The 72,089-nt window shown below is 33.8% G+C and overlaps 5 protein-coding genes and 1 pseudogene across 8 annotated transcripts in view; 2 read left to right on the top strand and 4 right to left on the bottom strand.

The window, feature by feature from the left end:
* The window catches only part of LOC140976697 (uncharacterized), a 16,364-nt gene extending 13,171 nt beyond the window's left edge, over positions 1-3,193 (bottom strand). For 2 of the 3 annotated variants that reach the window (XR_012175296.1, XM_073440956.1), the window contains exons 1-6: positions 3,013-3,193; positions 1,488-2,084; positions 1,283-1,407; positions 1,095-1,189; positions 553-783; positions 77-167 (exon numbers count right to left, since the gene is read on the bottom strand). Coding sequence is in view for 2 of the 3 variants with exons in the window: in XM_073440956.1 (XP_073297057.1) it covers positions 77-167; positions 553-783; positions 1,095-1,189; positions 1,283-1,407; positions 1,488-2,071 (1,126 nt within the window). In the remaining variant the exon portion in view is untranslated. The remainder of the gene's footprint in view (positions 1-76; positions 168-552; positions 784-1,094; positions 1,190-1,282; positions 1,408-1,487; positions 2,085-3,012) is intronic. The other variant, XM_073440957.1, reaches the window with a different exon arrangement.
* A 2,359-nt stretch (positions 3,194-5,552) lies between these two features.
* On the top strand, positions 5,553-8,446 carry LOC140976696 (probable inactive poly [ADP-ribose] polymerase SRO5). Of its 2 annotated transcripts, none has more exons than XM_073440954.1 (5): positions 5,553-6,774; positions 6,886-7,145; positions 7,242-7,378; positions 7,474-7,569; positions 8,041-8,446. In XM_073440954.1, exons 1-5 carry the CDS (start codon positions 6,230-6,232, stop codon positions 8,089-8,091), a joined length of 1,089 nt encoding a protein of 362 aa, XP_073297055.1. In that variant the 5' UTR covers positions 5,553-6,229; the 3' UTR covers positions 8,092-8,446. The 2 variants fall into 2 exon arrangements, with proteins under 2 accessions (XP_073297055.1, XP_073297056.1); XM_073440955.1 differs by having other exon boundaries at positions 5,564-6,774; positions 6,886-7,127.
* Positions 8,447-18,830: 10,384 nt separating this feature from the next.
* Positions 18,831-19,910, top strand: LOC140977530 (uncharacterized). The gene has a single exon (XM_073442275.1). It carries the CDS (start codon positions 18,833-18,835, stop codon positions 19,541-19,543), a length of 711 nt encoding a protein of 236 aa, XP_073298376.1. The 5' UTR covers positions 18,831-18,832; the 3' UTR covers positions 19,544-19,910.
* A 16,895-nt stretch (positions 19,911-36,805) lies between these two features.
* On the bottom strand, positions 36,806-46,620 carry LOC140976695 (1-deoxy-D-xylulose 5-phosphate reductoisomerase, chloroplastic-like; annotated as a pseudogene).
* Positions 46,621-55,815: 9,195 nt separating this feature from the next.
* LOC140977681 (uncharacterized) lies at positions 55,816-56,178 on the bottom strand. Its single transcript, XM_073442426.1, has one exon. It carries the CDS (start codon positions 56,176-56,178, stop codon positions 55,816-55,818), a length of 363 nt encoding a protein of 120 aa, XP_073298527.1.
* A 13,837-nt stretch (positions 56,179-70,015) lies between these two features.
* The window catches only part of LOC140976694 (protein KINESIN LIGHT CHAIN-RELATED 3-like), a 2,936-nt gene continuing 862 nt past the window's right edge, over positions 70,016-72,089 (bottom strand). Inside the window, exons 2-3 of the mRNA XM_073440952.1 lie at positions 70,495-72,089; positions 70,016-70,363 (exon numbers count right to left, since the gene is read on the bottom strand). The exon at positions 70,495-72,089 is cut by the window's right edge and continues 327 nt beyond it. Of these exons, the coding sequence (XP_073297053.1) occupies positions 70,147-70,363; positions 70,495-72,089 (1,812 nt within the window). The 3' untranslated portion in view covers positions 70,016-70,146. The remainder of the gene's footprint in view (positions 70,364-70,494) is intronic.

Raw genomic sequence — 72,089 nt, 5'->3', positions numbered from 1 at the left:
CCTTACCCAAAATCCAATCAGAACTAGAAGTTAAATCATGAACCTTGTAAAACAAGTTTACAGTAGGCAACATTACCTTTTTTTAACGGCTGGTTAGCTTGATCCGAAGGCTCATCAGCCTCCGGTTTTGAAGATCCTGAGGAGCTTTCTACGTCTCCGGAAACACTCTGCCATAACAAATATTATCTTATGAGTACATTCAATGAAAAAATAATGCAATTCCAAGCTCTTTGAAGTACTTCCAGTTACCCAGTACCCTCAAAAAGAAAATATTATTTTGAAAATGATTATCCCAGATTGCATTATGGCCAACAATTCCATGCGTGTTAAGAGATTCTAATTCAAACATAACTTAGACCTATACTATCATAGCTGCATATCAGACACTTGTGCCACAAAACAAAGTGCTCCGCACAAATGCAGTAGGTATTCTAAAATTAGCTCCTTGATGATTGGAACATAATGGCATTAATAACATTTACACACTTGTTCTCACTTTTCATTCTCCTCAGATTCAAGACGTTATTGTTTGAAATTTTACAAAAATGTTACCTTCTCAAACTCTTCAAGGTTGTAATGGGCAAGCTTTTTCAAAGCTTCAGCTGTAGCTTGTACATCAACTTCATCATCACTACCACCTGCTCTTTCATCACCACTGGTATAATCTTCCTCATTACTGGCCTCATTTTCATCCTCGCTTTCAGACTCTGATGTGCATTCTTCAACTGATTCTGTGTTGTCCTCATCTGATTCATTTTCAGTTGAACATTCTTCAGGAGAATCCTGAATAATCACCCACAAAAGAGTATTGTCAAAATCTGGACCATTTCGCCAACTAATAAAATAAGAGAGACATAAAAATTGAACATCAGAAAGTCAGTATCACCGAGCATGAAATAAAGGGGGAATTACACATCTTGGAATATAGTGTATACAGCAACAACTAGGGCAGGTAAAACCTCATTTTACTTTTTGAAGATGTAGCATTGAAGATGAAGCATTTATAAGGAGTTAAATAAAAACTTGTAAACTCTTGCAGAGGGGAAGAGTAGAGGCAGGCTCATCAAATAGGGGCAAAGAACTTCCAAGCTTACATATGGAGCCAAAATGCTGCTATCAAGCACTAATAGCGGAACTTGTAAGTCCCTTGCAAGTGCTCTAACCAATCTTTCCCGGTAAAGCTCTGTACCTTCAGAACAAGAACTTATTCTCAACAAAAATGTATCCTAGAATAACAATAATTTCTTAATAAAATTTGAAGTTGTATAGGTAAAAGATCTACCTGGAATGCTCTGCAGCAATATTCTCCCACTCGAAGAACTCAAACGACCACCGTAAGTAGTGGTAAACTTCTTGTGCTTCAAATGGGACGCTACACATTCCACCAGAAGGTTTTTAGAGTGTTCACTGCAAGAGTAATATCTTTGAGTCCCAACAAGCAATTAACTGCAGCAAGGGAAGATAGCAAAATCTGGGATAGCACATACTGAATATAATAAGGAAAAGTATCCCATGAGAGAGAGATTTTCTCCCATGGCACAATCCTTCGCAGAAATTCATTTCTAAATCTTTCTCGCCGGGGTAGAAAAGGGGATTCCTTCTTTTTATTCTCCATAGCAAGCTTTTCGTTTTTCAGCCACTCCATTTGATCTTCCACCCCAAGTCGTCCGTGTGCATCACAATTCCTTACATTTTCAGACTTTTCTTCCTTGTGAACCTTTTTCTCATCACAAGCGGCCACATCTTTGGCCTGTACGCACTTATCCTCACTTGCATTCCTTCCATTGCCTTCAGAACTATAAAATCTTAGTAGACAACTTCTCCAACTAATGTCGAACCTTCCATGAACACTTGTGCACCTTCTCTCATGAACAAGTCCTGATGACCACCGAGAATTTGACAGATATCTCTCTGTCAAACTATCTCGAGACTCGTGATTCTCAGCTTGTGGTGCAGATCTCAAACATTGCTCACCAGAATAATACCGGCAATTAGTATTAACAAAGTATTTTCCGCGTAGAACTACGTGATTCCTTTTTTTATTTCTGTACGCTATTCTCATTGCATACATCGGAACTTGTTAACTGAAAAGAATAAACACATAGCGCCAGAAAAGTTCACTTAGTTAACAACACAACATATTGATCATTTTGCAAATATTAAGGCACTTAACGAAAGCAATGGTTCAGATTTATGTTCAACCTATTTCCACGTGCAATGAATAACTGCCGAGCAATTCAAGTTTACTACAAACTGGAAAAGAATGATTCCCCAATAAAAAATTTGAAATACATTGGTAGCTACCCATAAACATCTATTAATGTGAGAAAATCAAAAAACATGTTTGAACCAACCAGCAGTGTTCATCAGAACAAATCAAAAAAGAAGAACGAAAAATGTGGCATTCATACCGATGCAATTGCATAACAAAAGCAAATGTGGCTTTGTTAGATTTTGAAACTATACAGCATCCGGATTTGCATAATTGAGGAAAAATTGTGATAAAGAACGCAATCACAACTCACATGAATACAAAAATTGAATCAGCGAAATTTGAAAACCATGTGCTTCTAAATACGAACTTGCGTGCCAGAAGTTCAAGAAACAAAATTTAATCCCATCCAGCTATGACCATGCAAAGACATCAAAAATAAACCAATAAAGCTACAATCCTTCAAGCTAAACAAGCGGAAACTTTCGTAATTCGATTAAATTCCAGCTAAAAAATGAAATAAACCAATAAAGCTACAATCTTTCAAGTTAAACAAGCAGAAACTTTCGTAATTCGATTAAATTCCAGCTAAAAAATGTCGTGACTCACATAAAAGGGAAAAAAACAATAAATTAAATTAAATTGGATAAACAAGAAACCCTTTTTTTCTCAACAAATCAAAAAAAGACCTTCACCACACTATTCAAAAAAAGTATTCATTTTTTAACAGCAATCTTCTGCATCAAAATTCCATTCATTGAAGATTAGTAGATTTAAATTACTCAAAGAAAGAAACTGACCTTTTTCACTTAGTTATATCGATATTTTTGTCAAGAAACCGAGAGCCCATAATAGTATACAACACAAAGCGAGTGAAGAAGAAGAAATGACAAGGGCGGGCGCCCGCTAATAGGGGAAGCGTGAGGAGAAGATGAATGCGTACTATTTTCTTTTTTCTGTTTTAATAACATTTTTCCATGGGAAGGGGTGGGCGACTCCTTTAACAATGGTTAGGGTAATTTTCATTTTTAAATTAAATTTTTTAAAATTATTTATTTTTGTTATGTAATTCCTTATTTTATTAACAATCAAAACTAAGTCTCTTATAAGACGGTCTCACGGATCTCTATATATGAGACGATCTTTATCTGTGAAACGGTTCAACCCTGCCGATATTCACAATAAAAAGTAATATTCTTAACATAAAAAGTAATTTTTTTCATAGATAAACCAAATAAGAGATCTGTCTCACAAAATACGACCCGTAAGACCGTCTCACATAATTTTTTGCCAAAAACCAAATAAGAGTCTGATTAAAAAAAATTATTATACATAATATACGTAAATATAACTAAATTTAATATTAAACCCAATGTTTGTTACATTTGGTGTCATTACAAGTCCAGTGGGCCGAATTAAGCTGAATGTCATTTCTAGCCCAGTAGGCCGAATTAAGCTGGATTTCTTTCCCATTTTTGAGCCCAACTCTATTAGCCCTAAGTAATCCGCCCATGAAAAATTTGTTCAATGGGTTGTTAGTGGTTGGCAAAGTGTACAATTGGTCAGCAAACTGACTTGACCGTATGCCCTAATTGCTTCTTTAATAAGTATTGTTTTTCAGGATAAATTTATACGTGTGTACACATATATTAGATTTATTTTGTATTTATGGTATTTTAGAACATTGTTATATTATTAAATCACCATATTTATTTATCACAAAAAGTCCTACGAGACCGTCTTATGGACTAACTTTATGAGACGATTTTTGACCAGACTCGAAAAAAATATTACTTTTTATTTCCAAAATAAAAATTTTTTTTACTTCAAAATATCGTATTTTTGTTAGTTATTTATAAAAAAGTATTGTGTAATATATTCTGATTTGAGTGAAAAGTATAATTTTTTGTGTTAAAAATATATTGTGTAATATATGTTGTTTTGAATGAAAAATATTATTTTTATGTCAAAACTAATACTTTTCCTCGTAGATATGGACATGATCGATCCATTTCAATGATATAAAACCGTGAGACGATAAACAGAAACCCTATTTTTTATGAGTAGGTCTCTTTTGAGACGATCTCAGGAATCTTTATCTGTAAGACGGGTCAATTCTACTGATATTCATAATAAAAAGTAATACTTTTTCATGAATGACCCAAATAAGAGATCTGTCTCACAAAATACGATCCGTGAGACCGTCTCACACAAGTTTTTGCCATTTTTTATTCATTAGAAATAGAATTAGTGTTTTCAAACATTAAATTATTGTCATGTTGTTATCCAAATGGTATAGAATATTGTTAGGGACATTTTGGAAATAAAATTGAATAAATTTTTTTTTTGTTTTTTTTTTTTTAACTTTTCTTGTAGTGTACCCAATCTATATTTTGGCTTCTCCGAAAAGTACAATACAAGTAGAATTCCAAGTAGGCGATAGGCCAACTTGTATCCTTGCCATTAATAAACAAATAATTGAAATTGGAAACACGTATAAAACTAAAACTCTGTTTCTACATGTCTCACCCACGTAACTTCCTAGTCGATCCTACTATTAATTACATGGATAATTAATGAATTACGTTAGGTTCCTTGCAACCAAAGACCAAAAAATTTGACAGCAAGGGGGCCAAAAATAATGTTTTTTTTTTTTTTGGATAATCACAAAAACTCGAGTCTCGTAGGTTAATTTTGTGATACAGATTTTCAACCGACTCGATTCATGAAAAGTATTACATTTTATACCAAAAGTATTACTTTTCGTTTTAAATATGAATCTCGTCTCAAGAAAATAAATCCGTAAGATCTTCTCGCGGGAGACCTAGCATTTGGTAATTTATGTTTATGTTAACAATGTATGTATTTGGTAATTGAGTGTATAAATTTCTTTTTACTCAACGGGTGTTCAATTAAATATATTTAAAGAGTTCATATCCTTATATATACAATAGTTGGTTTTAGGGATCTATAACTTGTGGTACCTTATTTTCAAAACAAGCTATTATTAAAAAAAATAATCAAATTTAAAAATTTTGATATGTTTAGTATTAAATGCTAATATCTAAGTTATTAAATGGTCTAANTTTTCACCTTTTTAAATACTCAAATTTGGATTCATTTTATTTCCATTAAATTTTTTTTTCCGAGTGACGTCAAATTTTTATTTTTTTTAATGCAAAGACTGACATTGAAACTTCATTGGTAAATAGACCGCTCAAGGGGTGAAAGAGTAATACTACATGCCGCCACGTAACCTATAAAACTGTCGGCTTCTAATGGCCAGCTTTTAATAGCCAAATCCCCACACGCATTCACCTGCCCACAAAGAATCCTTGAGGCGGTGTTTTCCGTTTGGACATACAATTTATACCTCAACTTTTGCCATTCTTAAACAACCCTCTTCTCCATTTCATGCTTATTTATTTATATATATATATAGGGCGCCTTTTTTAAGCCGTCTTTGTACAGTAGTTTTTACTAATTGGTTTCTTCTTCAAGGATATATATGGTTTTGCGATGCTTGAATCTCTGATTTACTTCGATCGTGCAGTGTAATATACTGATTCTTGAATGCATATATGCTCCCTTTGAATTAGTGGCCAAGTTTTCATCTTTCCTCTTTGCATATATTCGTTGATTTGTTCTTTCTTGATTGAGACCATTGATCCATCTTCATATGTTATGGAGTTGATCTTTCAAAGTCCCGATTCTGTAGTATAGCTTTTTAGGTGTCTCTGTAAAGTATCTGTTAATGGTTCTCCGTGTTTTTTTTTTTTTTGTTAGACTAAGTAATTAGAACAGGAAAGATTGTTACGTGTTTTTTTTGCCTTTTTCACCGTCCAAATTCTGTAGTTTTTCGTTATGCCGAACCCGTTTTAATTTTTTTCTTCCGTGCAAAGTTTTTTGATCGGAGACCAAGCTAGCTTTTCTTGCAAGTTTCGGAATATCTTCTAAGTCGGTCACCTGGTCATCAAGAAATAGGAGTTTTAACTTGTTTCTCATTCAGCAAGATCAATGGGTGAATATTCTGAAAGATGGAAGGTTTTGGCTCAGAATACGGCCACGCCACCTGCCATCATTGTTCCTTATCACTCAAATGCGGGAAACACGAACACTGGTAGTAATCTTGATGAGCAAGATCAGGATGATTACGCACCTTCTGATTGCGAGAGCGGGATTTCCGCAACCCAAAATGTTCAGGAATTTCGGTTTTCTGGCAAGGGATTGATTAGAATGGATGAAGGTGACCAGATTTACGAGACTATCAAGAAAAAGGTGGTTACGACTCTGAGTGCTTGTGGATTCAATGCTCAAGTTGAGACCATTCAGAGGAACGATTATTCTGGCATCATGAGTCGAGCAAGGCACTTATCTTTCGGTATATATGAAAAAGCAACGGAGAGGAAATGTAATGGTAATGCCAATGTGAAGTATGCTTGGTATGGTGCTCCAAAGCATGAGATTGACAATATTCTTTCCCATGGCTTCGGCCTTCCTGCTAGCTCTGGGGCTCATGGTCGCGGCGTTTATCTGTTTCCGGTTGATCATATTGTTGAAAGGTAGAATGATCTGAACCTTGCTCAATTTTTGTATTTCGTTATAATTGAAGAGTTTCTTTGGGTTTGTTCCTTCTTCAATATCTTGATTGATTTAATTGACTTGTGATCCAGCATGCAATCATTGGTTGCTGATGAAGATGGGCTGAAGCATGTGTTACTTTGCCGGGTAATATTGGGAAGGATGGAGGCTGTTCCGGTCGGATCGTGCATGTATAATCCGAGTTCAGAAGAATTTGATTCTGGGGTCGATAATTTGTTGTCTCCAAGGAAGTATATAGTTTGGAGTTCGAGCATGAACACGCGTATTTTGCCAGATTTTATGGTCAGTTTCAGGACATCCTATAGTAACGGCGGTGAGGATTCAATCCCAAGTTTTAGCACTAATTTTAATTCTTTACCTTCTTGTCTTGCATGTCCGTTCGTAATATGATGCACGGAAGTCAGTTTGATCAACTTTGTCCTTGCAGGATTTCAAGGGATCCCACAAACTTGTAAACGACCAAATTCAGATTGGATGCCATTCGCAACACTAATACACGCACTCTCCAAGTTCTTGCCGCCTGATGCCATAAAGTTAATCACTAAGCATCACAGTGAACACAAGGTAAGTGCTTCTGCAAATCATTCTTATTTAGGAAAAGGGCACTAGAGAATTTTTCGTGGACGAATGTAATTCTGTTACATTTTCTCGTGAAACAGAAGCAGAAGATAACAAGACATGAAATGATTCAACGAGTCAGACATATAGCCGGAGACAAGTTACTGATCATGGTATTAAAATCACACCGAGACAAGGTACAGCTTATTATTCCATCTTGGTGGTTGAATTTTTTTCTTGTTTTCTGATTTTGTTTCCGAAATAAGAGTGCGATGTGTTTTCTCTGTTCTGGGAATAGTATATGAGAGGTGGCACTCACTCTAGAACGATTTAAGAAAGAAATATCTTGGTTTTAGGATTCACGTTTCCGTTACACTGATACATGAGTTTTTGTGGAAAATCACCTCAGCTCTGCCTGCATTTTGACCAAGTATCGCTACTTTAATTAATATCCTCCAATCGGGTAATCATATAGCGTTGAATAGAGTTCGCTTATGAGTCCGAACATGTCCAACTGTGCAAGATCATACTCGGACCTTTAGTTGGTTGGTTGAGTATAGCCCTTGTGCGCTCCTGTCTGTTCCCAAGTAATTCCGGTGCTGGCTTTTAATCGGTTTCTTTCTTGAAATTCAGCCTTGTTTAATTTGAGATTTGTGTTGTTGATGCAGATCAAACCATCCCATAGCAGCATCAGACAGCAATTGAACAGAAGCAATTGAGCTCTCTCGAAGAACAGAGATTATTGATGATCTTGATGGAGGCTGCCAATCCCCACTCTGCGGAATATAAATGAACTTCACCGAATACACACCAAAGATTACGTAACATTGTATTTCTTATCCCCCTTGCATGTTTTTCGTAATGCATCCCTTTACTTGGTCCAAGACTGGTGCAACACTCCCAGATCAATGGAACTTTCGTTCTTTAAGACGCGGTTGTCTATCATATTATAGCCTTGAGTATTCCAGTATGATGAGATTTGTAATTTTGGCTTGATGAATTTGGCTTGCTAATGAGATTGAGATTTGTTGCTGAACTTTGATGAAATGTATGGGGGTAAAGGCTTTAGTCTTGGAGTAGGTTTCTTGTGAGACGGTCTCACGAATCTTTATCTGTGAGACGTGTCAACCATACCGATATTCACAATAAAAAATAATACCTTTAGCATAAAAAATAATATTTTTCATGGATGACCCAAATAAGAGATCCGTCTTACAAAATACGATCTATGAGACCGTGTCATATAAGTTTTTGCCTTAGTCTTAGCATCATCCAATGCTGCAAATGCAATGCTAGGCTATGTTTCCGGTCTGCATGGTAATATTTCTATATCACCTTCTTTTAAAAGTATATATACTCAAATACAAGATTGATTATTATCAATTACTAAAATTTGTATTCACGTTTTTTATAACTAAAAACATTTATTTTCTTCCTCATAAACTAATTTTATGGCTCCATCTCTGACCCCGTGTTTACATAATATTGTGTGAAACCCAAATAAATTTAATGACTAATACTCCAATTTGTTAAAACAATGGAGCGACAGAGCCTGTCGCGGAAGGCTGCGCATCTGACTTCTAAGGCTTTTTTTTATTAATTTTTCGGTCACCAAAATCGATCTTTTTAGCTGCTTTAGTAAAGCTTAAAACACTGCAAGTCTTCAATTTGAGGAGATATATTTTTATTGGATTAAACATGCACGAGCGAGAGTTTAGGTTGTGCCGCTTGATCTAGTTGACTATTTAGAACGTAAAAGAGTGACTTCAGATCTTAACGGGAAATAATATATCTGTTGGGAGTTGGGACATATCCAGCGTTAAGAAAATGGTAAAATTGATCTAAAAGATACGATATAACACCAGCAGATAAACACACTTTCTCTGACTCGTGGATCTAATAGTCCGATCCATTAACACTAAAGTAGGTATCCTATGTACTATCATAGATATAAATATATAAAATTGTTGTCTGACTGACCGTCATAGTTTTTAACTAGTTATAAACACTTGGTCCTAGCACCTTTTATATTTGTTATAAAAGAGCATCACTCAAATAGAATTTATTCGTTTTTACATGCAGGAGATGCCAGCCGGATCGACCAACAAATGATAGGCCAGAGAGATGGGTACCTAAGGTAGTTTAATTACTTAACGCATGCGCTATGTTAAGGATCTAACCAAAATCTTTATTATCGCCAAAAAAAAAAAAAAAAAAAAATTATTCATCCCGGTTGGGCCACGAGTCATCAACATGTGACGTCCATTTTGTCACCAAAGTGAGTGTCAAGTTGCATAAATCTTGAAAGAAAATAACTCCGAATATCCATCCAATGAGGACATTTTCCACACGCCTTTGTTGTTTTCTAACAACTTTTTACCTTAAGATAGTTTCTCGAAAAAACTTGACTTAATACTAAACGAGATGATGATTATATTTACTCCCACTCACTTGCTTTCAAATTATACTTTTTATCTTCAATTATCTCAAAGAAAAAATTCAGATTTCACCTACTAGAAGACCTTTAGTCTGACCCAATGACCGACCAGCGGAAAATTGACGTGAAGACCTGGTTTGGATTTCTTACACGCTCATTGCTTGTTCAATAACCTATCTAAATAACATTGAAATTAGTAAATTGATAATTCAAGAAACACTCGAACGCTGGATTCTCAACTAAAACAAGGGATTGTTGACTACTTTAAACTTGAGGCCCATCCAATCTCAAACGCCTCTATTATCTCTTATCTATGAAATCGGATTGAGATTGAAACCAACTCGAGCTATCGCGAACTCATTACCGAGTTCGAGATTTGAGTTTAAAAATATGATCAGGTTAAAATTTTGAAGAATACTCTGATAATTTTTTTTTTAAAAAAAAAAATTATGTGGAAGGCATGAATATTGATAACGATGCTTGGTAAGATAGTTATCTAAATAACAAATTTGAAAACTTTGGTGAAGGGTTTTCTCCAACGTTGCTTATATTTTTATGTATGGTTTATGTATCGTATGTTTGAAAAAAAATATATATTATATATTAATATCATAAATTTTCATCCTTTGTTATGTATTTTGTACATTTTTTTTATTTTTTAAACAAATTTTTTATTTGATTTAGTAAATTTAAATATACTTTTAAATTTCGATAATTATACTTTTAAATTTAAATCATATATAAGCGAGATTTTGTTATTATGTGTTTAAATTAATTTTTTTATTATTTTTTAAAAAAAAATCTGGTTGGATCAGGTTGATCGAGTTAGTCTTGTTGAGGTTCAAGTTGGTTCTTTTAGGGTTGGTTCGGATTCTGATAATGCAATTTTTTATTATTGTCACGCGTCTACAATTTACACACCTAGACTGTAACTTAAGTTGATATAGAGATTGTCATATATTTTATATCTTTTAAACACCGTATAAACACAAATTTACTAACTTAAATATATTTGAAGATAAACTTCACAAACGAATAATCTCTTCCGTAAAAAATCATTTACGGTTAAGACATGTGAATTACTATAATTTTGTTTGAAATAATATTTTAAAGAAATAAATTAATAACAATTTGGTTTTTCAAATCATTGATATAAAATTAGGAAAACGACAATTTTTAGTTTGGTATATTTTTCTATCTACGTTTTAGTGATCTAGATTTTAGTTCGCTATCTTTGATTTTTTGGTGTTGCACTTTTAGTCCTTTTTATGTGACATTGATATGACGTTGTAATGGTACCAAAATGATTTTGACGCGTGCAGTGTCATCATGTCAGCATTTTGAAAAAAAAATTAACTTAAATTTTTATAAATTAAAGATGCAGTACCAAAACTGAAATTTGACAATGTAAAAGACAACATGACCAAATACAATTTTCCCGCAAATTTATGGACAAAATACGAGCTGCGTAAAATTTTAACTCTAAGCGTCACATCTCTTGTGATATTGGACATTTTCATACTTCTTTTATATTTTGATGGTTGTCAGGATTTTCTCATGTTTCATTTGTGAATTATTTTAAACGACAGTTGTTGCTGGTTGACGGTTGTCTCATTTTTTTACTGCAGTGTTTTTACTATTATTTGAATACTTTTATTTTAAAATGTATAATTTTCAGCTGTTATTGCATGCATGCATAAAAATGTAATTTTCGAAAATTAGCTTGCAAAAAAAAATTGTAGTATTTTCAGTAGTAGGCGTTTCACCATCGCTCCAGGCGAACTGGCTAATGTAATTGATATAGAAAATCCACCGGATTATGAAGCTGTGCGTAGGGCATTTCCCCTTCAGCCTCTACCAAGGCGCTCTAAACGACAAGCAGGTTATGGCCCTGATTTTACTCCAGCAAAGAAACCACGGGTCTCCTCTTTCATTACAAATGTTCTGGACCACCCTGATTTCTCCTGAGGATGATTCTAATGATGAAGATTTTGAACTGGTGTGGCTCGCTCGAAACCAGTTGTTGCTGAGAAGCCCTCAAGTTCATTTCCCGCAGGGCCAAGTAATGCGTCTGCCTCCTTTGATGATGAACAAACACTAGCTGACATCCTCGCAAATTTAAAGGAGGAAATAATAGGAATTAAGTAGAGTAAGAGTCTGATGATGAGCCTGACCAGGAAATGGCTCAGGAATTTGAAGAGAGTCGTCCAGGTTCTGCCTCTAGTTCCTCCCCTGCCTCTGATTTTGAGAGTGAATAATTCATTGAAGCAGAGTCCTCTGATGAAGACTCTAAACCAGTCGCATAAGAGACTGATGCTGCTGCTGATGTTGTCGCTGGTGTTGGAAACATCATGGAAGACACTGTCATAATTCTCCAACGCCTTTTACTCTGAAGCTGCTATAGCCAGATGGCATCTCTATGTACTCAGAGAGTTTTTTTTACGAGAGGAATGTCGATACCGATGCTTACGAAAGGAAAAATCTGATCTTCTTCCTGACAACTCGGGGATTGCTCGCCACGGTGACTTGTGTCATGCCCTACCCAAAGAGGTCCTTGCGAGAATTTTACTGCAATCTCACTACTGCTGTCGTAGAAGTGAACTATGTCCAGTTTAGACGAGTGTTTGTTCGAGATTCTATCTATCAGTTCCCCCTGATATTATCAACGAATACTATCGGACTTCTTCTGTTGCTGCGGACCTTCCTCCTACTGATATTGATGTCGACACGACTGTGATAACTAGTGGTGTCATCTCCAAATTTCCAGTCTGACCTCACCGACTTGCTGCTGCAAATTTAATTTCCTTTTACTTCGTTCTCCACAAGAAGGCGATTAGAAATTGGATACCGTTGTCCAATATGACAACGGTGACACGACCGCAGGGCTTTATCTTTTATGCCATTGGAACATGTGGCATATTTAACATTGGCCAACTTGTGTTCCAGACTGTCTAGCAGTTTGCCGAAAGTGGACTGAAGTCCACTCGACTCCCATTCCCATATCTCATCTATGGAATTCTAGAGTTGCAAGGCTTTGTTTAAGGAAGATGATGAACGCCTGATAGATATAGGGGAGTCGATGAAAATTGCCCTTGCTTATTTCAAAGAAAATTGCAAATTAGATCTTCCTTGGTCTGTAGCTGGTGTTTGTCATTGATATTGGCAACATCGCTTCCTCCTCAACCACAACACCGCAGGGTTATCTTTTGGTGTCTCCGTCTATTTTGCAGGCTCAAATAGACTTTGGATTGAAGCAGATCCAAAATGCCAAGGATTTTATCGCCTACTATATATGAAGACTAGATTGCCGAGTACAGGTTGCTCCTGGATGTGGCAGTCCATTCTGGACACAAAGGGCGAGTAATAAAAACAACCGATGTTGATGAAGATAAATCTGATGATGCAGAAGCTGCAACAGAGGATACCGATGAGACCGATGGCTGATTAGTTTTTTGTCATTGGTGTTTTTTTAGGGTTTTCTTTTGTTTCGTGAGTGTGTTAATGTGCATGTTATGGTCCAAGTGTTATAAAATTCTCTCACTGGGGGCCGCTATGCCAAAAGCGAGAGAAATTCCTCGTACCAACAAAAAAAAAATGGGTTTTACACTGTGTTTTACACTCTTGTTGACAACACTATCAACAACACCTATCTCACAAACGATGTTAACTTGTTTAATTCAGGAGGAGAATTTACAATGAATCATTTATTCAGAAGGAGATACTCTTTTGCTTAGGGGGAGCTAGACTGAATGTGAAGATGATAACTTTTGTCGGTTTTGGGATATTGTGTCCAGAAATACAAAAAAGAGGAGATTGAAAAGAATATTTTATTCCTAATTAATATTTGTCTTTTATATAATTTGAAATATAAGTGTTTTGCATTTCTAGACTTGTTTGACCTAATCTAATATTGGTATTTATCCTACATAATTTATTTTTGATATTTATCCTTAAGATATAGTATCGTAGATTTGAATAGAGTTTTATTCCTTGAGTGGGTCTCATGTGAGACCGTCTCACGGATCTTAATCTGTGAGACGGGTCAATCCTACTCATATTCACAATAAAAAGTAATACTCTTAGCATAAAAAGTAATACTTTTTCATGGATGACCCAAATAAGATATCCGTCTCACAAATACGACCCTTGAGACCATATCACACAAGTTTTTGCCTTATTCCTAATAGACTCTTGTTTCCATGTCTGAAGGATTGGTTTTATGGGTAGATAATTAGGTCAAGATATTGTTGAAGTATATATACGCAATATTCAGAAAAAAAGAGTGCATAGCTGCTGAAGTTTTTCTAAACACACATAGAGTTCAGAGTTGAAGATTTTCGTATGAAGAGTTTGTGTGATTGATTCATATACTTACCATGTTGCTGATTGGTGTTGACGACACTCGAAGAACAACACTGCGTGAAGTATTTGGTGAAGAGTGGTTTCGTTTGGTTTTAAGCAATACGTTTTTGTTTTATGCATATAGTATTTGGTTTGAGTTTTTTGTGCATTTTAATTCCTTGGAGTGTCAAGGAATTTAGTTTTGTTAATCTCACTAGTATTGGTGTGTGTAAACGATTTATATATTTTTCTAGTGAATTTTTGCCATGAGACATTGTACAAATATTCGTACTTGTACATAATTTAATCTTACTCGTTCTGACTATTAAAGTTTACATGTGTTAAATAATTAAATTTTCACTGCATGTTGTGTGCTTGTGTTGACAACACCAGAACAAAATGCTAACTTCTGATACATACATCATAATTTATTTCTTGTTCGTTTATGATCAACAACATCATTTCAATGATTATATTAAATGATTTTATAAAAAAAAATTATTTTTACGCTTATAAAGTAGGAGAAGAAATGTAAAAATAATGAGTGTATTATAGGTATAGCAAAATATGTTTTTATCTTAAACACCAAAATTAGTTACTTTGTGTTTTATTTTGATGGATGAATTCAAAGCAAATTATTTTAAATCAATAATAATGTGTGAATTTGAAATAAAATCCACTCAAATCATTCTATCCAAACATAACCTAATTGATTTATTTGGGTCATTTCAAATTGTTTTTTCAAATACTCCATTAGATACAAATCATTGCATCCAAACGCAACTAGGGCCTCTCGCTTAATTTTAATTACTGGTAAATAAAAATATGCTAAATCAAAATTTACTTAATTTTGGAAATAATTATTCATTCCCTGCATTATTTATGGCGACGAATTGAAAACCAGAAACTCAAACAACATTTTCATCCAATTATATAACAGTAACGAAATATGTACAACCAAATTTATAATTTATACAACAATTTTTATAACACAAAAAATTTAATTTATCAAAATCTCGTGATTAATTCAATACAAAATCTCAGGAAATAATAACAAAATCGCACGATAAAATAATAAAATCTCATGATATAATTATTTATTAATGTATATTTCCCTCTCCGACATTCACGACTCTGATAAGAGAATTCTCTAATCTATTTTATCAACTCAAAACCACTTTTAAAGAATGAATTATTTTGTCTATTTGTTAGGGCAAAAAATCTAGTCGGTGAGTTGTCCAAACAATTGGTAGTTTAATGATTTTCATAATTATTTATTAAGCTAGTTGGCCAGATTTAGAAGCAAAAATAATTGCTTACTTTGTAATGTTGTACCCGTTCAAATCAATTATCACATATAAATTTTATTATTATTTTAGTGACGATTTATTAATTCACTGAAAAAATTTTGTTAGTTGTTTTATTTAGAAATATCCATTTTCCTCATGGAATTCAATGTTACTATCCATTTAGCGACATTATGATTTTGCAGAATGCGATGCACGATGCAATACAATGAGTTGGAGATGACCTAATGACAAAACTTATGTGAGACGGTTTCACGGGTCGTATTTTGTGAGACAGATTTCTTATTTGGATCATCCATGAAAAAGTATTACTTTTTATTGTGAATATCGGTAAGGTTGACCCGTCTCACAGATAAAGATTCGTGAGACCGTCTCACAAGATACCTACTCTGACCTAATAAACTAATTTCAATGTTTATATTTTCTAAATGTAATCCAAAACTTTGCGGTAACTGACTTATTCCAGTGAAAATCGTTCTTTCCAAGCATGTTTGGACAAAGATAAGGGCAAATTCTTTCTAGAAAACTAACTATATTATAAATTAGTTAATGTTTCTAGATCAATGATTTCGTTTTTATATGCCTTTTTCTTGTTAATAATTTCAACAAAGCTACGAAATCCAATCATGTTTGTTTTTCTTTTACCACTCATTTTCTTTCTTGGAAAATATAATCAATGTTTGGTCGTGTCTTCCATTTTTCTTTGTCCCAAGAATATATTTGAATGCAAAGATTGATTATTTTATTCAATACATTCACATATATTAATTTCGACACCACCACAATAAAAATAATACTCTATAATTATAAATAAAAAAAACATAAAAATTATGTCAATAGTTTCTTGGTGTAATGACAAGGGTGAGACTCCAAATCCAAATGATTTTGAGTTAGAGTCTCACTTGTGTGAGTTGTTTAAGTAGATAGAAATTTTTGGAATGTTTGTATAAAAAAAACATAAAAATTACCGAGGCCTGACATAAGTGCTATTATAGCAAGTAGCATCATTTAAAAAAAAAAAAAAACAAATATACATAATTATTTTTAATACGCTTTACAAAATAAAATTTATACTTAAATATTTTTAAATACAAATTCTTACATGTGGCCATTATGTAAAATTGAGTTTAGAATCACTCTCTATTATTATTAATTATTTTATGACGTGTGAATCTACAACTGTTGTAATTTGATGTTAACTGGATAAAAATTTGATTAACGTAATAGTCTACAAATCACGTTAGTCAGGTAAACTGCACTGTGTAAATCATGTATGACATGCTCATCTAAGAAAATAATGACAAGGAAAATCAAAATCCTAATTTGCTGCAACATTTCATGTTCGCAATCTTGATTTTGATGTTAACAAAACTTGTTATTTTGTTTCTAATGAATTTACCTAAGTGCGCAGAAAACTACCGAGCCTAAACTGAAACTATCGAGACGCAAACTAAAAGTGCCAACTGACTGCCCAAACTGAACCAGTTCAACTGATTGTCCAGCTGATAGTTAGTTCAGCAGAAGACATTCAGAAACCTGGCCAGCTGATGAAGAGCTCAACTAATGAAGAGTCCAGCTGATCAATTCAATTGAATCAGTGTAATCAGTTCAGCTGACGAGTCAATTGATTTCATCGAACCAGTTCAACTGACCAATTCAGAACATCAGTTAGGAATCGACCAGTTTGTATATCACGACGAGCTTATCTAAGTGGAATCCAGCTATGTGCATTAAGGAAAGCAATTGTCCAGTAAAGGACAATAATGATTGTTGCAGCAGAGCTTAAAGTCAAGGCGTTCCAAAATGAATGTCAGAAAAGACAAGACACAAATATCGAAGAACGAATTCAACTGCAACAGACATATTTTATGATTCTTGATGAACGATCTCGTAGCATCTATAAATACAGACCAAGATCATCAACAACAAGTGGAATAAGAGATATAGAAGTGTGTGAAGATAGAATAAGAGTGGGCACGCATAATGCATACCAGCTTATAAGAAGCAATCAGCCCAGATTTGAGGGAACACTTCAACGTGTTATCAGCTTAGTTTATAAGCATATTTCCCTCATTGTGTGAGAATATTTTCGTATCACTTCTCACACACACACACACCATCACTCACATATATACTGAACAAAATAGCGTACTGAAAAGTTGAGTGAGTCTTGCACAAAGACAATAAACGTGTGTATGTAGTCTTTAACACATAGACGTTAAACAAGTGTTGGTTGGAAGGTGTTGTCTTTAGTCTAGACTAGGAGTTCAGTTAGGCAGTAGTGTAAGTCCTAAGCTGAGTAGGTTTGTCCAAGGTGTTGTATAAATCAACGTCTTCTAGTGGATCTTACCCGAAGTGGTAGAAGAGGTGACATATGAGCATTTGAAGTCTTCGAACATCCATAAACATATCTTGTGTACTTAACTGTTTAACTATCATTTTCAAACTGATTTGATCAGTTATTCAGCTCACACAAGCTAATAGCTCTAAGCTAATCAGCTTTTCTTAACGAATGATTACTTCGAGTATTTTTCACTTGGTGTAAAACCAAACTCGATCTAATTCATCGGTGTTTACATTCTTAGAACACGAGCTATTGCAGTTTCATGAAGAATATTGTGTTTGAAGTACCTTCGAAGGTGTTAGAACCGATCCATCAATTGATATTGACCAAATATTCACATACTATATAAATTTGATCAGCTCGCTAGAGTCCATCTTTATTCATTATTCGTCAATATGTAATTAGTTTTGGGAAAAAAAAACATTAAAAATATAATGTACGTGTGAAGCAGGGATCACTACGCATGAACCAGGCAAGGAATTCAAAAGACATGAAGGGTCTAAAGTCAATAATCTCTTTTCACCTAAATGATCTACACAATTTTTTCATTTAAAAAAATAAAATTTCAAGTGCCACCCCTATGACAAGTTTAATACAAACATTATATGTTAAGCAAAATGTCATTAGATTAATCACTTGACATTGGATCACTTCTAGTTAAGGATTTTTGTATTTTTAGGCTCTTAATTAAAATCGAGTTAATCGTCAATAAATACATTTCATTTTTGTCCATAAAAATCAAATATTTAGTTTTGAGTCCTCGAAACATAACTTTTTCTTACGATCAGTTTTCTTTTAACTTGAGCTTTAAGAACTAATACCTAAATCAGACATGAAACAAATTTGAGTTTGTAAATGTCCCAAAAAAGTAATGGGAGTCACATGCACAAATATCACCAAATAATTACCCTACTAAATTATGCTGCACCCTACCACACCCAATCATACTCTTCCCGTGGCGCGTTTGCGTTTTATTTTCCTAATTTCCGTTTACAATTTTTACTATGTATTTAGCTGCTATATAATCTGGTATGCTAGCCTGCACAATTTCGGCCATTTCGACCCTCTCTCAGTCTCTCTCACGCATTCGACGTGTTCCGCCATTTTTCCAACCTGAAGAAATGCAGGCGGGAGAGGTATCCTCGTTTTCTCCCAGTTTCAACAGCTATTCTAACACCAATCTTGTCGAAATAGCAGCTCGGGTCGTTGAAGAATTTCGGGTTGGGAATGATTATGATGAATTATACGATGAATTTTACTCTGAAAGGAAAGAGGATTTCGAGTCCATCCAAAGGGAAGCTGAGTACGATGATAAGGATGAGGAATTCGAGTTTGCTACTAAAGGTTCCAAATCGTCGCCGATTTCTGCTGACGAGATCTTCTGCGACGGTAAGATCAGACCCGTTTACCCGGTTTTCGAAACTCATTTGTTGATCGGGAGAGATAAGATTCAGAACGAGATTCTCCAAGAAAAGGGAACGAAACCGATTCGGCTTTCGTTGAGGAAGCTTTTCATTGAGGAAAGAGGAACGGCAACGACTTCGTCGAGCTCGTCTTCAGACGCGGATGAACTCGACGGAGTCCCGGCGCAGACGTACTGCGTGTGGAGGCCGAAGGCGGCGGCGCCGCTTAAGAGCAGCTCAACGGGGTCTAGTTCGAAGAGGTGGAAGTTGAAGGACTTTTTGCATCGGAGCCACAGTGAGGGAAGCAAAGACGGTGCCGTTTTGTTGACTACTAAGTAACAGCGGCAGAAAAAAAGAAAGTGAATATAAAACTAAAGAAACGGAGGCGGGTGCTGTGAAGGTGAAATATGCGGCGGCACATCCTCCGGCCACGTCGCTGTATACCCGAGACGGCGGGGTGAAGCGGCGGACGTACTTGCCGTACAGACAAGATTTGGTTGGGTTTCTCTAATGCAAACGGCCTTGGAGTAAGCACGTTTTCAGAATATTAATATTATTTTTATTATGAATATTAATATTATTTTTATTATAATATCATATTTTATTTTATTTTTCACTTTTTCGTTTTTCGTGAGTAGAATCGGGTGTGCTTTGTACATATCGAATATTGCAACCTTTTAAAATTAATTGATTGCCCTTTCGCCTGTTTTTTTAATGATTTCATATCATTAATAGTTTTTTTTTCATACAATCCTCTTTAAAATGTCGAAAATATGCTCTCTTTTTTTCATATGAAAATTAAATAAATATCTTATATCTTAACTAATATTAAAGTGGCATGTACATCTTCTACATCATCTAGAAATTTGACGAGTTTAAGTATTTTGATGATATTTCATAGACCACTTATCAAAATGATCAGGAGGTATAACAGTTAAAAAAAAAAACTCAATTTGCTACAAGTCATATATCAGACTGGCTAGACTGATTAGAATTCTATCTATACTAACCAGACATTGTTTGTTGTCGTATTTGTGTCATCCAGCTCGATCTTGCAGCGTTCAGTTAGCATAGATAACATATGAACTAATCTAACATGAAATATTACTTATAGTAAATTGAGTTTTCTTTCAAACCATTTTGTCTACTAGTCATCTTGATCACTGATTTACGAAATATAATCAAAATACTTCAACTCGTCAGATTTTCAGTTGGTGCAGGTAGTGTTCGTGCAATTTTTATAAAAAAATTAAGGTCTAACATGTCTATTTAATTTTCATATAAGAAAAGTATGAATTTTCGATATTTTAGAGGAGTTTGATGCAAAAATAACTCTTTAATTAATTTATTGGCACACGAAAGATAATTCATGTTATATTATATAAGAACCCAATGTCTAGTCACATGATTTAAAATTTATATATATAACATGGTTCACATATTAAGTGTGAAATGAGAAGATAGTTAGGAAGTGTTTGTAAATTTTAAAGAATTGATAAAATTTATAAATTTTGAAGAAGGAATAACAAATAATCAGTAGTTGGTAGTGTTTGAAAACAAAATTGAAAAAATGAAAAATCAGAAATGAGTTATCTTTGATAAATAATTAATTTTAATATTAAATTGTTAGTATAATTATTTTTGTCGAAACACAATCAACAACCCATTAGTTTTTGGATTTCTTTTAAATTAAGCAGAAGTTGCATAACTTTAAGAAACACATAAAACTTATTATTTAAATCCAAAATATAAGAATCACTCATAATTCATTTTATGTCATCTATTAATATATAATGATGGTACTTATATTTTTTAAGAATAAATTATTCGTATATCACTAATAATTCAGATCTAATATACTAAAAATCGATTTAGAAAGGTAGAAAAATTTATTTCCTTACAAATTATCGACAAAATTTGAAAAAATAAAAAAATCAATTTTGTTAGATATATTATAATTATTCTTGGGCAAATTTGAAAAAAATACATCTGTCCATCTTTGATTTAAGATTCAGTATCTAAATGATTTTTTTTACAATTCAATACCTAACAACATTATAAACTTAGTTTTAATTACCTACAAAGATAAATTGACATTTTTGTCTTTTTATTATTTAAATAAAGATATAATTTTATCCACCAAATTAATTGTGTGTTTTCCTCTACCAAAGTATTAGTACCTATTATGGGATTTCAGGTACTTGATTTTGTTATTTGAATACTCCAAATGTGTAAAAAAATATTATATTTTCGAAAAAACACCATAAATTCAATCATTGTTGGTTTTTCATTAAAAATGAATTATGATGACTTATTCATGTATTTTATTTTAAAAAAAATATATTTCCTCACTCATCATGAAATAAGATTAAGTATATATTTCGACATATAAAGTATCTATTTTGAAGTTTCAGATACTTGATTTGACTCTTTAAACCAAATGTGTAAGAAAATATTGGATCTTCGAACAATCACCATAAATTCAGTCATTGTTTGTCTTTTCGTGAAAGGTGTATTTGGATGACATATTTATATCATTTAATATTTTTTTTGTAAAAAAAATCAAATTCCAAACTAAAAACATGTAAATTTTAAAGTACTTAATTTTACTTGAGAAATACCTATTTTGAGTTTGCAAATACTTGATTTCGTAAATGAGATACTCACAATATTTATTAAAATACCGGATATTCAAATAGACAACGTAAACTCACCAAGTATTGCTATTTCAATGGAAAATGCATTTGGATGACATGACATATTCATCTCATTTAATGTTTTTTGTAAAAAAAAAAAAATTTCAAATAAGCATGCAAATATTAAAGTACTTAGTTTTACTTGAAAAGTACCTAATTTGAGTTAACAAATACTTGATTTTGTAAATGAGATACTCACAATATGTATTAAAATATTTGATATTCGAATAGGCAACGTAAGTTCTCCAAGAGTCCAAGTGTTAGTATTTCCATGGAATATGCATTTGGATGAGAAGTACCTAATTTGAGTTTGTAAATACTTGATTTGATATAAGAGATACTCGTAATATGTAATAAAATACTGGATATTCAAATATGCAACGTAAGATCACAAAGTGTTGGCTTTTCATGGAAGATGCATTTGGATGACATATTCATCTCATTTAATATATTTTTTGTAAAAAACAAATTCGCAAATAAGTATGAAAATTTTAAAGTACTTAATTTTACTTGAGAAGTACCTAATTTGAATTGGAAAATATTTGATTTTGTAAATGAGATCATCACAATATGTATTAAATATTGGATATTCGAATAGGCAACGTAAATTCTCCAAGTGTTGGTATTTCCATGAAATATGCATTTGGTTGAGAAGTACTTACTTTGGGTTTGCAAATACTCGATTTGGTACATGTGATACTCATAATATGTAATAGAATACTGGATATTAGAATATACAACGTAAGTTCACCAAGTGTTGGATTTCCATGGAAGATTCGTTTGGATGACATATTTATCTTATTTAATATATTTTTTGTAAAAAAAAAAATTCTCAAATAAGCATGAAAATTTTAAATACTTAGTTTTACTTGAGAAGTACCTAATTTTATATTGCATATACTTGATTTGGTACATGAGATACTCATAATATGTAATAGAATACTGGATATTCGAATATGCAATGTAAGTTCACCAAGTGCTGGTTTTTCTATGAAAGATGCATTTGGATGACATATTCATCTCATTTAATATTTTTTTGTAAAAAAAAAAAAACAAATTCTCAAATAAGCATGAATATTTAAAAGTACTTAATTTTACATGAGAAATACCTAATTTCATATTGCAAATATTTGATTTGGTACACGAGATACTCATAATATGTAATAGACTACTGGATATTAATTCTAATATGTAACGTAAGTTCACCAAGTATTGGTCTTTCCATGAAAGATGCATTTGGATTACATATTCATCTTATTTAATTTTTTTTGGTAAAAAAATTCTCAAATAAGCATGAAAATTTTAAAGTACTTAGTTTTACTTGAGAAGTACCTAATCTGAGTTTGCAAATACTTGATTTCGTAAATGAGATACTCACAATATGTATTAAAATGCTGGATATTCGAATAGGCAATCTTTACATGGAAAATTCATTACGATACTTATTCATGTCATTTAAATAAATAAACATAGTTCATTATTCATCATAGAATAATTGGGAGATGCATTATGAACATAGTTCGTAAAAGAGCTTGAAGTTTGCACTTTAAGCATATCTATCGATTCTTGGATCAATGATTTATAAAATACTCATCAATATTAATTGACAATACTTTTTGATATTCATTGAATGACTTATTTGATAATTATACTTATTAGTAATTATTCATTATGCTTATTAGTATTTTTTTTTCTTTATACTTATGAGTATTAATTTATAATATAATTAATATTCATTCACAATACTTGTTAGTATTCATTAAATGACAATGCAATACTTCATTTGATATCATCCTCATTAGTATTCTTTCATAATATTTATTGATAATCATTCATTATATGCATCAATATTCTTTCATTATACTTATTATCAAATTTGAGTTTTTAAAGGGTAAAATCAATTATCAGTGGAATCTAATTATGTAATACTCGTAACAATTTAGGTATCACATTTTTATTTCACGGATCTCATCATCAAAGGCAACTCAATATTGACTTCAAATTATATATTTTGACATCATCAAATAATCGAATTTAAGCATTTAAATGGTAAAATCAAGTATTTGTGGACTCGTAGTAAGTATTATTTGTATTAATTTAGGTATCACATTAGATACTTCTCAAGTAAAAATAAGTATTTTAAAATTTCAATACTTAGTTGAGAATTTTTTTTTTACAAAAAAAAATTAAATGAGATGAATCCAAATGTATCTTCCAATGAAAGATAAACACTTGGTGAGCTTACGTTTCGTATTCGAATATCCAGTATTCTATTACAAATTATGAGTATCTCGTGTACCAAATCAAATATTTGCAATCTCAAATTAGGTACTTCTCAAATAAAAATAAATACTTTAAAATTTCTATGCTTAGTTGGGAATTTGTTTTTTCTTTTACAGAAAAAATATTAAATGAGATGAATATGTCATCCAAATGTATCTTCTATAAAAATACCAACACTTGGTGAACTTACGTTGCTTATTTGAATATCTAGTATTTTAATACATATTATGAGTATCTCATTTACGAAATCTTGCAAACTCAAATCAAAGTACTTCTCATTTAGGGAGTAAAATTAAGTATTGATAGACTCGAATTAGATATTTTTTGTACTAATTTAGGTATCACATTTTAACTTCACAAATGATACATCAAAATTCACTCAATATTACTTGAAACTATATTTTTTTATATCCCAAAATAATCAAAATTGAGTCTTAAAAGGGTGAAATCAAGTATATGTGAAATCAAATTAGGTACTATTTGTACCAATTTAGGTAGAATGTTTTTTATTCACAAATCTCATCATCAAAGAACATTCAATATTATCTTCGAACTATATATTTTGACATACTCAATCGAATTTGAGTATTTAAAAGGTAAAATCAAGTTTTTGTGGACTCGAATTATGTATTATTTGTAATAATTTAGGTATCACATTTTTACTTCACGAATATCATCATCGGTGTCACTTAATATTAACTTCAAATTATGTTTTGGCATACTCAAATAATTGGATATGAGTATTTACGGGATAAAATCATGTATTTATAGACTCTAATTATATACTATTTGTACCAATTTGAGTATTACATTTTAACTTTACAAATGACACCATCAAAAGTCACTTAATATTACTTGAAACTTAAGTATTTTCTTACACATTTGAAGTGTTCAAATAGCGAAATCAAATATTTGAAACCCCAAAATAAGTATTTTATCGATCAAAATAAGTACTTTTTCTAATTCAACAATGAGTGAGAAAATGTGTTTTTTCAAAAATTATGTGACATGAATAAGTCATCTTAATGCATTTTCAACGAAAAGACCAACAATTATTGTATTTATTGCGATATCTCGAAGATCCAGTATTTTTTTTTACACATTTGGAGTATTCAAAGAGTCAAATCAAGTATTTGGAACACCAAAATAAGTATTTTGTAGGTCAAAATAAATATTTAATCTTATTTCATGATGAGTGATAACCTATGTATTTTAAAAAAATAAAATGACATGAATAAGTCACCCTAATAAATTTTTCATGAAAAGACCGACAATGATTGAATTTATGGTGAATACTCGAAAATATAGTATTTTGTTATATATTTGGAGTATTCAAATAGCGTAATCAAGTATCTGAAACCCCATAATATGTATTTTGTATGTCGAAATAAGTATTTACTTTTATTCCATGATAATCGAGAAACAATATTTTTTTAAAATTATATTTTAAATTGAGAAAACACATATAATTTTTGTGAATAAAATAATATATATATTTAAATAATAAAGGATAAAAAAGTAAATTTTGCTTTATAAGGGTTAAAACTAAAAGTATAGATTTGTTAGGTACTGATTCTTAAAAAAATATGTCTAGGTATTGAATTTTAATTATAACATTGACAGATGTATTTTTCTGAAATTTACCGATTATTCTTGTGCGCCGATTTCTTGTCTCAAGTGTAACTGTGACAGTATTATCATTAAAATTAAAAAAATACAATTAATTATTTTTAAAGAAATAATAAAAAAAGAAGAAAATTAATAACTTTATTGGTAAACAGCATTAGTTTGAAAATGAAAAATTTTTTTATTGCAAAGTCAATCAAGATATTGGAAAATGATGGAATAATTCGAACTACTACCACCTCAATTAAATTTTAAATTTAAAATTTAAAATTAAGATTTCTTTTTTCTTGTTAATTGACTGTCCCTGTCCTCAATTATGTATGATTCAAGCTGACATTTTTCTTCTATTTTTTTTTTTTGCTTATTATATTTTTAATTTTCTAAAGTGTATGACGGGTTTCGAATAAACTTGTAAAACAATATTAGAATATAAATTTCGACACCTATATATGGATATAGTTATAACAAATTGATTCATGTTATAATCGTATAAGAACGGTTGGATGTAATAATTGTGCATTTGTGTTTGTTGATAGAACAATCGAGACGTAAAACTTGAGTTATTGTATGATTTTAAAGATTTGAATATCAAAATTCATCACCAATTTACCAAGCAATTTTTTTTTACATAATATTCAGATTTTTAACAACCTTTTAAGAGTTATTTTTGTCTTTAATTTCAAATTTAGTAGTCAAGTTAAATGCATATTTGACCACCTTGTAACTTTCATTCCATCCAAACTTATAACAGCCTATTTATGGCTAATTATAGCCTTTAAAAGGTTGTAAATAGTCTTAAATTGATAGTCATTCAGATTTCCCTTCGTCTCTTATAAATAGTAGCTTCACACTTGAAAGAAAGCACACTTCAAAGGCCATTGTCTAGAATCTTTTGTCACCGCTACAAAGTTTAGAATCGAATCGACCATTTAGAATATACCAAACCACGTTCTAAATATTATGTTCACAATTCAGCCCAATCCAACAGCTATAATTCCCTCACCAACCTCCGCAAGCAAACTGCATATATTTATGCGAGAAAAACGAAATATACTATTTGTCATCCATACACTGCTTCACATGACGTCCAAATCCAATTTTCCCCGTTCATAATTTAGTTAACTCTATTTCAAATGTTCTGACTAAATTTTAGATCGAACCAATGGTTCAATATGTCACAAATATTTCTACAATTTTACTGAAATTCAAGAAAGATCAAGTAAGTGGGGTTTTCGTTTTTGTAAATATGACTTAAATCGACCGATCGTGATATGAGTTACTGTTATCTTGACCATTACTTCGAACTGTTTATTGATTTATGTTATCAAATCTTTGAATTTTTTTAATATCGAACCGTTGTATGGTTATGATATTCTTGAAAAGTTCGATCAAGGATATATGTATTTGTTCATTGAAAGTATGAAATAGGTTTTGAGCAATGTTACGACTTGTTTTGAATTGAAAAAAAATTATTATTGAATAAATGTTTAGTATGGCCCTGAAACGGTAGATAATAATAATTGTTATATGGCCCTGATAAGGTGGGTAAGAATAACCATTATATGACCATGATACATCAAGTAAAAATAATCGTTATACGACCTTGATGCGATTTGTAATAATAACTATTAACACCATATGATAAGAAATAAGTTTGTTGGATCGTGTGCTGGGCAACAAATTTGCTTTAAACACAATATTTTTCAAGAGCTGCAATAGCTCGTGTTCTAAGAATGTGTACACCGAAGAATTAGATCGAGTTTGGTTTTCAAACCAAGCGGAAGACACTCGAAATAATCATTCGTTAAGGAAACTGATATATTTTATATCATATGCAACTGAATAACTGAAAATCACATTAGATCAGTTCTGACATCTATCAGTTCAATTATGAATAGAACTGAACTGATATCAGCTGAACTGATCAAATCAGTTAAAAACAAAACAAGCAGTTAAACAGATAAATAACACAAGATATGTTTATGGATGTTCAGAGACTTCAACTGCTCCTACGTCACCGCTTCTACCTCCTCGGATAGGATACAGTAGAAGACTTAGATTTATACAACTGATTGTATAAATCCTACACAGCTGAGGACTTACACTACTGCCAAACTGAACTCCTACTCTAGACTGAAGACAACACCTTCCAGCCAACACTTGTTTAATGTCTGTATGTCAAATACTACATACACTGGTCGCCTTGAATGCTTTGAATGCTGCAGCGATTTTGAGTCTCTTTGCCAGAAGAGTAGCTAATTTGACTTGAATTTGATCTTTGTGCAGTCTAACTGGTCGAGCTGACTTAGAACAGGAATCAATTGATACTGAACCGCATTGATCATCTACTCTGATCTGATATGGCAATGAAGCGGTGGTATACTGCTGGTGATTAAGCTCGTAATCATCAGTGTTTCAGCTTAGTTGGGTTTGTCTGTTGATCAGCTGGACTGATAGATAGGTAGCTGAGATCTTGTACGCTGAGCAGTTTAGATGAACTGCTGTTAGTAGACCTCAAAACCCTGCAAGCAGCTAAGAAACTCAATTAAGGAGTTTAGAGAATTGGCTACAATGTTACTTGCAGAGCCAATCTTCTCTACTATAAGAAACGCGAGAGATATAGAATTTTTAAAAGAGTTTTGAAAACCATTTTAAATACCATTTTAAAATACATTTTAAGATATCAATTTTCAAATGTCCTTCTTAGAACAACTAGCTCTGATACCACTTGTTGGATCGTGTATTGGGCACCAAAGGTGCTTTAACACAATATTCTTCAAGAGCTGCAATAGCTCGTGTTCTAAGAATGTGTACACCGATGAATTAGATCGAATTTGATTTCAAACCAAGCGGAAGGCACTCGAAATAATCCTTCGTTAAGGAAACTGATATATTTTATACTATGTGCAACTGAATAACTGAAGATCACATGAGATCAATTCTGACATCTATCAGTTCAGTTATGAATAGAACTGAACTGATATCAGCTGAACTGATCAAATTAGTTAAGAACAAAACAAGCAGTTAAACAGATAAATAACACAAGATATGTTTATGGATGTTCAGAGATTTCAACTGCTCTTACGTCACCCCTTCTACCTTCTTGGGTAGGATATAATAGAAGACTTAGATTTATACAACTGATTGTATAAATTCTACACAGCTTATGACTTACACTACTGCCTAACTGAACTTCTACTCTAGACTGAAGGTAACACCTTCCAGCCAACACTTGTTTAACGTCTGTGTGTCAAAGACTACATACACAAGTTTAATGTCTTTGTGAAAGACTGTAATTTGGGTGGTGGTGTGTGCGTGTGTAAAAACTGAACAATGATAACAACCCGAATGTGTTCTCACACACTGAGGGAAAATAGCTTATGTACTAAGCTGATATATCTTGAATTGTTCCCTCGTAACTGGGCGTAATGCTTCTTGAAAGCTGATGAATAATAAGCGTGCCCTTCTTGTTTTTCCACACTCTCTATATATTTTTTTTGCTGATGATATTGGCCTGTATTTATAGCAGCAAGATGACCGTGTGCCAAGACTCAGCGCATGTGACCTTTGCAGCTTGAATGCGTTCTTTGGAGTTTGTGTCTCGTCTTTTTCCGACATCTCTTCTGGAACAATTTGTCTTTAAGCGTTGTTGCTCGGTCCATTATGTTAGAGTAGGTATCCATCGAACCAAGTGTTGGCCGATGGTTTACATTGAAACTCTATGTATAAACAATATTTATTTTAATAATATTTGAAATTATTGTTTTGGCACATCTTTATCTGTATACCCATGCTAGTTGCTTAGATAAAGTACTTGAATATAAAAATAGTAGAAAGAATATGATATGCTCATATGATGAGTATCATGGAACTCATATTTAGAATACTGTATATTCTAAACAGTTCCTAGTCGATTTAGCCGTCGCTAAGAAGGATTAAGGCCGCTCGAGCTTGAGACTAGTTTCTGCGATGTGAGTACCACGTTTCATTGGTATGGGACATTGTGATGTCCGAGCATGCAGATAGGTGCTCTTTGTAGAGTGCTCTGAACAACCCTCCATAAAGGACTTTCCAAGTGATTCTCACTTATCGAGAGGAAACGTCCTAGTTTATGGTTGTACACCATTAGTCCTTATGACCCGGGACAACATTGAGACTCTACGTGCTAGCATTGCACTTTGACTTGTTTACCGACTCTCATGGGGTCATCAGGTGGCAAGGTTGGATGTTCTGTCGAAACATATAGGGTCGATGCATTGTAGTTGGGAATTCACCGCTTACCTTCGGGTATGGATATCCTATGTGTATGTAGTTTGAAAATATCTGATCAGAGTGTTGGTGTTAATTATGAAAGGAGTTTCATAAATTACACTATCGATGCAACTACGACATGACACATAGTATCGATTCTTTGACAATTCTCGATACACCAATAGTTGTTGAATCGATCGGGATATATGAGATGAAGGGACCGTACTGTACGCTAACCATAATTGAATGGTTTTTGCAGGCACTATCATTTGATACCTAGGGAATCATGTAAGCGATGCTGCTAGGCGTTTAACATGATTGGTTGGGTACTATCAGACTTGAGTTCTGACGTTCTTATTATCAAGGAGTTAGTAAGTAAGAATGGAGCAACTGGGGTATGCTCTTATAAGGACATGTTTAGTTCCGAATCACATTGAGATGTGAACCCACTGCTAGTTGTATCAATGAACCATTGAGAGTCATACAAGTGCTAACTTTTTAGATTCCGTTGAGAAGTAAAATAGTTCAATGTGTTGAACGGCTTATAAAGGAGTTTATAAGCGTAAGGAAAAATTAGAAGTATGACATCTTTGAGGGAAATGTAACTTTTAATTTGAGGAAGTGTTCCTAAATTAAAAGTTGATCAAATAAATAATGTATTTGAAAATTGTGATTTTCATAAACATTGTTATTGACTAACTTAAATTAATTCAAGTGTTGAATTAATTAAATAATATTGGGTCTTATAGAGCGCAATAGGAAATAATTATTCAACTAGTGGGCTTGAGTAAAATCAAGTAAGGTTTAATAGATCTCAAATTTGTTTGAGACAATTAAATTAAAGTCCATGGGCTTTGTAATTGTTATAAGCCCAAATAGAATTGCATGCTTGTGAGGTGAAGTGTTGGAGACAACTTTTTCAACAATCTAGGCATGGCCTGCACATGCTCACTTCAACTTTTTTGCATAACCAAGAAAACACTCCCTTCTCTCCTAGTGCAAGGGCCGAAATTTTCATTCCTTTTCTCTCCCAATTTTTGCTTCTTCAATTGTTGAGGAAAGTACACTCTTCTCAAAGAAAAATCCTCTAATTTTTCTAGTGCAAAATCAGAGGGGATCTTCCTTGTTAGTTGTGGACCTAATTTGAAGGAAGGAGTCCAAGAGTAAAGGAGAAGCTTGTAGATTGTCTACCTTCAAGAGCTAAGTTGTTTAAAACTTAATTGGAGCCATCATCAATCCTTTGTGATTGATAGGTAAATTTTTAAAACACCCTATGTATGACATTTTGTGTTTTATGTTATTTGCTACACACTACTAATAGAGGTGCTCGGTTTTCATGCTATGAAAATAATTTTGAAACTTCCGTTGTGTATCCGGTCACCGTAACCGATCTCCTTTCACATTATTGTCCTTTGACTGGACAAAAGTTTATGTACTTTGCGCACAGTTGGATTCCAATAATGTTGACTGTCGTGTTCCACAACTTGATCGCTCCTAACTGAATTTTTGAACTGGTTAAATGAACTGGTCTGTAGTTGAAGATGTGAGATCAGTTGGCTCGTCAGTTGAGCTGATTTCACTGGTTCAGTTGAACTGATTAGCTGGGCTTTTCATCAGTTGAACACTTCATCAGCTGGCCTGGCTTCTGAAGGTTTCTTGCTGAACTACCTTTTAGTTGATTAGTCAGTTGAACTGATTTAAGATACATCAGTTGGATTTTGTTCAGTTCATAAGATCAATTGGTGCGTTCAGTTGGCGTATCCGATAGTCTTCAATTTGGGCTGTCAACTGATTATTTCAGTTCCAGTTTTCTGCGCACTTAAGGTAGATTATTAGAAATCAAATAACAAGTTTTGTTAACATCAAAATCAAGTAAAGATTGCAAACATAAAATGTTCCAACAAATTTCAGTGTTATATATACATATATGTATTATTTTGATACGATGATATCATTTTTGGTAATCTTTGAAAGATTTGTTCTTTGTACCATTTGATTAATCATCTTGCATATTGTTAAAGATTATATATCTTGTTATTTCGTGTCTGATCGACCCTCACTTGCTGAGTATTTAGAAAAAAACTCACCATTTACACTCCCACCCAGATTTGAGTAAAGAACAAGTTGAAGACGAGGAGCAAGAACACTTCTAGGGATGGTGATGCAACCTTATTGTTAGATTAGGTGTCCAGCGAGCTAACTTGTGGCTTGAGATTTATTGACTCTTATGTAAAAATAATATTTATTTTAATAATATTTTACGGTTTTATCCAATTGAGACATTTAATTTATAGCGTTTACTAATGCAAGCTGCATAGATAAGCTCTTGAATATATAATAAGTATCACGAGTTCTGCCTCACAATCACGAAACTTATTAGGAAGTATATCGTATATTCTAAACAGGTTCCTAATTGAATCAGCCGTCTAAAATAAAGATAAAAGTCGTTTGAGCTTGAGACTAGCATCTGTGATGTAAACGTCGTGTTTCATTGGTAAGAGCATGAAGATGTCCATTCATACAGACGACTGATCATCAGATGATGCACGAAACAACTCTCCCTTGGAATTTCCAAGTGTTTATCACTTATTGAGTGGAAAAGTATGCATTTATGGTTGTATATCATCAGTCATTGATCCAGGACAACATGGAGGCTATGCCTACTAGCACTGCACTTTGATTCGTTTACTGAGTCCATTGAGGGTCATTAGGTGGCGAGGTTGGGTGTAGTTTCGAATACGTAGGAGTCAATGCATTATAGTCGTTGATTCACTATTTGCCTATGGGTGAAGATATCCTATGTGATCTGATGAGTTAATAGTGCAAGGAGTCTTTGGCAAGAGCAAGACATGTGCTTTAGGGAAAGTGTTTTCCTACTAGCACATACTATGTCACTATAATTACTCAAATATACATCACATCGTTATCGAATTCATTTGTAACTACCGATATACCAATGGTTGCAGATTCGATCGCGATATATGAGTTAAAGGGACTCTACTGTACACTAATCATTACTTAAGGTTCCTGCAGAAACTACCAGTAATACCTAAGAGATCATGGGACGATGCTACTAGATGATCTTACCATGTTCTGATGAGAATGTATAAGAATAAATGTTATTTTGAATCATAATGTAGTTGTGAAACTGTATCCCTGAACTATTAAAGATCAGATAAAAAATCGGATTCTATGGTCCCGTCGAGATAGTCAAATTTAAAGAGTTGAATTTGTGGACAGTAGTTTGATGGAAATCAAACAGATTGCTTATAAAAGAGTTTATAAGTGGATTCCATGTAATTGAAGTTGTGAAAATTAGATTAATTGCAAATTAACAGAGGAGAGTGGAACTGCAAGTTTTAGTAAAAGAGTTCACAAAGCTGACAGCTGCAAAAAATGGATAAGTGAAAATTTTGTCCTTCGAAATTTTCAATTTTCATTATATTAACAAAATTTGTACACTCAATACATCAGCCCAGTCTGATCGTCGATCGAGGTTATAATGAATTCATAATTATTTATTTAGTAAATTTAGAATCTACTAATTAAATAATAATGTTAGTGTTTGTGACTATTATATGTACATGTTTATCATGAAATATTCTAGAGGGATCTAGAATTGATTAATTAATTTACAATTAATTAAGAAATTAGATAATGATTATCAAAGGTTGAAAACATGAAATATATAGTTATACAAGAAAAATGCACACAATTCTCCCTCATCTCCTAGAATCAAATTTCGACCACCCCTTAAGTTTCATAAGAAAAAATTCGATCACCCTCTTCCACCACGTCGTCACCTTAACATCGCTGCAACACCGCCGAATTCGTAAATTCCGGCAATCCCATTTCGACGCTAAATTGTTTAGATCTCTAATGCAATCTATATAAGAATTCGGTCTCTGATCGTTGAACTTATTTGACGATCGAACAAAGAAGAAAATATGTTCAAAGAGATTTATAATAAAGACTATCTTAACTTAAAATCCGAAATAGTTTGATGTTCAATGTTTAGAACACAAAAATAAATATTATAAACATCCTACTAATGTTTTTAAAAACAATGTCCAAGACACGTTTTGAATTTCAGAATGAAAATTTTAAACTTCCGATTCGCTTTTAAGTACGAAAAAAGTACTCCAATCTTAATTTTCAACGTTTTGAAAACACCAAAGTTTCGTTGAAAACTATAATAGTGAGTTGGCAAGAAGATGGAATTGGCAATCTTATGGCCCTGGCGTTATTGTGGGATGGCCTTTATGTCAAATTTTGCAGTCCAATTCCAAAGCAAAAGCACCCACACATCGTGGGAAAAAGGGAAAGTAGCTAGCTAGCTAGACCACTTTTTTCCATATCACATGTTTTTTTATGGCGATCATATATGGGAATTATTAATTATTACATACAAATAATGCCCTACTTTATTTACGAAAATTCCCTGTCATAATCTTAAGAGGATCGGTAAGATTTGTGCTGCATTTCTGTTTCGTTGGAAGCAAAATCCTAGATTTTGGTGGATGCGATTTCATAAGGTTAAACGGAGCGAAAAAGATTTTTTTTCGTTTAAAAAATCTCACATTATTAAAATTAATTTAAAAAGTTTCGATTTCTTAACACAACCTAGCTATTTGTATGTATATGTCGATTCGATTTTGAACAAAAATTGTAAGTTTCAAACGGAAAACCAACCTAATTGCTATTTCAACTTGAAACAAAACCCTACTTTTGGAAAACAATGTCTTCCAACTTTTTCTATTTCTGAATTGATTTTCTTGTTTCTAATTATTATTATTATTATTATTATTATTATTATTATTATTTATTTATTATAAAAAGTTAATGAATGTCTTTTGAGGAGATAATTAATATTTCAAAAGTAAATACAGCATATTCGAGTACTTTTTGAAAGAAGACTACCATCCATTTTGGGATCTATAATTTTCAAGATTTTAGTTTATTTTGAAATAAAGTTAGCTAAACGTCAATCTAATATCCCATCCCTCAAACTTTACCTACTAGGCTACTAACCAATGAAAAAGTGCAAGAACAAATGAATTAAATCTTAAATATTTTAATTATAAGTATATAAATGTCGTAGAAAAATAATATGAAATTAATTTACAAAACAAAATAAGAAAATTTTTTATATATAAAAAACAAATTAATCAACATCCAAATGTTTTTTCTTGCTTACAACTAAGTTAATCATAGAACAAAACAAAACTTGGAGGGCACAGCTATGAATTTTCATTGAGAGGAACTTTACATGTTCTAGATCCCAGTCCATTCAAATAGGGCTCAATAATGTAAAAGGGACAATAGAGTTAGGGATAATTCGATCTTACCTTTTTATTAGGATTTTCCTTTTAACTAGGAAAAATTCTGTCACATAGTATTAGGAAATACAATTAGAGAAAATCTGGTCATACCTTTCAGGTAAGGCCATATGGACTTGATCATTATCGATCTGTGACAACACATGAAACGTTAGATCTATCATTGTTTTAATCGAATTTATCGACGATTAGATGTACTTTTTCGTGGATAAATTTATATGTTTTTTTTCAAAAAAAAATTTAAATTATCTTAATTCATCTTGTAGGCAGACGTATAAAAACCTTATTTTTACTAATAATTTATTGGAAAAAACATTAGACAGAGAGCAAAAGCAAGTGGAATTCGGATGAGCTTTTACAAAACATGGTGGGCAAACATAGAGCATAATTAAGTGCCTCGTGTATACAATTGTTGAATTATTTGGATAAAATAAGATAATGAATTTTAAAATTGTTGTCAAGATAAATACCAAAAAGACACAAGCCTTAACTTTATGAAATATTACTTATACTAATTATTATTCATGTAATAATAGTATGAATAATAATATAAATAATAAATTCATGTTGTAGCCCTTCAGCCTGTTTAGCTGAGTAATGGCGTTTAAGACGTTTATGGGTGATTTTATGAATTTATATTTCTACGGGATCTCGGTAAAATCCTCTGTTGTTTAATTTCTTTGGTATATCTTTAATAAATACTTTTATGTTTTGTAAAAGTTCCAAAAAAAAACCTTATATTCATTATTATTCTGAAATTTAAATGTCTTCCTTTTCTTAACTCATTTTTTGTTGAAATTGGTATATCGGCTGGAAACCAATAAACTCCATGTGTGCGAAAGCCACTAAAGAAAATTTGTTAAAATAATACCACATATCTGATTCAATTTTATTCCAAGCCTAAGATGATTATAATAATAGTATAATGATAATGATGTTAATATTGAATGTTAATAAATTAATATATTATTTTAGACATGAATGTATATGGTGAAATTTTCCTCGCCTTTTTGTTTGGTTATATATTATATATTTGTGTAAATCAATTAATATATTATTTTAGACATTAATTTAGTTGAAAAAATTAAAAAAAAAGAAACAGTCAAACTGATTTTCTATATACATTCATTTATTATATGTATGTTTTTCATACCAACTTTCTTCCACAATCTGATTGGAACATCTATATAGTTAGCATGCATATGCATAATATACTCATACTTTGTTATTATAATATAATTTACGTCGAACTTCCGTATATACATTTGACAAATCCATAAATTTAATTGGAAAGAAACATACATTGTAAAAATATATTTGATAATTTAAAAATTTTCCAATTTGAAGAGAGGGTGATATGCCCAACCGGTTAGCTAGAGTCCTTGTTATGCCCCAAAACTCTCTGGAGCATGTATTCTACTCTTCATTGATGTGATTTCATGACACTACGTAAATAGGGACAAACCATTTTCAGATAACTGCTCAAATATTCAGTTTTCGCCATCGTATATAACAGCAGCTTCTCGTCCCCTTGAGACGCTCATACTAGAGCCGGTGTCAGACCGGCTGATGGCTGCAAACTGGCTGCATAGTCCCGTGCCCACAACTCGTAGTGTATGATTTCTTCGAGAGAGGGTGAAGACATCAATTCTTCCTGGTGTTTATCGCATGTCAGCTCCACAACTTTGAATATGTCCAGGTAAGTAATCCTGCCACATGGACAAAAGGTCGTTTGCTGTAACACCGAGGCGATAACATGGTAAAAACAATGCCACATGTGGTTGCCAAGTAAAACCTGTGATATGAAATGGAATCTTGAATCACAATCGAGTAGATCAGTAAAATGATGAAACACAATAAAGTGACAAAAGCCGAGACCTGGGACAGTGAGGGCGACAAAATCTACCATCTCTTAACGCTCATGAACCAAACAACAGTTCGAACGGAACACTCATACAAACTATAGGTAAATTGGCAACCTCCATTCAGGATTGATTAATACTTGATGACACCCTTAGTAGTTGGGAGAATAACCTTGTCTAGGATCATAATTTGCTTTGAGACAATTAGATATTAATGAAAACTAATTAAAGTGAACACTTACTTCTCGTCGATGAACATTTCCACAGCTTTCTCATTTGCAGCACTAAGAACACCAGTCATGGTTTCTCCCGCTCGTCCAGCAGCATATGCAAGATCCATGGATGGATACTTAACATTGTCGGGACTCTTGAATGTAAGAGACCCAAGCCTGAACCAACAAATTCTCATTTCAGTTATTACCATAGTAATAATACACATGTACCACAAATTACTCAGCAAGTCATAAAATCTTTGTGCAAGGTTGTGGTCATTACTTGCAGAGATCAAGACGAGGCCACGTAATCTCGGAACAATAGATTCTGTCTGGCCAAGATAGGGTATATAGAATAGGCAAACGCATATCAGGCCACCCCAGTTGTGCCAATATTGATGAATCCTGAATAGGGAAAACAAGAGCAAATTCAGAATATTGAGCAAAAAAGGAATCAAAGTGAGCTTTAGTAAGTGGTAAGGGAACAACAAATCAACCTGTGTCTCAACCATTGAATGTATGATTGATTGGGGAAAAATAACGATCTCAATGTCATCATAATCGGCCCCATATAGATAGTGAGCTTCGATGACCTCTAGACCCTGCAATGACAAAATAAATCACTCAAAGCCAAGAAAAGATTTCAGTCTTTTGCAGCTGTACCAGAAACTATAATATATATTTTTTTTTGAGGGGAAATCAAATATTATGAATTAATTAAATCAACAGTAGCTACATCCATCAACCACGATGGGTAAAAACCCTCCATCCAACATGAACGAGAATGATGAGATAAAGCAAAATGCGCTAAACAGTGCGCTAACTTGTTTGCATTTCTACTAACATGATCTAACTTTTTAAATCTACCAGAAGTTAAGATATCCAGTATGTTAGACTAACAGTTCTTGATGGTTGCGAGCCTCAGACTTCGACGTCACCTCTTTAACAGCATTACAGGAGTCCGAGAAGACCCAAACATCAGAAAAGTTACCTCTCACAGCAAGCATCAAACCAAAATGGATAGCCGAGAGCTCTGCCTCCAACACTGATCCTGGTTTACGTATGCTTATGGCTGAGGCAGCAAAAATAATTCTACAATGATTTCGAATCACAGCACCCACACTATATTTACCAACAGTATCATTAAACCCAGCATCGACATCAAGTCGCCACTGCCCCAACGGAGGAAGCACCCACCTCATATCCCTGCTACTCTGCACCTCCCCTGAAGCCAAATTTCAAGCACATCTAGCTGTTCTAAATTGCTCAAGATATGACATTACCCACTCAACTTTAATACATTTGTTGGGAGTATGACTATTATGTTTTAAAATACAAATCTCTTTCCAAATTGCCCAAGCAAGCATTGCAAACAATTCAAAATCAACAGGTGAAACTTGATCCATTAGGCACAACCCACATGATATAAAAGACAGCACACCACATTTCTTTAGATATGGCTAAAAAAGCGTACCTTTATAGATATGCCTTACAAGGGCGCAAAAGATTAGACAATGGCTTGTTGAAGCATTCGAAGAGCTACAATAAAAACAGCATCCATTGGCATGTAAATGTCTTCTAAACAAGTTCAGTTCAGTGGGAATTAATTCATTGCTCGCACGCCAAAAAAATATTCGAACTTTTTGTGAGATGTTTAGCTGCCAAATCTTTTTCCACCACTTTTCCAACGAGAATGCCGATAGAGATTCATGTGGATCAAAGCATCCAATTTGAGCCAGGTAGCCCGATTTAACTGTGTACTTGCCTTTCTTTCCCCACTTCCAGAATCTATCATCTTCAGTGTGCTGATTTCTCAGAGGTATATCAAGAATACATTCTGCTTCGAACGAAGGAAATCTCGAGCGTACCTCAACTTCATTCCACGTTCTGTCATATGAAATAAGTTCTTGAACCTTACTCAGACCACTTGACCCTATGTGGGATCCATTCCCCACCCTCCACATTACTCTTTTTTGAATAAGATCTCGACTCCAAAGGATCGATCGCCATATGTAGGATGGATTCGATCCTAAATTAGCATCCATAATGTCACAATCTTTAAAAAATCGAGATTTGAGCGTTTGTGCCATAAGCGAGAAAGGCTCCGTAATAATTTTCCATACCTGTTTAGCAAGAAGAGCACGATTAAATTCAGAGAGATTATGAAACCCCATACCTCCATATTACTTCGGCCTACATAATTTCCTCCAGCTAGCCCAATGCATTCCCTCTCCATCGGTTTTTTTATTCCACCAGAATTTAGTGCACAACTGCTCCAGTTCATGGCATAATGAAATAGGTAGCTTAAAGCAAGACATTGCATAAGAGGATATGGCTTGCAATATTGATTTAATCAGAGTTTCTTTTCCTCCAGCAGAGAAAAACGGTGATGCCCAGCCATTGATCTTTTTGATAAGTCTTTCACGAAGATTAGAGAATTGAATGCGCTTACTACGAAGAGAGAACGTAGGAAGGCCCAAATAAATTTCATGGCCTTGAACCACCGGTATAGAGAAGATAGTCTGGATTGCATTTATAGTATCCGAAGAAACACTCGGACTGAAGGTGAGGGCCGATTTATCATAATTTACTGTTTGGCCAGAAGCTCTTTCATAAACTGTCAAACATCTTCGAAGCTGTACGCACTCTGTTTCCATAGCATGAAAGAAGATTAAGCTATCATCTGCAAACAATAAGTGAGATATTTCTTGACAATTATGGGCAATTTTAACTCCTTGAAACAGTTTCTTTCGCACCGCACGAGATAATATGGCCGAAAGTCCTTGAGCACATAAAGCAAATAGATATGGAGATAAAAGATCACCTTGACGAATACAACGCTTTGGGATCAGCTTACCATAAGTATTGTGATTAACACGGAATGAATAAGAGACAATAGATATACATTTTAAGATCAGCCTTACAAAACTCGCAGCGAAGCCTAACTTCAGCATGATGGCTTCCAAGTATCTCCATTCTACGCGGTCATATGCTTTGCTCATGTCTAAATTCAAAGCTCCAAATCCCTTCTTGGCTTTCCTGTTATTGAGAATCCAATGCATACATTCAAATCCAATAATAACATTATCAGTAATTAAACGACCCGAGACAAATGCACTTTGGAATTGATCAATAGCTATGGATAAGATTGGCGTTAATCTGTTTGTGATTGTACGAGAAACAATTTTGTAGCATGTGTTGCACAGACTAATAGGACGAAAGTCCTTCGGTATTGATGTCTCCAGCACTTTAGGGATGAGAACAATGACAGTTGAGTTCCAAGATGATAAATCACCGTTTTCATTCAAAAATGTTGAGAATAGCCTCTGTAACTTCATCACCCACAATATCCCAATTTTTCTGAAAGAAAAGAGCAGTAAAACCATCATTCCCCGGGGCTTTAGAAGGATGCATGTCAAACAAAGCTTTCTTGACTTCCATGGCAGTGTATGGATCACAAAGAGTACCATTCATATTATGATCCACAATCGGCCCCATATTAATATTAGCTTCCTCAATATCATGATTCGTTGGATTGGAAGAGGTGAATATGGTAGCATAGTATTTCAAGAAAATCTCTGCGATGTCTTCATTTTTCGAGCACCAATTCCCACATTCATCAAAAATCCCATTGATATGATTGATTCTTTTCCTTTCAGATGCATAAGAGTGAAAAAACTTAGTGTTGCCATCTCCCTGAGCCAACCAATTTGTCCTAGCCCTTTGTTTACAGTGCATTTCCTCTTGACATGTCAGCTTCTCGATATTACCTTCTAATTCAGCTATTCTGCCCGCCTTATCTACAACATTATCAGGAGTCAATAAACTGGCCAGCTCTTTGCGCAACGATTCGATCTGTCTTGGTAAGTGAGAGAATCTGGATCCAGCCCATTTTTGAAGTAACTCGCTGAACATAGTTAATTTCTTCGGTAGATCAACCTGGTTGTTACTTGGTAATCATTGCTGCATAATCTCCTTAAAATCCTCTTCTAGCATCCATTTGTGCTCAAACATAAAACTTTTCGGTCCTTTCTTGAAGATTGTTTCACACCCCGACTTCATAGAGATTGAGATAAGTCGGTGGTCTGACCTAAAGAAGTCCAGGTGGTGCACTTCAGCCATTGGAAAAAGATTGTGCCATTCAAGATTGCAAAAGAATCTGTCTAGTCTCTCAAAGATAATCTCTGCATTGAACCTTCGGTTACATCAAGTAAATTGATCGCCTTTGAAATTCAGATCATTTAGGCCACATGAATTAATCACCTCGTTGAAATCTGGCATTTGAGCCAAAGATCTAAGTGAGCCCCCACTTTTTTCACTCTCAAAGAGAATCTCATTAAACTCTCCCTCCACGAGCCAAGGTAGCTTCTGAACTTCATGTAGATCATACAATCTTTTAAGAAGTTTCCATGATATATGTCTTGATGCTGGAATAGGGCTACCATAAAAACCAGTAAACCCCAAGTCTTGTGGTCATGTAGTACAATACAATCAATATGACCCGTTGAAAATTAAGTGATTTTAATCTCATATGGCTCTTTCCACAACAAAACCAAACCCCCTCTTTTCCCTTCACAATCAACTGGAAAAATTCCTTTGAATTTAAAATATCTCCTCCACTCTTCATATTGATGCTTATATAGCTTAGTTTCACATATAAATAATAAAGATGGGCGCCGTAACTCTCTGCATGCACTTGGGTTCCCAAGCCCACGTGCATTCCAAACAAAGCAATTCATAATGATTGGCGGGACTGCTAAGCAGCCACTGCCAGATTAGTTAGATTCATTTGCATTACTTACCTCGGAGATAATTTTGGCCTTCTTAGCGGGATCTCTAACAAGTTCAGCTTGTTCTCTGATTCTTTTTCCTTCTTATTTTATAATGATCCCTGTTGCATTATCCGGAAATCTCGATAAATCCCCTCTAGCCAGTCTTTTCCATTTTTTGTTACCCTTTTGTGTCATTCCCAGATTCATGCCCTCATTAGAAATAATCTTAGCTTTTCCTTTATTTATCAAATTGATTTCTGAGAAACCTGCTGATTCACCCTTGTGGGTTACATCATCTGCATTGACCAATACTCCCGCCTCCATTGAATCAATATTGTCTTTAATGATAAGGGCTGTTGATAATGACTGATTCGGAACGAACACTGCTCCACCATCTCCCTCTCGAAGCATATCTTGGTCCTTTTCTTCCGAATTCAATAGAAGATTCTCTACTGAACGAGAAGTATTTTCAGGATTAGATTGAACCGGAGACTCAGTAGCTCCCCCTGCTCAGATGGTTCACTGGTCTCCAAATTATGATTTCTCGAATGTCTTGGTCTACGTCCCATTGCTGCTGCAGGAGCCCTCAACCAACCATCAAACTGCAAGGAAGATTTCTCCACCATATTATCCTCACAAGCTCGAACAACATGACCTACCCGACCACAAGCATAACAGAAATTCGGTAATCTCTCGTAAAGAATAAGGATACATGATTCCTCCTGCGAGTCTTCTAGTTTCACCCATATACCTGTAGATATAATAATAACTAGTCTCTCTTGTCCCTGAAACTGTTCAACACTACCAACTTTGATGTTCACGTACCTTCCCTAACTTTTCACCTAGATTCCGCTAAATAGAAAGTTGCATAAAAGCAAGGGGAAGATTATGGAGTTGGATCCAAAGGGGAACTTCTGTAAACTCTATATCATTAAGATTTTGTAGCCCTCTTGGTTCTGCAAACAAGACCAGATCCTTAAAGAAATTCCACGGTCCGTCGTGCAAGGCCCTTTGTTTGTTTGAAATCCAAGGAGAATAGATTCTCACCCACCATCTCAACAGCAACATATTTCTTAGCTTGAAGTATACGAGGCATATTAGTACGAAAAGTTTCTCGATTTACCGCTTTAGAAGAGAAAACTTTTCCAATCAAGCACGATTCCTGCCTTTGTCGACCCAAAGAAGCTAGATCCGACGATAAAATCACAGGAGCTTTGTTTTTATCTTGAGAGAATTTGAGGTTATTGACTAGCTTGGCTATTTCTTCAGGGTCCATCTGAGATATGCTCCTAGAAGAATCAAGAGAAGAACCTGTCCGGAACAGGAGATCTACAATCACCGTGATTGACCATCTTAAGATAGAAACTATAAATATTAATAACAGTCCAACTCAAATTTTTTTCAAATGTACATCAACCAAAATGCCGTCTTTTGATCGATGTGCTATTGAGTCAGCTAAACAAAATAATTGAGATAATTATTTCTCCCCACGAAAGATATCGGTTGCTCTAAAATCTAAACCCATAGTTGTTTTGTTTGGCTTCGGTTATCAAGGCTTGAACACAAACCAATGGAAAATACCTTATTAAAAAGTGTAGCTGAGTCAACCGTAATCTTTTTTCCCATATTCCAGTTAGGATGTTTTAAAGCGTCTGCTACTTTCACTTCCTTCAATTTATCCACCGGCCAATCTCTGTCAATAGCACCATCATATGTTATAAATTCTGGTATAAAAAGTTGAACTGGAGAAACATGTTAGAAAAATGAGAAATGTAAATACGAGTTAACTCGAGTGTGTTTCAAGAGAGGAAACAGGGCAAGGAAAATAAATGAAAAATCTACCACAGCTAGGAATTTTCTAAAAACTCTCTTTATGGACAAAATTTCATACCTGAAAGCGCCACCTGATGCTGTCAAGATGATGCGCCTGAGAGCACCCTATCCGGCAAGCCTTGAATACAATGAAAAATATATACACCTTATTCTTTAGAATCGGCAAAGTGGCAGTAACTTTACACTAAATAAAAATGGATAAGAAAGAAAAGTAATATGATCAAGCATCTCTTACCACTAAATCAGTTCCGCCTGTTTAATATCACAGAATTTTGGACTACGTAAGTAATTTATTACCTGAAATATGGCAGAATGTTCAGAATCAGCAGGAAGAATCTTAACGTTATGCTTGTGCGCAAGCGGGAGGACAAAAGGGCCTCCAGCAATCAGTGTCTCTTTATTGGCCAATGCGATGTCTTTTCCAGCTTCAATAGCAGCTACTGTAGGCTGCAAAGTCAAATACAAAATAAATGGTAAGGAGATTTCTAGTTCATTAACTTGAAAACTTTTCACGCAAAAAAATTAGTAAAAATGTCATTGTCCAACAAAATTTTTGTCAAATAATCCGGAGCTCAAAATTAGAAAGCATTGACAAAAATAAAAATTTATGCAATATTTTCAAGAACGTATTTTTTGAACATTATAATTTATTAAGTCATACTCTCTCGACTAACTTCTAGAGGCTTCCCCTGGTTCGACCATCATGCTTATTGGCATTGTGTTTGAAGCGTAGAAAGTTGTGATGAGATTCCCAGTTTTTGAAATACTTTAACTGAACAGGACATGCATAAAACAAGAGAAAAAAGCACTCGCTGACTCGAGTTTACCTTTAATCCCGCAGAGCCCACAATTCCAGTAACAGCATCTGGATGTCTAACAACCTGGAATATTATAAAAGAAATGATTAGATTAAAAATAGATCTTATAACTACGAAAATTACAAGAAAAGGATGATACAGAAGAAAGTAACCTCTATGACTCCCTGTTCTCCAGGAATGATTTCAGGTTTGTCTTGGACACCAGCCAAAGCCTCCTTAAGCTCATCAACTAACGATTCATTTCGAACCGAGACTAGCTGAGGTTTAAATGTCTTTACCTGCATGACAAGGTTGCTAGATTAGACAACTCGATTTAAAACACACATATTCCTAGGTATAAATCGTGTTTTTACTGGATAAATCACCTGATCAGCAAGAAGAGTAACATTTGAACCAGATGCAAGTGCTACAACCTTAAACTTATCTGGATTTTCCGCAACTATGTCCAATGTCTGCAGAGCACAAACTCAAATCATACGCCATACAGATGAAACTCATTGAGCTATAGCCTAAAAACAACTCGTACTCAAATTCAGGTACTTCTGAGCAGACACCATTCTTTAAAAAGACATTGGCTCAAAAAATGCTGCCTTCTCCCTCCAACTCGACTAACAACAAACTTTATATATAATCTGTAATTTATATATAAACGTAAAGTTTTTCCCTATGTTTCTTTCATTTAACTTCTAAATCCAGATTCTGTCCTAATACATCCATGATCAACACAGGCATGCACATGTAGTGTAGGCCTAACAATGATCGGTCAAATCATCTTAAATGCGATACAATTCATAATTTCACCTGGGTTCCAATGGAGCCAGTCGACCCAACTACTGAAATAGGCTTTGGACCGTCCCAACTGATACGACCTGGCTCAAAAACAGCCCGGCCTGGCCAGGCCGGATGTGGCGGCTGAGCAGAACAATTGACTCTCTTAGCAACTGTGCATCCATCCTTCCTCCTAAAAACAACCCCACCTAAAAATTTCACCGAAGTTGTAAAATTTGAAATACAACCCGGAGAATAAAAGAGGAGGAAAAAGCGAAAGATGATTCAACTGTTGTTAACGATGAACAAAAAAAGATCGTATCTTTACCATAACCACGAGTGAACTTTGCACCAATCAAATCCCTCAGTACGTTGGCCCGACCAATCTCCACTTAATTAGAGAGATAAAATGTAACCAAAAGCTACAAACCACATCCTCCATTGCAGATAAAACGGGTGATCCATATAGCCAAGAAGCCCAAAGAATCAAACAAAGCAATACTTAAATCCAAAAAAAACAAAACAAAGTTTTAAACAAATAAAAAAAAAACCAAACAACTTATAAACTAGCAATTCCTCAAAAAATCACACAAAGATCGTAAATTTCAACTTAAAACTAAACCATCCAGCATAGGAAACAACTCAAACATACGTACAGAATCAGGAGTCTGTTATGGCATACCTTGAAGCTTGAGGAGATTAAGGTTGTAATTGGATTTCGAGGAGTCCAAGAAAGAGAGGGCCTTGATTTCAGTTGGAGACACCAAATTCAAAGCCATAGCTTTCACCACCACACCCCACTACGTGAATTTCTTCTTCAAATTCTGTTGTGATTTCAAGAATCAAAGATAAGTACAACGAACAAGGCAGAAGTTTCTTATTTTGCCAAAGTGATTACGCTTTTGAGAGAAAGCTGCGTTCGAATTGAATGGTGGTGCTTGTAAACTTGCACTTTTGTTGTCTGTTTTATAAACTTATTATTATTCATGTTTTTCTTTTTAAAAAATATAAATATTATTCTTAATAAATGATATTATTAATATTTTTTAAATTATTAAAAAACTCAAATTTAATCAATCAAATCAAACAAACTATTATTTATCAATCAAATAATATATTAACTCTTTTTTTTAAATCATATTAGATTATTTATGCCAACATTATTATCATATATTTAACTTCAAATAGTAGCTAAATAATTTTTACATTTTATCTTAATTAAAAATAATAGATTCAAATAAATAATAAAAATAGAATTTAAAAAATTTTATTTGGGAGATATAGTTACTGCTTTCGTACTTCATGGAAATTAGTAATGTTATAATCAATGGATCAATATTTTTTTTAATTATTTTTATTACGTGAGAACCATAATCATTGTTATTTAGTGTGTATTAGATAAACTATATCGGACGAGCTCTGTATGACAAGATTGTTTGAAAAGATATTAATAAAGAGAATCGAACTCTTGACTATTAGTTAAATATCTACCTCTTCCATCAACTCGAATAATCTTTAGGGTGATCAATATTTTTATTTTATTATTTTATTAAAAAAGTGATTAGTTTTGGTATGGAAATGAATATCAATTTTTTATTATTATTTTACCCGAATATTATATTTTATATGCAAATTTCCATTTATGTATCAGTATTTTTATTTTTTATTTTTTAATATTTCATCGTTTGTTTTTCTTTTTTTCTGAACTAATTCCTGTTGAGAGGATAAATAACTTCTTAATTTGTTTATCATCACTTTGTATGTGAAAAAAACATAATTAATCAAATATTTGCAAAAAAAACTTTTTCTCATGAAAAATCGTAACTAAATTAATTATTTGAAAAATAAAATATTATATTCATTAACATTATGTATATAAATTTATATACATGAAATGTGTGTACAGAGATGTTGATAGTTTTAAAGAATTAATTTGATTTTTCTAATTTTAAAATAATATTAAATCATATATGATAAAATAAGATTTAAAAAGTTAATTACATTGCTATTTTTAGACAATCGGTGGTTCAAAGTTTTTTTTATTTTTTACTTTTACCCTTTTAAAGAATATTAAAGACATTTTAATCATGCGTGTTTGAATAAGTAATCAAAATAAAATACACACACTCAGAAATTGGGGTATCAAATACCAATTTCCCATATTAAATTGTCTACGGCATCCCTTTTGATTATAAATATATATATATTGGGTTATAGAATGATAACGATCTTATTTTGATGATAATAAAATTTTTTATTGTATTGTTAACATATTTCATTAAGTGTACAGTTGATATGTGTAAGGCCCGAGATTATATCATTTTAATCCGAGATTATTTAATTCAAGAATTTTGGAATGATGAATTAGATTCCACGGTTTATGTAATTAATTAGGATTGAAATTGAATTAAAAGATCGAGCGGGGGCCGATGTGCAAATAGTGAAAAGTTGAGGGACTAAAGTGCAAATAGAGAAATTTGAGTGGACACATGTCACATGCAATTTGATATAAATTTTGTCAATTCCTTAGCACCTTCAGCGATAACCGAGTGCATTCTCTGAAAAATTTTCAAAGCTTCTTCATCCCGTAGAATTTTGATTATTCCAAATCTGTCTATCAGAATTTTAATCCGAACACGGTACCGTATTCCTCTCCTCGATAGCTACTACTGGACGTAAATTTTATTGAGTTCTGTTATCATTTGAAATTATGATATTGGGAGAATTGTTATTTGATCATTATTATGTGTTCTGGGAATACTAGACACCGTAGAATCGAAGTTAGATCAGAAAACGGATTGATTCTGGAATTATTATGATTTTCTGATTATATTAATTGAAAATGGGACAGATTTGGATTATGAATGAATTACAGATTGTACTGGATATGGGTTATGATTTGTAATTGTTATCTGTTGATATGGTATGGACGGGTATACGAGATAGTGCCGTTATACCGTTGATTTGAATTAAAATTAGATTGATCAGAATCAGTATTGAATTGGGACTGGAATGTTGATATGATTATTCTCAATATGTCCTTTCAGATTTACAGAGACAGTCTTGAATTCAGAATTGATATTTCTTCAGACCGAGACTACGAACGAAAGGTATAAGTCAATGTCGAACCCGGGAGAATGACTCGAGTTAGATATAACTTGAGTTTCCCTAAACCACATACTTATTATTATTATATGCATTGATTTGAATTGATATGCTTGTTCTATTGATTTATAGAAAGCGTGATTAGACGATTGGTCTTGTGACAGAGGTGCCAGACGGTGATAGAGTAGTCANTCTAGTCTGAGCTGTAGAGTCATGAGTTATTTACAGTTTTATATCGATTTATGTTTTCAGATTCAATACATGTGATTGATATTTGTTTCATGCTTTTATATCGATTATATGATTACATGTTTTGTTGATTTATACTGGGATGTATTTCTCACCGGAATTATCCGGCTGTTGTCGTGTTTGTATGTGTGCATGGCAACAGGTGGGACAGGATCGGGGTCAGGAAGAAGATGAGAGAGATCGTGATTAGAGTGGAGACTTCGGACTTTGATGTATATAGGGTTTGGAACACTTGACATTTAGTTGTTACACCTTAGTTTGAGTTTGATGTTTGTTGTACAAGACTTGTACTATTATACTGAGATGTATAATTAGATTAATTCCATTACGTTCCGCACTATAAAAAAAATAAAAAAATTATAGACCCATATTAATTACATTGATCTAATTATCCCAATGACGATTAAGAAGATGATTAGCGTCCGGGTCCCCACAATATGTGTCAAATTAGAAGTGAAAGGTTGTTGAAATGTAATATCAGCACAACTTAGTTTCTGGTCAGCTGAAGTATTTTGATGATATCTCATAACTCGATGACACTCATATCAAATATGTGAGGGTCACCTCAACGATGAACATAGAGGTGAACATCATATCAAACTAAATATATGAGAATTTTTAGAAATAGTATTAATTCAAATAAAAGGAAATTATACATTCTTCCTAGGGGTGGGATCGGGTCGGGACTCGTCCCGTAACCTTCATATCCAATTTCTGTCTCGATAATAACTGAGATTTTTTTCTCCTGATCCTGTACCCGAAAATTGTCGGGACCCGATGTTCGGGATCCCATCGGGTCGGGAAAAGATATAGCGATAAATATTTTTTTTATAATATATGGAGACTCTCAAAAAACTTCTTGACGCATTACAAATAAATTAAAACAACTTCTTGGTTTATAATCATTAAAAACTAAAACATATTCTCATTATATTACAAATAATCTAAAACAATTTATTGGTTAACCAAACCAAATCCAAAACAAAAAATAACATATCAAGTCATTGTATCATTAATGATTAAAACACCAAATTAACGAAGTATTATTCCACTGTGAAGTCATTGGAGCTTACACTTGAAGATGATACATTACTTTTCCTTGTGCATGAGGATACTTACAAACAAAAAATATTCATATAATCATAAATCATAAAATATAACAAGTAACAAGATTAAAATTTACACATGAAAACTAAAACAAAATTTATCCAACCAAGGATTAGCTAGAAATGCAACCATTACATTAAACTATAAATATATATCAAACACCAACCTACCCAAATTCAACTTATTGAGTCACATTCTTCTCTATGAACATCAATGACTAAAATAAATAGATGCATTTCGATTAAAAAAATCCTCATTTTATAAAAGTTATTTATCTTTTGATTCATAAAGAATGATAGACAAAAATTCAAAGTCATTCCGACCAAAGAAATGAATAAAGTATCAGAAATTAGTCTTTACAAATATTGATAGAGCCGCGAGATCCGAGCCTAGCCGTCATACCCACTCCTTCATAGAAACCATGAGACCCGAGTCATTGCTAGGAAAGCACTTCATGACTGAAATAACAGCACATTTATTTTTCCAATTGTTTTGTGTCTGAGCCCCATTTGAGGGGAAATTAGGAAAAAGGGACTGTATTGTGTTTTTTTTTGAAAAAAAGGATTCATGGTTAAAATTACCTTTATGTCCCTATGTTTTAAGTTTAAATTCTTTAAACACACCCTTTTTCGCTAATTATCCCCGACTAAACATCCATAGCTCTTTTCGAAAAAAATTTCAAAATCTCCGACCGTTCCCGTAAAACCCTCGAAAAACCCTTCCCTCAAGGCGACACTTACTCAATCGAAGGAATGGCAAACGAAAATGTGGTAAGATTCGCGTTTATTTCAATTTGTTGCTTCTGTGTTTTTGTCCGTTTTTTGTGATTTATGTATGCTGTGTGCGTGTGAATGGCCGTTTCTTTTTTTACTTTGATGGTCGACGATGAGAGGTCTACCATAACGTATGGTCGACCTCACATGGTCGACCATCAAAGTGAAAAAGCCAATAGATTATGGTCGACTACCTTGTTTGTATGGTCGACCATGTGGTCAAATGGTGGACCATAGGTTATGGTCGACAATTTGTGGTCGACCATAACCTATGGTCGACCATTTGACCACATGGTCGACCATACAAACAAGGTGGTCGACCATAATCTATTGGTCGACCATAGGTTATAGTCGACCATAACCTATGGTCGACCACAAATGGCTATGATCGACAATTTGTGGTCGATCAATATTTCCGTGTACATGTTTATATTTTCCTAACTGTACTAAATTTTTTTTGTGTCACAGGTTTATTTGCCGAGGAAACTTGGCAGAGATGCAATTTTTCGATGCAAATTGACAATTTAATCGAGATACAAAGATGTTTCTGAGAAGATTCATCGCTATTTGAACAACGACGAGAGAACCCATTTTTTCGAGCAGTCGGCTTTTGGTAATTTGGTTAGGTATTATAGAGATTTTAACATTTCCAGTCAAATTATATGGTATTTAATGAGAAATCAGATTGTTGATAGTAGTAGTGATGATTTGTGGATGGTGGTGCGCAAAAGGCCGATTAGATTTTCTTTGTTAGAATATTGTTTAATAACGGGTCTCGATTGCGATATAGAGCCCGAAGATTTATCAGATAGAGATGTATTTGGCACCACACACTTTCCCGATAAGTCTGAGATTGCTTTGAGTGATTTGGAGGGAAAGATTATTGTCGAAGAGCATAATGAGACTGGTATAGATGTGGAGAAGATAAAGATGGCTAGTCTATACTTTTGTTGTGTCGTATTTGGTGAGGCGACGAGGAAAAAGACGATGAAGATCGACCCTAAATTCATGAGGCTTGTAGATGATTTGGATAGGTTCAACCATTATCCCTGGGGTAGAGTAGCCTATCGGGATGCTGTCCGATGTTTGAAGAAGGACCTTTTAGAGCGATATAATTACCTCACCGAGGCACAAGGTCGGAAAGAAGTTGACGGCAGCTTCCTCGTCGGCGGTTTTGTTCTACCTCTGCAGGTATATTATTTTTTGAATGTTAAAATGGATTTGATATCTTTATTTCTACTAGTAACATTGTTTGAAATTTATGTTACAGATCCTTGCTTATGAATGTTACCCGAACGTGGCACAAAAGGTAGCAAGGAGAAGAGATGTGGAAGGTTTGATGTGGCCCAGGATGTTTCAGTGGGTGACTAACACATGGTCGTCAAACCGTGCCACAACTAGCGCTGATATCGCTGCAGCCTTTGGTGGTTCTCCTATAGATGTTAGTAATATGAATTGATTTGATATAATAACTGTGGACATTAATTTTTTATTAATATGATCTGTTATTAATTATATGCAGGATTGTCTTGGATTTTTGACTCCTACTCCTGAGGAGCTAGTTTCACCTTATTACACGACCGGGATTTTTGTTGATTCTGCAACTGATGCGGTCATCACTCGGGTGCTCGAGCTCTGGAGGCAAGGTGAAACAGTCATATGTAGCGAGCACCCTTTGGAGTCTCCCTCAGTCCAGCACACGCCTTCTGCACATTCGAGTCCTATTTTTTCCGGCAACTTTTATGGTGATATGAGTAGATCAGTCCAGCACACGCTTTCTGCAAATGCATCTCAGGACGTTTCAGGCACCCGTTCTGGTGATCTCAATTGATCCAACTCTAGCACTAGTTCTCCTATGCGTACGGGTCCTAGAGTCCACTTTGGACTCTATCCTTCCCGCCACCCGTCACCGTTGGAGCATCGTTTCGAGAGGTGGTTGACTGCCTTGGAGGGTTCCGTTGCGTCTATGCATGTTAAGATGTCAACAGAATTTATTGAGACCAGGGCGTCTATCCGGAATATAAATATGGCTTTAGATGACTTGAAATAGAGTTTCAATCTTGGTCTCGATGAGTTGAGATCGAGTTTGACTGAACAGATCAGAGCTGGTTTTGCTGAGATGAGGTCTAACATGCTAGTGCATCAAGACAAAGATTATAGCATAGGCTATAGCAGAGGGCGGAAGAGAAAATCATCCGAGGCCGATTTTGGTGAGTTAATTATATTAATTATATTTATTTTTATGTGATATAATTGTCATTATTATTTTAATTTGTTTAATTTACGTTGTTAGGTGTGGATGATAATCTGGCTAGGGAAATTGGCAGTAGTAGCCAAACACAACATATATTTGAGCCTTACCTTCCAGTCATTACAGAGGAGTCCTCAGAAGGTGAGTTAATGCACTTTTTTGATTTTATATTTATGTATAGTTTATTTAACAATAAAATTTTTTTTAGATATTCAAGCGACTCCGGATGCGCGTAATCCAGTTGGCGAGGCGACCACGTCGAGAGGTTATTACACTGCACCTTGTCTATTCATATTTGCATTGAAGTTGTTATTATTTTAATTTATTTAATGTACGCTGTTAGGTGTGGATGATAATCTAGCTACCCAATAGATATTCGAGCCTATCCTTCCAGGCATTACAGAGGAGTCCTTGGAAGGTAAGGTAAGGCACTTTTTTGATTTTATATTTATGTATAGTATATTAAACAATATACTTTTTTGTTTTCAGATATTCAAGTGACTCCCGATGCGCGTATGTCAGGTCGCGAGGTGACCACGTCGAGAGGTTATTACACTACACCTTGTCTATTCATATTTTCGTTAAAGTTGTTTTAATTGATCAATTTACGCAGTGAGGCCACTTGCGGAGACTGTGACACTGAAAGTAAATGCGAGTTAGGGCATCGATGCTCGATCGTTCGCCAAGTATGATTCGAGGTTTTTATGCCGAATATGAGAAGTCGTACTACGGGCCCATGGCGATCGCGAACTCGCGTGTCATTTTCTCTGTAAGCATTTACAATGCTTTTAAATTTGTAGAGAACTTATTTTAAAACATTGAAAAACTTTTGTTTTGTTGTATTCAGCACTTCGGAGAAGCTCTCCGTGGATTGCTAGAGATGCAGATCCGACATCCTGAAGTGATGTCGCCAGATGTGTCGTTGATGGACATAGTTTTCTACAGTTCGATGTCAATATTGACCGAAGATAGAGATAATGTTGTCAACACAGATCTGGTGGGGAAAGTGAAAAGCAGTGATCCAAAATGGCATTGTATCTCGTGGGAGAAGGCACGAAGAATTCTCATCACTGTCTACAGAGATAGGCGCTGGTTTTTGCTAAAACTCGTTACAGGGGTGAATAAGTGCATTATATATGACTTGTAGCGAAGGCACGATCCCAACTTCAAAGATCTGAATGAGGAAATAGAGCCTATACTTATAAACGCTGCTCGTCTACTATCCATTGTCGGGAACAACCCACACCCCGTGAGGCCATGGAATATAAAGCTTCATGATGAATACAGTGCCAAGATTATACAGTAAGTTGTCAACTTTCTAATTAAAATATAATAAGTTCATTATATTTTATGATTTTATACAGTAAATAATAACTTTTTATTTTATTTTCTTTTTTCTCAGCGAAGATTTTGGAGCATTTGTATTAGCCGTTGCTGGATACTCTTTGTCTACGAAGAGTGCGCAATTAGTACTAACTTTGGATGAAAAATTAGTATCTGAGTTTAGATATTTTTTAGCTTGTAATATGTTCCTTAATGATTGGTCATTGTTGTGATGTATAGGACAATTTTATGCAATTACTGGACACACATTGTTTGTTATTTGTTTGTTTTGTTATGTAATTCTATAGTATTTTTTTGTTCGCCCACTCTAGTTTTTTGGTCGACCAGTCTTTTTGGTCGACCACTGTGTTTTTTGGTCGACCTCCATGACACATGACACTGTGCTTTTTGGTCGACCATACAAATATGGTCGACCACTCTCTTTTATGGTCGACCACTCTTTTTTTTGGATGGTCGACCAAGTCTGTGCTTTTTGGTCGACCAAAAAACATTGTGGTCGACCACAGTGCTTTAGGTTTAGGGTTTAGAGTTTATAATTTACATGTGTCACGATCTCAAATTTATGTTATATGTTATAATTTACATATGAATCAGTCTCAAAATGATGTTAAATTTCAAAAAATTTGAATCCTGAAATCACAATTATGTTGTAAGATATAATTTACAGGTGTCACGATATGAAAATTATGTTATATGTTATAATTTAAATATGAATCAATCTCAAAATGATGTTATATTTCAAAAAATATGAATCGTAAAATCATAATTATGTTATATGATATAATTTACAGGTGTCACGATCTCAAAATTATGTTATATGTTATAATTTACATATGAATCAGTCTCAAAATGATGTTACATTTCAAAAAATTTGAATCCTGAAATCACAATTATGTTGTAAGATATAATTTACAGATGTCACGATCTGAAAATTATATTATATGTTATAATTTACATATGAATCAATCTCAAAATGATGTTACATTTCAAAAAATTTGAATCGTGAAATCATAATTATGTTATATGATATAATTTACAGGTGTCACGATTTCAAAATTATGTTATATGTTATAATTTACATATGAATCAGTCTCAAAATGATGTTACATTTCAAAAAATATGAATCGTGAAATAATTTACATAATAATCAGGCTAATGGTCGACCATAAATGTAATGGTTGACCATCGGGCTTATGGTCGACCAAAAATAAAACATTGGTCGACCATCAATCCAATGGACGACCATCGGGCTAATGGTCGACCAAAAATAAAACTTTGGTCGACCCTCAGGCTAATGGTCGACCATCCAGCAGCATATGATTCTATGTTTTGCTGAATTCGCCGATAGAAGGAATTCTATTTTGTTTTCTTCTACCAACTCTCTTCTCTACCAAATGAGGCAACACCAATGGAAAATTAATGTTGCGTGGCCATTCATTTTCTTCCGGAACAGGGTAAACAGTCTCTGAGTAAGCCATGCACCATGAAATCGCAGAATAGTACTCTGAACACAGATCATATATATCAATCTTCGTTAACCAACTGGCTGCAATGGCATGAGCACATGGAATTCTATCAATATCAAATACTCTACATGTGCATCTTTTTGATTCCAGGTCGACTATGGTCGAATGTCCACGGCCCCTAACATCAAACTCCAGACGACCTAATTCAAAAACTTGCATTCCCTGGGATCAGTGAATCGGCTACGAAGAATCCCCTCGATGGAAGGGGTCAGATTAGTGTTACTTGCAATTGATGTGTGGCTATATCGGGCAAACCAACATGAGACCAGTTTCTGCAAAGAATCTAAAAGTGCAATGATTGGCAGCTTCCTTTCTTCAAGTAATCTAGAAGTAACGGGTCTTTGGAAAATATGCTCGAGTCCATCTATCAAGTGAATCTCACTCATCCAAAAATTGCGCTGCCTCAGGATATCTATTCCTAAATTCATTGTATGCATTATCAACCTCGAACGGCTTATAAATTTTTGCAATGTGCAAAAACATTTCGGTTGCACCCTTCTTTTTGCATCTAGTTTTCAGGTTTTGGGATAAATGCCACGTACAATGACCATGATGCACATTTCTATATACAGTAGAAACCGCATTTATGATTCCTTGATGCCTGTATGAAATTATCACCAATTCATCCTCGTCTGGTACTACTTATAACAACTTCGTCAAAAACCAACTCTACGAAGAAGAACACTCGACATCTACGATTCCCCACGCTAAAGGATATTGGTGATAATTTCCATCTTGTGCCGATGCCACCAGTAAAACACCATTATACTTGCCCTTCAACCACGTACCATCAATTGATACAACTTTCCGCATACTTTGATATCCTCTGACGCATGCACCAAAGGCAAGAAACCTATACTTGAATCGATTTTCCTCGTCGACAAAAATTTCTGTTATGCTTCCTCGATTCATCTGCTCAACCATGTGCAAATAACAAGTCAATAAAGCAAAACTCTTCGTAGGATCACCTTTCAACATATTGTCTGCTAGTTCTTTCCCTTTCCAAGCCTTGTAGTATGATATATCAGCATTCATACTATTGCGCATCATCGCCATCATCGTTTTTGATACAATTGGCACTGGATGACCTTGGAAATTATCCACCAACATATTACGAACAACAGCAGAACTCGCTCCACGGATTCTTTTTCGTCTCCCAGTCAAACCATATGTGTGTGTATTGCAATAGGTCCGAACAGAAAATGCATGTGAATCATTCCTAATCTTTGAGGTCCAGATTCTCCACTTACAATCAGACACTACACATTTTACGGCGTACATTTTTTGGCTACTTTTAACCGTCTCAAATTCAAAGCAAGCTTCCAAACTTATTCTAATCTCTTTTTTCACTACTTCTCGGTTTGGAAATTCTTGACCAACAAACAAGTTTGAACCATCAATGAATGAAAATGTGTCATTATCAATATTACCATCCGCAACCGAATTTGCGTCAACACTTGCAACAAGATTTGCCTCGACATCGCTTGCGTCATTACGTGCTTCATCATATAACTCGTCTGTGTTACTACGATCCACATGCATGGCATCAACGTTATGTGCTTCGTCGAAAAAGTCAGTGTTGTTATTACCATCCACAGAAACAATATTCAAGTGAAAATAATCATCAAAATGTCTCTGTTCGATAAAATTGCAATTTCTTTCATGCACATTATCAAAAACATCAACAGAAGCAGCACGTTCAATTTCAACTTGAAGCACTGGCCTACTTCTCGGACAACCACGATAAAAATATGCTTTCAAATTATGGTCATTCTCTATGTAAATCGGTTGAATGTTGCACGGCAAATCTAGAAGATAACTCATCCTCAAGATGGCACTATCTTCTAATTTTCCAGCTCTATATAGTTCACTTTTTAAATTTTCAAAATCACAAATATCATCGTCCACTAGAATAGCAACAAACTTTGCATTGAGCCCTAGATTCCATTTATATACCAGCTCCTCGTTTTCCCATTTCTCATCGAAATGAACAACAATAACTGTTGGCATATCTACAAAATTCACCAAAACATATGATAATTAGTCAACAAAACATATAATAATTAGAATGAGCAAAATTTATTAAATTATAATTATAAAAAAAGACCACATTATGTCCACCCGCAATTTGTTCGGTCGACCAACAAGAATTCTTCTTGGTCGACCAAGAAGGGTCTTCTTGGTCGACCAAACTCCATTCTTGGTCGACCAAAAAGGAATTCTTATTGGTCGACCAAGTTGAGGAAAAAAATTTCTTGTTCAACGACAGACTTAATTTTCGGCGAGGTTAATTTTGGTAGATGGCTAGACGAAGAAAACAATGAATTGGGTTCAATGGAAATGGAGAAAACTTACCGTGTTTTTTCTTCAAAAGAAGACGACTTGGTCTTCAAATACAGAAGAATCGGGCAATAGATGTAGATCTAGATCTGAAGAATGAGGTACAACAGCTTGTCAACTTCTCTTTAATGTAATGCGGCAGCCGTTGATGTGGTAGATGAGGTTTTTACATCTGTCGACTGAGAAGAAAGAGAAAAAACGACAAGATAACAATTAATTTATTAAGTTTACAGTTCAATTAAGGTTTAATATAATAATTAAGAATCAACTCATTCTTTTATAAAAAAAAAATTAGAGTCCTTCTTTTTTAAATCTTTTATTTATTAATCCTATTTTTTTAATTGTCCCCCATTTGATCAGAGGAAGATCTCGCTGTACTTGGAAAATAAATCCTCAAGATTCTCGTGATCAAGGAATACACACACCAATGCGGATCATCACAAATCTGGTAACAAATTACATATTTCAAGGAACTTTCTTACGCCCTCAAGTCTCGTCCAAGTACTGAATTAAGCATAAGAAGGTTCATGTCCATAACATCTATGGCTCCCTTAACTCTGTGCAGATCTGCATCGACGTTCTGTCCGACCCGCACCGTGAAGAGAAGAATATTTTAACCAAACCTGAACAATTTTTGATTGTATCAATAATGTATACAAATTTTTATCTGATCATCATGACTTATCAAACGATGAAACTATAATATATTTTAAATTTGATTTTAACATGAACTATAACGAAAATTCTATTAGAAATAAGCTATAAATTGTTATAAAGATATTGAGTTTGCCACAAAGTATAAACTGAACATATTATAATAATTTAATCAATAAATTTAATAATACAAAGCGTAGAATACTTGAATCCAAATTTAAATCCCACCTTTAAACCTATAAATATAAAATATAAATTAAATTGGACAGAGACAACGAATCATAGTGCGGATAATAATCTAAAAACATTTTCGGTTTATACTTAGTTTTCTACAAATGCGGATATTTTTTTTTTACGGTTAACACTTGTAACTATTACAAAGCTAAGATGTCCTTAGTTACAATATGAATCAACCATAAGGAAAAATCTCCGGTCTCCCATACAACTTGAGAGTTGCAACGGGTATATTCTTTATTCATAAAAACTCTTGTGTGACCGTTTCATGTATTAATTTCGTGAGACAGATTTCCGATCCAATCCAACTCATGAAAATATTATTTTTATACCAAAAACATTACTTTTCATGTAATATACGAGTCGGATCGATTCGTTTCACGAATATAAACACGTGAAACCGTCTCCCAACAAACCTACTTGTTTTTATTATATTTATTGTTGGGTAATTAAATATGATTTTATTGTGATAGTTGGTGACGGGAAGAATATTGCAAAAAATTGGCCGATCCCTCTCTTCCTTGTTGAACCATTATTCAACTGTAGCTAGTCCAAGAAAGAATTGCTTTCTTTCATGACATCGTTCCTATAAAGAATTATAAATTTGAAATTCATTTGGAAAAAATATTAATAAAATGACTTGGTAAATTTTTATAATATTAAAAGTTATCGTACAAAATATATTCAGTTGTCCACTCTTTGGATTAATACATCAATAATAAAGGGATTATTTTAACAACTCATTCAGCATGCCATGAGAAATTAATTAAATGGGATGCCGCTGGGGGTGGCCCGCGATAAGTCAAGAACAGTGACTTAGGATAATTAAAATTCTATTTCCTAACTAATAATATTATATAAATTACATGTATATGTATATATTTTTGTACTATAAATTCCATCTTTGCATCTGATCAATATTCTATCGACCTATTCTGCTTCGAGTTTTCTTCTTCTTCTTCTTTTTTTTTAATAAAAAAATTAAGGCAAGCCGATTAAACAGTGCACCGGAATAATAAAATGCCTTATAATTGGAAATATTTGTTAAAAAAAAACAAGTTGCATGTTGTATTCATTAGATTAGGTTATTTTTTAAAACAAAACTGTAATAATAATAATATACAATATATATATTGTCGGCAATTTATATATGATATCTTTTGTGCCACACTATTGAGAGAACAGCTAAGAGTGCTGATAAAAATCAAAATAGTAAATGAATAAATCAGACACTCAAACCTGATATTTATAAGAGGATTTTCGGTTCTCTTCCCCATTACTTAGAAAAAGTGAGCCACCGGTTCACGTACAAGATACTATCACCATGTCATAAATCACTCAAACCTGATATTTATAAGAGGAGTTTCGGTCCTCTTCCCCATTAGAAAAAGTGAGCCACCGGTTCAGGTACAAGATACTATCACCATGTCATAAACTTTCTATATATATGTGTGTATTACAGACCATAGAGTCTTGAGTTAATTTATGGCCAAAAAAGGCGATAAAATTATAAATAATAAAGCATTGTTGAAAAATTATTTAAAAATGTGTTAAATATTTGTGTTGAAAATGTGAATGTTGAATGTTGAAAATTAGGTAAAATTAGGTGTTGAATATTGAAAATTAGTGTGTGATGATGTAGGTAATGATGTATTTTATTTTTGGATTATTTGTAAAAATTTTCTATAAATAGATCTCTCATTTGTGAAGAAAATCACAATTGAGTTGAGAGAAAAATATTATAAAGTGTGTAGTGTGATAATTTTGAGAGTTTGAGATTTTTACTTTTTTACCGTAAATTTTTACTTTTTCACAACACGTTATCAGCACGAAGCTCTAAAAGTCCTCCATATTTTTCCAAGCTCCGAACAGAAGAAAAAGGTAACAAAAGTAATAATATTTATTTTACTGTTATTTATTTATTGTTTATATATGTAATATATAATATAATGTTATTGTTAGAAATAATAAAAATAATTTTTTCAAAAACTTGTTATAAATCCTGGGAGGATGTTAAGACGACATCCCACACTCCCGGTAAGGGATACGACAAGTATAAAAGCCTATAAGGTTTTTTAAACAAAATAACTTATGACACCTAATTATAATAATGTGATATGATATACATAATTATTTAAATATGACTAATATTATATACACCATATTATTACCATAAAATTATACAAATACATACATTTATTTTCTTATACACCAACGGTAATAAACGGTAACAAAACGGCTAGTTTTTGCTCTATAAATACAATCTCACAAATACATTCAATCACTCCAACTTTCTCTTCTTCTCTAAAAATTATTCTTCATCAAATTTTCGAAGAAAAAAAGAAGATGGCTTTCACGAGGTTATTTTTAATTATTTTGGTTATCATACTCACCAGTCTTGTATTTATCGGAGAATATCCTCCTCGTGTGTTTTCTTTATTTTTACGAATACTTGTACTTGTTGTTTATCCATTACTTTGTATTGCAATATTCATTAACTAATAAAATGCATCGTAATTTTTAGTACCACCATGGCAAACTTGGCAAAGCTCGAATTCATCGCTCTTGATATTACTGGGAAAAACTATATGCCATGGACTCTTGATGTAGAAATGCATCTTGAGTCATTGGGTCTAAGCGAGACCATTAAAGAAAATGGTATATCTTCATCACAAGAAAAAGCAAAAGCTATAATATTTTTACGACGACACCTTGATGAAGGTTTAAAATGTGAATATCTCATCGAAAAAGATCCCATGGCTCTGTGGAAAGGATTAAAAGAGAGATTTGAACATATAAGGGAAGTTATACTTCCGACCGCCCGTGATGAATGGAATATGTTAAGATTCCAAGACTTTAAAAAAGTCAGTGATTACAATTCAGCGATGTATAGAATAATCTCGCAGTTAAAATTTTGTGGACATGAGGTTACAGAATCGGAAATGCTTGAAAAAACATTTTCCACGTTTCACGCATCAAATATAACACTACAGCAACAATATAGAGTGCGTGGATTTGCGAGATATTCTGAACTCATCGCCTGTCTTCTTGTGGCGGAAAAGAACAACGAGCTATTAATGAGAAATCATCAGTCCCGACCCACTGGATCAACAGCATTTCCAGAAGTAAATGCTGTAAGTAAAAATGAATTTAAACCTGGAAACCAAAATCAAATTCAAAGACAAGGTTTTGGTCGAGGTCGAGGTCGAGGTCGAGGTCGTGGACGTGGACGTGGACGAGGAAGTGGTCGTGGTCGTGGACGCGGCCGTGGTTTTGAAAATAATCGAGATAGTTATTTCTATAACTCATCTCAAAATAACGTCCCAAACCATCCACAGAAAAGGCATCAAGAAAACATGAGTGTTAATGAAAATCACTCGAAAAGATTTGAAAGTTCTTGTTTCAGATGCGGTACTCCAGGACATTGGTCTCGTATTTGTCGAGCCCCTGAGCATCTTTGCAAACTTTATAAAGAATCGATAAAGGGGAAAGAAAAGGAGACCAACTTCACTGAGCGAAGTGACCGTTTGAGTGATTCAACTCATTTTGATGCTGCTGATTTTATGAATGATTTCTCTGGAAATGATCAATATGTTGGTGGGATAGAAATGAACAATATTGATGCTGCAGATTTTCTCAATGATTTCTCTGAAAATGAACAATATAGTGGTAGAATATAAATGTACAATAATTTATTTTTCATGTATTTATATGATAATGTTTTATTGTACAATTATGATATGTGTTATATTTAAATATGTATTGTCATTAATTTTTTTTCATTGCATATTTTTTGAAGTTCAAATATGGAAAATGCTATGAGCAAAGCTGAAGTTTGCATACCCGATAGTGGTACAACGCACACTATCCTCCGAGATAAAAGATATTTCTTGGAACTAAAACCAACAAAAACAACGGTGAATACAATATCAGGTCCTGTAGACTTGATTAAAGGATGTGGTAAAGCACAATTTTTGTTACCTAATGGTACAAAATTTTTGATCAATGATGCTTTATATTCACCACAATCGAAAAGAAATTTGTTGAGTTTTAATGATATATATTCCCATGGGTATGATACTCAAACAATGAATGAAGGGAATGAGAAATATATGTGTCTTACCACATATAAATCAGGAAAGAAATATGTGATTGAAAAACTACCAATGCTCCCTACTGGATTGCATTATACACATATACGTCCCATTGAATCAAACATGGTAATTGATAATTCTTCAATATTAACCAATTGGCATGATCGATTAGGACATCCTGGTTCAACAATGATGCGAAGAATTATAGAAAATACACATGGTCATCCATTGAAAGACCAGAAGATCTTTCAGAATAATAAGTTTCAATGTAAAGCATGTTCTCTTGGAAAACTTATTATAAGACCATCACCAGCCAAAATCCAAACTGAATCACCAATGTTTCTTGAACGTATTCAGGGTGATATTTGTGGACCAATCCATCCACCATGTGGACCATTCAGATACTTTATGGTATTGATTGATGCCTCCAGCAGATGGTCACATGTATGTTTATTGTCAACTCGAAATGTTGCATTTGCAAGATTACTTGCTCAAATAATAAAATTGAGGAATCAATTTCCCGATTATACAATCAAGAAAATTAGACTTGATAATGCTGGTGAATTTACTTCCCAGACTTTCAATGATTATTGTATGTCTATGGGAATCATTGTTGAGCATCCTGTTGCTCATGTACATACTCAAAATGGATTGGCTGAATCATTGATTAAACGTCTGCAAATGATTGCTAGACCAATGATTATGAAAACAAAGCTCCCTATTTCTATATGGGGACATGCAATTTTACATGCTGCTTCATTAATTCGCATCAGACCAAGTGCATATCATAAATACTCCCCATTGCAGCTTGCATTTGGTAAAGAACCAGACATTTCTCATCTGAGAATTTTTGGATGTATGGTGTATGTGCCTATTGCACCACCTCAACGAAAGAAAATGGGACCTCAAAGAAAGATTGGAATTTATATTGGTTATGATAGTCCATCGATCATTCGATATCTTGAACCACAGACAGGCGACGTGTTCACAGCACGTTTTGCTGATTGTCATTTTAATGAGGAAATCTTCCCAATGTTAGGGGGAGAACAGAAACATACCGAAAAAGAAATTACATGGTATGTATCATCATTGTTACATCTGGATCCAAGAACAAAACAATGTGAAAAAGATGTACAGCAAATTGTGCACTTGCAAAGAATAGCAAATCAAATACCAGATGCATTTGCAGACACAAAAGGGGTAACTAAATCATATATACATGCTGCAAATGCCCCTGCTCGAATTGAAATTCCGAAGAAACAAATTGAAGATAGTCATGATGTCATTAAACGCCTGAAGCGTGGAAGGCCAGTTGGTTCCAAGGATAAAAATCCTCGAAAAAGAAAATTCATAGAGAAACACAATGATCACAAAATAGAGAATGATGTTCCTGAAGAAACACATAATGATCACAAAATAGAGAATGATGTTCCTGAAGAAACACATGATGATGAAAATGTTTTGTCAGAACCACAAACTGACGAGAATCATGAAATCTCTATCAATTATATTAATACTGGAAAAATATGGAACCGAAAAGATATAGAAGAAATTGATGATATATTTTCTTATAATGTGGCAATCGACATCATAAATGATAATGAAGATCATGAACCAAAATCTTTTGGTGAATGTAAAAATCGGCAGGATTGGATAAAATGGAAAGATGCCATCCAGGTTGAATTGGATTCGCTAAATAAACGTAATGTTTTTGGACCTATAGTCCTTACACCTGAAGGTGTAAAACCTGTTGGATACAAATGGGTTTTTATTCGAAAGCGAAATGAGAAAAATGAAATAGTAAGATATAAAGCTCGACTTGTTGCACAAGGTTTTTCTCAAAGGCCTGGAATTGATTATGAAGAAACGTATTCTCCTGTGATGGATGCAATTACGTTTCGGTATTTGATTAGCTTGGCAGTATCTGAAAATTTAGAAATGCGTCTTATGGATGTTGTTACAGCTTACTTATATGGATCACTTGATAGTAATATATATATGAAAATCCCTGAAGGATTTAAGATGCCTGAAGCACAAAGTTCAAAACCCAGAGAATGTTATTCTGTGAAATTACAAAGATCATTATATGGGTTAAAGCAATCTGGCCGAATGTGGTATAATCGGCTAAGTGATCATTTGATGAAAAAGGGATATGTAAATAATTCAATATGCCCTTGTGTTTTCATTAAGAAAACAACATCCGGATGCGTAATTATTGCTGTATATGTTGATGATTTAAACATCATTGGAACGAATAATGAAATTCATGAAGTTGTGTCATACTTGAAGGAAGAATTTGAAATGAAGGATCTTGGAAAAACCAAGTATTGTCTGGGTTTACAAATTGAACAAAAAGAATGTGGAATATTTGTTCACCAGAAAAATTATACAGAAAAGATCCTTAAACGTTTTAATATGGATAAATCAAATCCTTTAAGTACTCCAATGGTTGTTAGATCATTAAACATAGAAAAGAATCCATTCCGTCCATGTGAAGATGATGCAGATATTCTTGGTCCAGAAGTACCATATTTAAGTGCTATCGGTGCCCTTATGTATCTTACAAATTGTACAAGGCCTGATATATCTTTTGCCGTAAATTTATTGGCAAGATTTAGCACATATCCAACAAAGAGACACTGGAACGGAATTAAACATATATTCCGTTATCTACGAGGAACGACAGACTTGGGACTTTTGTATTCAAAAGATGCTAATCCAAGTATAATTGGTTATGCTGATGCTGGATACTTATCTGATCCACACAAGGCACGTTCCCAAACTGGATATGTATTTACTCGTGGAGGCACTGCAATTTCTTGGCGTTCACAGAAACAAACGCTCGTAACAACTTCATCAAATCATGCCGAGATTATTGCACTACATGAAGCAAGCCGTGAATGTGTGTGGTTAAAATCAATGACCCAACATATCCAAATCTCATGCGGATTATCATTCGACGAGAAGCCTGTGATACTATATGAAGATAATGCTGCATGTGTTGCTCAAATGAAAGAAGGATACATAAAAAGCGACAGAACTAAACATATTCCTCCTAAGTTCTTCGCATTCACCAAGGAGCTTGAGAAGAATAAATGTATTGATGTTCGTCACATTCAATCAAGTGAAAACTCATCAGATCTCTTCACAAAGGCACTTCCTACGACAATATTCAGAAAGCACATATATAATATTGGGATGCGCAATCTACGAAATTTGTGAAGAATTGTTCGTGTCAACATGAGGGGGAGTTTACGTGACTGCACTCTTTTTCCCTTACTATGGTTTTTATCCCAATGGGTTTTTCCTAGTAAGGTTTTTAACGAGGCAGTATAAAAACACGTAATGTATACAATCATTATGATCATCATCACAAGGGGGAGTGTTGAAAAATTATTTAAAAATGTGTTAAATATTTGTGTTGAAAATGTGAATGTTGAATGTTGAAAATTAGGTAAAATTAGGTGTTGAATATTGAAAATTAGTGTGTGATGATGTAGGTAATGATGTATTTTATTTTTGGATTATTTGTAAAAATTTTCTATAAATAGATCTCTCATTTGTGAAGAAAATCACAATTGAGTTGAGAGAAAAATATTATAAAGTGTGTAGTGTGATAATTTTAAGAGTTTGAGATTTTTATTTTTTACCGTAAATTTTTATTTTTTCACAACAAGCATTATATAATAGTCAAATTGTATGCAAATATTCAAATTCTTCATTTCAACTTCGGCAACCATCCATGACCCCAACAAGTAATTTTATTAGGTTTAGAAAACAGTTCTTATTATTATTATCATCATGCTATTATTATTATTATTTTAAAAAAGAATGGGCCAACGAAACAATGTAAAAAATATTGAAAAACATGACTAATTCGTCACTTTTACTTCGATTATATATCGACGTAAAGAGCAGGGGATGAATTGAATATTTATTTTTTTGACTACGGGAACTCGCGGTCGCTATTTTTGGTGCGCTCTGGATAAATCTAAAGAATCAACGTAGTAACCTGCTAATCACGTTAATCAAGTAAATCACACTGAGAAATTCCTATGTGGCGGCTCAAAGCTAGGATGACAGAGATAAGAAAATATTGAACTTCTGACTTTTTGACAATGACTCAACATACTTTACCATCCAAACTACCAGGATGAATGAACTGAATATTAACCAAATTTCACGCCTCACTTCACTATTAACGAGTCAGTGACATTTAATCAATGGATGCACATTCATGCAATGTGATCCCAATATAATATTATTTATTTATTTGTCGTCTTCTTCTTATGAAAGAGTAGTATCTTGTGATACATTCTCATATATTTATATTCGTGAAATGATTCGATCTGATCCATATTTTCAATGAAAAATAATACTTTTAACATAAAAAATAATATATTTTTTTTTCATAAGTCGGATCCGTCTGAAAAAATTGATTCGTCAGACCACCTTATAAAAGTTTTTATGTTTATGAAAAAGAAAAGAAGGGGAGAAGAGAGGAGGAAACAAGCACGTTACAATTTCAATATTTTAGTGACAAGCAAGGACCCAAACTTATTACACATTTCAGCATATTAAATTCAAGCAAAATCTAAAAATACCACTATATATAATAATAAAGTTAAAATTAGCTCATTTTTGTACAAGAAATTTGTTTTGTGAAAAATAATAAAATTAAATCAAGATGACATATTTATGAAACGAATGCTCTCCAAAATACAATTCACGTTACAACAAAGTTTATATTTTTATGATTAACACATTACCAAAGTTCTCGTGATCATGGCATCACATTGTCATATTCAGTGTCTGCTTTGGTCATGACTAGTATAAATGATGCAAACACTTGGAAATCAATCGAAATATGATGTTTGAACTCGAATATATTTTCAAATATTGGAATTGCTCTACTAATATTAGTTTAATTGAAACCTCTCTAGCATCAAGAAAGCAGTGGCAAAAAATTTATTATTTATCGAGACGAGTAACACATCGTACATCAAGACGCAAACATTACATTATCGTTGTTGAAGAAATGATATCATCTCAACATTTACAATCAAAAGCTCGATGGATGGAAAGTTTTATCCAAATATTAATCAACTTATTTTCAAAATAAGAACTTATAATTTATAAATTTATAAGAGGTTTGATTTAGATTTGGTGGTGCATAACTATTATCCTGTTTTGGGCCTATAAAGGGCAATACAACTTTTAGCTATGTTCAATAGATCGATGCTTCTAAATTAAACCCAACTACGAGCCATGGTCCAGTTAGTATTGTTTTAATCCAGACCAGTTTGAATGGGCTGGACCCATTGGGGAACGAATTTTGGTCAATTCACAAATTTAATAAAATATATACCAAAAATTTTAAAATTTTCTAATATGATAAAGCAACAAGTCATCGTTTTAATATATAAAAAAATAAAACAAAATCGTAGGTAGAAGACATCACATGATCAGCCAAAAAATTAACAAAATATCCGACGTATGAACCGTTCCGGCCAAATCGGACCGACTTTTAAACATGTTGAGTTTTTTCTCGAACAAGTCACGCAACTTTCCGGAGTTCGGTTCGTACCCTTAAAATTAACCCAAATGAAACCACTAACAAAAATATGCTTCCCCGGAACTCACGAGAGTGATTAAAGGTTGATCAGATATAAGTAACCTTAGGTGCATTATATAGATCCAATTCCAAGTATTACCTATTAGCTCATATGGAAAGTAAAAACCTCACAATATATTAATAAACTAAACGATTTATATATGACACATAATTACATGAATTTGAGCCAACAAGATTTACAAGAAATTCTTGTTAGACTGTCCTACAGATCAATTTTTATGTCAAAAGTATTATTTTATGAATCAGATCGATCCGTCTCATAAATACGATTTCATACATATTTGGAGTAACGAACCATTTGTGAACCCTATTAATCCATTTTCGTAAAGATAAAAAAAAGAAAACGAGACTAAGATTGCATCTTGGGTGAAAGAGATAATTGAGACCTAAATGACCCACAATTTTTTCCTAACAAAAAATATATAATGGACTTCATTATCCGCACAAAATTCTTCTTCTTCTTCTCTGGTATTTGAACAAGATTACAGCTTTTGCGATCTCAAAAAAAAAAAAAATAAATAAATAAAGGACAAAGAGAGATTACAGCTTTTGCTTCTAAAATAAAAATGAAAAAATAATCATTAATACTAGCCATCCTGTTCATGTGTGCTTACATAATTTAATTAATTTTAATATATATTTTTAATAATGAAAATCTTATTTATAGATTTAATTAGATAACGAGCACACAATAATTTATTATGTAAAAGAAATCAAGTTTAATATGGAGAGGGAGAGAGAAAAAATGGAGGATATGATTGTAAATTACTAATTAACAAATATTAAATAGGAGTAGTAAAATAGTAAAGATTTTTGGCGTACCAAATTCACAGCAGTCGTTCTTAATCTGTCCATTCACTTCATCAAAGATAGCACTTCAAATTTGAATGAATTCAACAACCAGAAAAATAGAGTAAAGCATAATCAAAAGCAAGCGCGCGCGCGCACACACATATATATTGATAAATATACATATAATTTATGGTCCAACGAATTGTGATAAATTAACACATTCAAGTGACTACCAACAATAATCAACTCAAACCTGGAACAAGTGATTCAACTGTATGTAAAACACCAAACTCAATCAAGTGTACCTTTCTTTTGTTTCCGTTCGTATCGTATAAACATTTCTTCGATTGTGTTGGTTACCTGTACATCTTATCTTTGTCAAACTTGAACGCTACCGTTGTTAATTGTGTTCTTTTGATGGTTTGAATCAAGAAGGTTTCCAAGTGATCGGTTTTTTCGGTTGCGAACCTTGCCTGCCTCCTTTAACAGTTCAGCCAACCTCTTCTTCTCATCGTCCACGTCTGGATTTGCAGTCCCGAGCTTTTCTTCTCTCATCCCAACAATGAGTTCAAGAATTTCAATTGCATTATCCACCCTACACAAAGAGAATCAACATCTTTTCAAGAGGGATATGAAAACTAAAACTAACGACTTGTGATAAATGCTCTTTTGTAATCACAAAATACTAGGTGCAAGTGAATTCTGTAGACAAGAGAGGTTTTTTACCTGCCAAATGCATCATACGTGCCAGCAAGGTTACTGTATACTCCAAGCGTATCAGGGTGATATGGTCCACATTCTTGCTCCAAAATGATTCTTGCTTCTTCAAATAATTGCATTGCCTCGTCCACAGCATAGCGTTGCACACAAGCAAGGCCCATTTGATTGAGTGCGATCCCAAAGAAAGCCGATTTTTTCTCCCCACTGGCACGGAGCTTTGTAGTTGCACTTTTAAGGGAGGTGTAGGACTCGGAATACTTCCCTAACATGTAATACATAACTCCCATTTGAGCTTCAATGCCAGAAATTGTGTTTTGCTGACCAGGGGCGTCATTATATATCTTTAGTGCCTTTTGTAACAACTTAAGTGCCTGTTCAACCTCGTCCATTGACTCGTATATTGCCGAGATATCAGTAAGACCACTAGCTATTTCCTCAGGAGCAATCCCAGGAACTGGTTTTTCGTAAATTCGAAGGGCATTCTCACAGTAGGATTTAGAATCCCTGAATTTTCCAGTCTTGTAATATAAGTCAGCTAGACGAACAAAAACAGAAGCAACCGTGGGATGGTTTTCTCCTTTCGAGGATTTGAGAGCCGTCAGTGCCTTTTGATATGCGAAAATTGCCTCATCAAACCTATTTAGAGACAAATATGCGTCCCCAATGCTGCAGTCAATGGATGCCACTTCTTTTTCCTGCCCAACGGCCACCATGGCCATGCTAGCTAATACGAGATGCTCAATAGCAGCCTCATGATCACCCTTCGATTCACAAATCATCCCCATGAGTCTTCTATCTGCCGCCTCTTCAAGGGAAGCAGGCAAACCACTCTCTCTATGTGTGTCAAGAGCCATCTGACAAAGCTTTTGAGCTTCATTAAACTGCATTGCTTGCATGTGAGCTTCAGCCAAATACCTACAAGTCTCACCGACTCTAGTGTCATTATCTCCAAGAACTTGCCTTTGGAAATCAAAACCATTTGTGTAACGTGAAATTGAGTTCTCAAACTGACCCAACATCGCAAAAGTATCCCCCAACTGCATATAACCAGCGAATTTAGCAAGGGCGTGATCTTGGCCATTCTCGATCACAGGAATCTCAATCGAATGCTCCAAAAGTGGAACAGCATCAATATACTGGCCTAAGCTACAGTATATTGCAGCAGTTACGTGCAAACACATTACCATGTCTAAACTTGGCTTCCCACCAGCACATTTCTCAAATGATTTTGCAGCACGCAGTGCTAAGTCAAGAGCTCTCCGGGGATTATCCCCAGAAGACATCAAATCTCTAGCCTGCTTGAGCAGAAATGGCCCAAGGTCAGGGTTGTCTAACCCCGCTTCAGAACTCTCATTCCCACTCTGCAATTTTGGATTACGCATTAGAGAATTCTTGTATTTCTTTAACGAAAAGCCTACAGCTGATGCTTTTTGAACATTCTGCTTATCAATGCGAGGCTTCGCTGAACCTTTGGTCTTAGGACTTAACACTGAAGAAGCATTCTTTGACAAGTTGTCGGGCTTCTCTACTGAAGAACTCTCTTTCTTAGAACCAGAATCACTCTCAAGATCGCTATTCTCAGGCTTCTGCATCTCTTCATC

This window comes from Primulina huaijiensis, chromosome 5 (assembly GCF_012295235.1).
Source record: "Primulina huaijiensis isolate GDHJ02 chromosome 5, ASM1229523v2, whole genome shotgun sequence".
NCBI classification, from domain to species: domain Eukaryota; kingdom Viridiplantae; phylum Streptophyta; class Magnoliopsida; order Lamiales; family Gesneriaceae; genus Primulina; species Primulina huaijiensis.
This window is presented reverse-complemented; position numbering and strand designations above follow the sequence as displayed.

Excerpts from the sequence above, each read along its gene's own strand:
- LOC140976696 (XM_073440954.1), top strand. The coding sequence starts at position 6,230 with ATGGGTGAATATTCTGAAAGATGGAAGGTTTTGGCTCAGAATACGGCC. Across the intron at positions 7,146-7,241 it reads CGGTGAGGATTCAATCCCAA|GATTTCAAGGGATCCCACAA; the intron begins GTTTTAGCACTA and ends TTGTCCTTGCAG. Across the intron at positions 7,570-8,040 it reads TAAAATCACACCGAGACAAG|ATCAAACCATCCCATAGCAG; the intron begins GTACAGCTTATT and ends TTGTTGATGCAG.
- LOC140977681 (XM_073442426.1), bottom strand. The coding sequence starts at position 56,178 with ATGCAAGTTTTTGAATTAGGTCGTCTGGAGTTTGATGTTAGGGGCCGT.
- LOC140977530 (XM_073442275.1), top strand. The coding sequence starts at position 18,833 with ATGCTAGCCTGCACAATTTCGGCCATTTCGACCCTCTCTCAGTCTCTC.